At 48.4% G+C, this 71,182-nt stretch overlaps 1 protein-coding gene across 1 annotated transcript; it reads right to left on the bottom strand.

The window, feature by feature from the left end:
• Positions 1-15,549: 15,549 nt before the first annotated feature.
• VWA5B1 (von Willebrand factor A domain containing 5B1) lies at positions 15,550-67,326 on the bottom strand. Its single transcript, XM_010593042.3, has 20 exons — positions 66,898-67,326; positions 64,441-64,593; positions 62,902-63,172; positions 58,438-58,583; positions 57,310-57,441; positions 56,597-56,721; positions 52,706-52,882; positions 43,152-43,262; positions 41,166-41,368; positions 40,575-40,689; positions 38,977-39,162; positions 34,976-35,159; positions 33,694-33,884; positions 28,188-28,389; positions 27,422-27,739; positions 24,403-24,540; positions 21,576-21,689; positions 18,412-18,481; positions 17,601-17,718; positions 15,550-16,056 (listed from the first exon to the last, which is right to left on the bottom strand). The coding sequence occupies exons 1-20, from the start codon at positions 67,034-67,036 to the stop codon at positions 15,550-15,552; spliced, it is 3,600 nt and encodes a 1,199-aa protein (XP_010591344.1). The 5' UTR covers positions 67,037-67,326.
• Positions 67,327-71,182: the final 3,856 nt, after the last annotated feature.

The raw sequence follows: 71,182 nt of genomic DNA, 5'->3' as shown, positions 1-71,182 counted from the left end.
CTATGCTCGCCTGTGCCCCCTTGCCTTTGTCCATGCTGTTCCCTCCTCCTGACACTTTTCTCTCATGCTTTTCTCCCTTTCTTTCCTCCCAGCCTCCTACACTCCCTCCATCCCTTCAAATATTTATTGAGTCTCTTCTATATTCCTGGCAGTATTCTAGGTACTGGGGTCAACCGTGGTTCAATGGTAGAATTCTTGCCTTCTGTGCCAGAGACTTGGGTTTGATTCCCAGCCAATGCACCCCAAGCACAGTCACCACCCATCTATTACTATAATGTTGAACAGGTTTCAGCAGAACTTCTGGCCTAAGATGGACTAGGAAGAAAGGACTGGCGATCTACTTCTGAAAATCAGCCAATGAAAACTCCTGTGGATCACAATAATCCACTCTTCAACTGATCATGGGGATGGCGCAGGACCTGGCAGCACTTTGTTCAGTTATGCACAGGGTCACCATGAATCAGGGCTGACTTGATGGCAGCTAACAACAACAACATTCTAGGTACTGGGGATACAACCGTGGAAAAACAAAACAAAACAACCAGACAAAATCCATGCTTTCACAGTGCTTACTTTCTATTTGAGAAGAGATAGAGAATAAACAAAATAAGTAAGTTACATAGTGTATTAGAAGTGGTTGAGTGCTATGGCAGAATAGAAAACACTGTAATGAGGATGACAAGGCTTTCATTTTTGGGGGGGGACAGAAATTGTGGTTTTAATGGGATGGTTGTGGTGCCCCTCATGGAGAATAGAACATTTGAACAAAGGCTTGACTGAGGTGATGGACAAAACTATAGTGATATCTGGGGAAAGAATGTTCCAGAAGAGAGAACAGCCAGTGCAAAAGTCCTACGGAGGGAGCAGGCTTGGCATCTTGGAGGAAATGAGGCGGCCAGGATGGCTAAGACAGAGGGTGTAAGGGGAGAGGAGTAGGAGAAGAGGTCAGAGCCATAACGGAGAGTGGAGGGTGGATTGTGTAAGCCCCGTGGACCATTTTAAGGACTTTGGTATTTCTTCTGCAGGAAACATTAAACAGAGAAACAGCATGGTCCGTGTGCACTTTTGTAACTCCACTCTGTCCTTAGAAGCGAGGATGGAGAGACTGTGTCTTACATACTTTGGACATGTTGCCTGGATCAGTCCCTGGAGAAGGACAGGGTCAGCGGAAAAGAGGAAGACCCTTAACGAGATGGACTGACACAGTGGCTGCAGCAATGGGCTCAAGCATAACAACCATTGTAAGGATGGTGCAGGACCCGCAGTGTTTCATTCTGTGGTACATAGCATCGCTATGAGTCGGAACTGACTGGATAGCACCTAACCATCACAACAACACTCTGTCCACAGAGAGACTGAGGGTCCAGGCTGGGGGGAGAGGGTGCAGAGGGAGCCCAGTGAGGAGCTGTTGCAACAATCGAGGCCAGAGACGATGGGGACTTGGACCCAAGGGGCCCCCGCTGTGGAGCTGAGACACATTTTGAAGGTGGAGAAAACAGGATTGTCTGATGGGTTAGGTATGAGGCGGGAGAGATGGTGTCAAGGATGACTCCCCAAATTTTTCTGTCTGAACACCTGGAAGGATGGAGCTGCTATTGCTGAACCGGGGGAGATGTTGGGTCAGGCGAGTTTCAGAGGGGAGATAGATGTTCTGCTGTGGGAATGGTGAGGTCTTATATTAGAGTCTGAAGTTGGGAGGAGACAGTCTGGCTGGAGATAAAATGTCGGCATCCTCCACACATGAATGACATTTCAGTGTGAGAATAGATGTGATCACCTAGTGAGTGAGGGAGGACAGAAGACAAGAGGCCCAAAGTCTGGGCCCTGGGGCACCCCAGCATGAGCAGGTGGGAAAGAAGAGGGGGCCCAGCAAAAGAGACCAAGAAGGAACTATCAGGGAGGTAGGAGGAGGGTGAAGAGAGAACAGCCAAGGGAAGGTGAGCCTGTCAAATAGGAGGGCAGGGTCTCTCACCTCTACATCCTTGGGGGTACCAGATTCTGCCTCTTCTGCCCCCCTTCTATTCCACTCCCCTCCGTGACTGTCTCCCGTGTATTCCATCCCGTTTTTTCTCTTTCCCTTTCTTTTTCTGTGTGTCTTTCTGTCTCCCTTGGGCGCCTTCACTGGACCCCTCCCTCCACCGCTACCTGCACAGCTCCTGGCAGTTGGTCGCAGGCCCCTGCGGGAGCGGGGATCCCCGGCACATGCCAATCTCCTGGCGTCTAGGAGCCAACTCGAAGGCCCCGTGCCGTGCCTCCTGCCCGCGTAATGCCCTCTAATATTTATTTACATGCTTTTCAGACTATTATTTATTAAGGTATCGCTGCCAACTGTTCGCGGGCTAATTGTTCTTAATGTGCCCCCTCCCGGTTCCCACGGCGACGCCTTCGTGGCTGCGGAGCCAGCGCCACTGCTCAAAGCTTGGGAAACCGAGGGCCCACTGCGCGCAGGGCGTCGGGAGCGCCCGCTAGGGCGCGGGGAGGGGGTGTTGCGGGTGCGGGAGCTGCAGTCTGGGCGCAGAGGGTGCTGGGAGAGCGCAGTTGGAGAGTTGGGGGACTTGGGGAGCGCAGGGGTGGAGTCACGCGGAGTTACAGCGCAGGGGCGGAGATTTGGATAGAGTGGAGCCCAGGTGGAGGTCTTGGAGCGGGATGTAGACCCCCAGTGCAGTGGCGCTGAGGGAGTCCAGTTGGGGGTCTTGGAGCGGGTGGGGACCCGGAGCGCCAGGCCGGGTGGAGGCCAGAATCAGAAGGGCGGTGCTTGGGCCTTGTTTGGGCTCGCCTGGCCTTGGGAGAACAGACCGACAGCCGCTGTGTCCCTGGAGGGGTCTGTCCTTCCCCCCAACCCAGCTGCGTAGGCTGCGGCCTCGCCTCGCCTGGTTTTCCCGACGTCAGCAGCCGCCGCTGGGACCGGAGAGAGCGGTTTAATTGGCAGGATTTTGGGTTAAGGACAGATGTGGCTTCGCTGGATTTGGAGGCGGAGCGCGCGCAGGGGTGGCGAGGGGGTACTGGTCAGAGGAAGGAGGGGGGGCAGGGAAAACAGACTGAGAGAGACCCCGGTTGGGGAGTGACTCAGGAGAGAAGAGACAAAGGCAGGGATGTACAGACTGGGAGGCAACAGCAGATGAAGAGGGACAGAAAATATAGCCGGACAAAGAGGCGAGAGGGATGCCAGGAGAAACCCAGACAGGACAGGCTGGCTCTGCCCAGTGCCTGGTGGAGGCCAGGACAAGGTGGAGGCCAGGACCAGGTGCCCCCCCCCATCCCGCGCATTACCCCAACCTGGTCCCAGGCAGCAGCCTTGGTTGGCCGAGGGGACTAACTTTGCTCATTTATTCATTTAATTAAAATATTTGCACAGCCTTGGTGTCACCTTGAACGTTCTCTCACCCCAGGAATTGCAGCCTAACCAAACCTCGCCCCTCCCACCCAGTTAATAAAGACTGGTTTAAAGTCCGAGGTGGAGGAGCCGCCTGGATCCCCCTTACCAGCCGCACTGTGCCAAGCCCATTTCTTCAGGTGAACAACCTGGTGGAGTAGGTATGATGATTTGCAGACCGGCCAACGGTGGCTCTGAGAGGTGGAGAGACTGGCCCAGCTGGTGAGAGGCAGATGCTGCATAGAGGCTGGCCCAGAAGCTGGCACTTTTTCCACTACCGGGACCAAACCTGTGATTGATGGCAGCTGGCATTTCATCAGGCCCCTGGGCCTGAAGGGAGTTCTCAGGGTGCCCATGGAGCTTTCTGGAACTGCATCCAGTCCATCTGTCTGGTTGGTCATTGCTGGAGGCTTGGGGGTGGCTGTCTGCGCTGCACAATCCCTGGGTTCCCAGAGCTCATGCCTCCACCCCTAGAAAAGGTGCGGCCATGCTGGACTCCGCCACCTGAGTACTGGGAGCGTTTTGGCCCAAGGACAGAGTCCTTGTCTCCAGAAGAGCTGATGAAACCTCATGGGGGCTGAGAGTGGGATGGGAGCCAACCCCAGGACCCTTTCATCCTCAGATATCTTGGGATCAGAATGTTGAGGGAGATGGAAGGGACCTTGAGTGTTATCTACCTCTCTCATTTAACATATGGGGAAACTGAGGCTCAGAGAGGGGAAGGGACTTGCCTAGTGGCACATAGTCTCAAGTCCCTCCCCATCTTCTTATTGCAGCATGGGTGGTGGTGGTGGGGGGGGTGTTCTGGCTTTTAGTACGAAATGGGGAGGGTGGCAAGTTTGTTTTCTGTGTGCCCAGGCTTCTCGCCAGCTCTTGCTCCCTTCTGTTTAGTGCTCTCTGCTGCTGTAGTAGGATCTGACCTCCCCTAGCCTAAGTATCCAGCTCTAGTCCTCACCTACACACAGATTTTCACAAGGGTCTTTCTGAAGACATCACCTTAGAGTAGCTCTAATGTGGGCTCTTTAGTCCCAAGGAGGGCAAGTGTTTGGGGACCTGAGTGACCTTGTTCCAGGGCCCCCCCCCGGCCTCAGTATCTCCATTTGTAAAATGGGGTGGGGCGTTTGGAGGCTTCTAAGCACCCTTTCCAGCTCTGATGTTCTGGGACTACTCACAGTAGGAGCAGCTGGGACCTGGGTCCCCCAAGCTGGGACATGTCTGCTGCTTCAGGTGGGAGGGGGTGATGGGGAAAATACAATGGAGAAAAGGCAATGAGCTCTGGGCCCCAGTGAGCAGTGTCTGACCAGCAGGGGAAAGACAGGAGTGTTTGTCACTGATTCACCTCCTGTGTCTTGAGCATCCTGTTCCCCAGCTGCCTTCCTGGGGAGGGACAGGAAGGTGGGCTATATTTGTTTTCTGTGGGTGGGATGGGGAAAAGGAAACTTAGTGGGCAAGGAGAGAGAGAGCCTCAGTCCCAGCAGCTAAGCAGGGAAGAGCAGATCCTCCTGCAACTTGGAGAAAATGAAAAGCACAGCAGTGCCTGGCATACAGTACGTGTTCAATAAACGTTTGTTGGGTGAATGAGTGAATGCATGTGTGCATACATAGGAAGATAGTCTAGCCTTGAAGTAAAGAGACCTGGCTTCAGCATTGGCAGACCTGGCTTTGAATTCTGCTCTGCCAGTTTCTAACTAGGGTAGATTGCTTAATGGCCCTGAACTTCGGTTTCCACATCTGTAACACCGAAATGATACTTCTTAGAGTTGTGAGGAGCAAATGAGATGGACTGATGGAAAAATCTTAGAATCCTGCCTGATGCTTAAACCAAACAAACCAAACTGTTGCCATCCTGCCATCGATTCCAACTCAGAGCGACCTTGTAGGACAGAGTAGAACTGCCCCGTATAGTTTCCAAGGTTGTAATCTCTACAGAAGCAGACTACCACTTTTTTCTCCTGCTGAGTGGCTGGCGGGCTCGAACCACCAACCTTTCAGTTAGCAGCTGAGAGCTTTTAACCACTGCACCATTAGGGCTTCTTGCCTGACATTTAGAAGTCCATAAATGATAACTTCTGATTCTTTTCACTAAAAATAGAATGATAGGGTCAACCTCTAGCCTTGCACTTCAGCATACATTTACTGAGCATCTAGGATGTTCTGGGCACCGCAGACGCCCAGAGATGATCCAGGCCCAGTCCCTGCCCTAAGGTTGCTCATAGTCTAACGGGGAAGACACATGGCCACACAGCCCTGAAATATCCCTGAGAAGGGCTTATAACAGCTGTTACCAAGAGTACAGGCAAAGGGATGTTTGAGCAGAGGCTGGGGATGTAGGTCAGAGAAGGCTTCCTGGAGGAGGTGGGCTCTGCACTGAGCTTTGAAGGATGACAGGAGTTTGTTCTTGAAACATGTCCCTCACAGGCAGAGAAAACATGGCAAAGACATGACGGGGGTGTCTTCTTTGGGGGACACAGAGAATCCTATCTCTGCTCCTATGTCATATTTTGTCAGGAGGTCTTCTCTAACCAGTAGATTAAATAACATCCTGCCCCACCCTGTTACTCCCTTCTCCAAATGCTGCTAGTTTTCCTGTCCTGTCACCTTTTGCCCTAATATGTATTTACTTGATTTTGTATTTCTTGTCTGTCTCTCTCTGCTAGAACATCTGCCTCAGGGGGGCAGAGACTGTTTTGCTCATTGCTGTAATCTCAGAGTCTAGAACAGAGTCTAGCATTTAGAAGTATGAACTCAATTCATAGTTCTTGAATGAAGGAACCTTGGTTGGGGCATGCAGGAAGTGAAAGAGATGAGACTGAAAATCTCCACTGGGCAAGATGGTGAAGAGCCTTGAATGTCAGGCTAAGATTTTTGACTTTCCCTCCATAGGCGGTAGGGAACCACTGTGGGTGTTTTAGGTTTCCTCTGGCTGCAGTGCACGCAAAGGGGCCAAATTGGAGGTAAGGAGTAGGACGGAGGTTGGTGCAGTGAGCAGTGATGGGGGTGGGATCTTGGGGGCAGTGCAAATGGATTGGGGGAGCTGCAACAGCTTGGTAAATGTTTGGTGCAGATAGGAAATCTGGTCTATCTGCCCCCTTTTTGTTCTTCCTTTCCAAAGTGGAGATCTTTAGACTGACAAATTCCACCTCTCTCTTTTGCCCAATCTGCAAAGCTCATGGGACTCAGGGTCATGTCAGTCCTCCCCTTGGGGGAGTGGGGAAGAGGGCTGTCCCCAACCTGATCACTGTCTGTGGACAGAATCCTAAAGCAGGAGCCACTGAAGTGTTGCCTCAAAGAGTACAGTGTCTGATGGAGGAGACAGCCCTCTTTAGGAAAATCCTTTGTCTGATGGAAGAGATAAGATCCCTCCTCTTGGAAAGCCTTCACTCTGTGAGGGATGTACAACCCCTATCCTGGAAGAGACTTCCCTTTCTGATTGAGTTCCCAGTCTGAAGGGAGAGACAGAACACACAGGCATAAAGTAATAAATTGTCCCATAAGAAGGCACTGTTGAGAGGAGGTCTGGAAAGGCTTCCTGGAAGAAGTGGGTTTTGCACAGAGTTTCCAGGAGGAGGAGTGGCCAGAGCCAGGAAGAATCAAGTTGTACCTTCTCCTTCCCAGACCCAGGTGAGCTAGCCCAGTGTCCAGGCACACGGGTGAATACATGACCAGCACAGCCTTTCAGTGAGCTTCCTAGCCATCACGAATCACTCCTTTTTAGTAAAAAAGAAAGACTGTTGGCAGGGGACAGGAATAGCTTCTGAAGCCTCTCTTCATCCCAGCTGATGCTTTTTCTCTAAATGTCTTTTCATCAGTAGGCTCCGGCCTGGAAGGCAGTGCATACCCACAGCGCCCCCTGCTGGAAGGTGTCAGAACAGTACTGCAGACTTTGAGCGCCAAGGCAGTTTGTGCAAAAAGGCCTTGGTTTCCTGCTTGAACGAAGCCCCAGATTCTGAAACCGGGAGTGAAGGATAGATAGGGACTGGGTCAATGCCTGGGAGGTCCAGAACTGCAACCTGGAGGATATGGGAGTTTAGGGCTAGGATGCTGTTAGTTGCCATCAAGGCGGCTCCAACTCATGGAGATCTTATGTATAAAAGAACAAAATATTGCCTGGTCCTATGCCATGTTCATGATCCTTAGATGGTTGAGTCCATTGTTGTGGCTATTGTATGAATATATCTCATTGAGAGTTTTCCTTGATCCTCTACTTTACCAAACATGATGTCCTCATCTAATGATTGGTCCAAAGTAAGCACTAGAGTAGGGGGTGGTTAGTTCAGCTTGGAATGGCTGAGAGAGCCATTGTAGACAACTTTCCCCCCAGATCTTATTGGGCACACAGGACCTGGGGCTGACCAGCATCCTGAGTATCAGGGCCCCAGGAGAGGACCCCCTTCCAGCAGGTGCTACCCCAGACTACCCCCATGTCCCTAAATCATAGGGTGTTTGTGCCCCTTTCTTCTTCTAAGGCCTTGGATCTGGGGTAGCTGGATTTTAGGTGGGTGGTCTGGACACTTCCAGAAGAAATTCATGATTGGGAGATTCTAGGCGATGCCCAGAGGGGAATGAGGGCAACTGCTGTTTGATGACAGGACAGGTGAGCTTGGCAGTGCTGGGTTGGGATAAACTTGGTGTTTCCCATCCATCTCAGACTGGGACACAAGATTGAACCCAAGGAAGTGCAGGTTTCCCAGGAGGGGCAAGCAGTGCCTTGGAGGGAATTGGCTACTATAGAAGAGAGGGGCCAGGACACCTAGAGGCCTGAACCGTTCAAATCACTTCATTCCCTCCTACAGAGGGAGGGTCCTGGAGAGGACCCAACAGCCCTGAGCACCTGCTATTCTGAGCGTGTTCTCCAGGTTGAGAAGCTAGTGGGTCCTACTGCCATTCCATCAGGAAACATATACACACAGAAAACTCACTTTTACAAGATGCACAAGGGAGAAGACACTCTCATAGCGCAAATTGCCTGCAAAGATAGGGGCAGTGCTAGGCACATATAAGTCAGTGAGGTGCTAAAGGGACTTCAGCTCCCCCCAGTGGCTTTGAGCTGTGGTGGTGGCTCAGTGAAAGGACTTTTGTACCACAGCGAGAGCCCGTTGTTGTTGCTGTTAGCTGCTGTCACGTTGATCCATGATTCATGGTGACCCCATGCACAACTGAACTAAATGCTGTCCAGTCCTGTGCCATCCCTGTGATAGGTTGCAAATTGGACCATTGTGATCCACAGGGTTTTCATTGGCTGATCTTTGAAAGTAGATCGCCAGACCTTTCTTCCTAGTCCTTCTTAGTCTGGGAGCTCCACTGGAGCCTGTTCAGCATCACAGCAACACAGAAACCACCACTGATAGATAGGTGGTGGCTGTGCGTGAGGTGCTTTGGCTGGGAATCAAGCCCAGGTCTCCTGCGTGAGATATGAGGATGCTACCCCTGAACCATTACTGTCATTCTTGAGGACCTTGCCCGTGACCCATGCTATTGACCTTTTTAGTCTCAGCCTGTTGGCTCCTCTAATTGTGCCTATTATGGGTTAGCAGCACATACAGGAATGTTTTTTGGTTTATCAGGAGTTCCTATTTTAGTCAACTGTTCTCCTGGAAATCTGCAAAGGAATGATGGATTTTAACAAAACAAGGAAAGCTGCTAAAGGCTTTCCAAATGAACCTTACGTTTGCTATTTGGGTCAGTCAATGTGAGTTCCAACACAAAAGAGTGGCTGGTGACAGTTTTCAGATAAAAAGATTTTGCGATGACTAATTGCTTCAGAAAACCATCTGAAATGTGGGAAGACGCTCCAGAAAGATGTTGTACTCTCAGTGCCTTGCCCATATCCCCTTCAGCTTCATTCACTTCAGTGCACATCAGCTCGACTCCCAACTGCCGTCACCTGCATTTCTTTGCCTGGTGGCTTTCCCTGGCTGCAGGAGCCTTCTTTGCTCATGCACCTGTGGCAGCCAGAAGAACTAAGGAATTAAAGCCCTCCCCCCCGATTTACCCCACCCCTAGGACTGGCCCCCAACCAATGAGTGAGTGGATCTGGTGTACAAATACCCCATTCCTTCACTGCTCGGGTGGGATAACTTTGAGGTGTGCGTCTATGCTGGCTTCCAGAGGTCCCCGCAGGAAGAAGGTCCATGCCCGTGGTACTAACCTGTTTAATAACATTCCCTTTATTGGCATTCTTTGCATCCCTATTTCACTCCACACTTCCCTGAGGGTGTTTCCTGGGATCACCCAAATATGCTCTTTGCACTTGAATCCTTGTCTCAGGCTCTGCTTCTTGGGGAACTAGGGTGAGGACTCTCCCAGTTTTAAAACTGAAAGTCCCCCATCCTAGGAACCTCCCTGTTCCAGGCAAACTGCGACGAGTTGGTCACCTGAGGGGGAATCCAAACTAAGGCAGGTGTGACCACACTAACCAAGGCAAAGAGATCACAGAACCACTAGTTTGAAAGCCAAGTATTCGGCTTGAGAACAAAACAGCAGACACAAGTATCATTTGGTCATGTGGTCAAATTCAACAGTTTTTATTAGCTAAAAGCCTATGAGCGAATAGTAGCCACCATTGACAAAGAGGCCTTTCCTTGGAGAACAAACACACTCACACAGCCCCAGGGGATGATTGGCTAATTATTGGTGGACATTGGACGGCTGAGGTCTGGGACGTCCACAACATCTACATAACTGGCTACTGGGCAAGAAGGCGAGAAGTAGTCCAAGAACAAGGAAGTGTCCCAGGCACCCTGGGGACGTTTGGGTGAGCAGGCAAGGCGACGGGCAGCACATTATAGGCACTTGAGGCTCTGAGGGGGACAAGCACCAGCCATGCCACTTGAGCCAAAGCCACCTGGGCAAATAGTGAAACTACATCACATGTGTCACTGCAGTCAACCACATTGAGACAAGGCGCTTTGCCTTGGGAAGCAGCTGTAAGCTCAAGACAGCTGGCCCCGAGCCAAGGAGATTTGCAGCATGAACAGGAGAAATCCCACTTCATCAGGTAACTGGGGAGGCAGTGCTGTTGAGAGGCTAAAGTCAATGGGGGTCAGGGCGGACACGGGGGTCAGGGAGCGCCAGAGTAAAGGGCTGTGGGCTTGGCCAGGAGCGGCCAAGCTTCTGACCTCAGGACAGATCTCTGTGGATCAGATTATCCAGCTGCAAAATGCCGCACACGCCCCTGCCCTGGTTATTTTTACACTGGCACTGCAGAGCGGGCTATGTACAGCTGAAGAAATGTGTCCATGCTGGCTTCTCTAGTCCCTGGTGAAAAAGTATAACCTCCCAAGTGCCATGGCAATGAACTTGTGCCCCATTCCTGGGGTAGCAATGCCCTTCCCTTTCCTTTCCCAGGGCACTAAGGATGTGGAATGTATTTGTGTCTGGAAGGCACTCAGAGACATTCCAATACACAGATAGTAAGAGGCAGGTGCTAGGGTCTCAGGCAGGTGAATGGGGTGGCCCATCACTGAGTACGCTGCACACTGATGCGGGAGACACCTTTCCTACTCCCCTTTGTTGGGAGACCCTGCCAAGGGAGAGAAAAGGGGAACAGTAGCAAAGAGAGGAGGAAAATTTGCTCCCAAATAAGGTCAGGGACCCACAGGAGGCAGGTCAGGCTTTAGATGAAACTTCCAGAACCCTTTTCTGACAGCTGTTGCAGGTGAAGCAGCTGGAAGGGAGGAGGAGGAGCCCGTGCTTTCTCAAACGTCTGAAGAGCAGGTTAGAACCCACCAGGAGATGGTCTGGGAAACAGTTCCTCTATTTATCAGTCACAGCAAGTGTCAAGTTTAGGTCGATGGAGGGCAATGTCTGCCATTCATGCGGCCCACAGGTAGGGGGCGGGCCGCAGAAACAGGCTGGGAACTGATGCTGTTTATTTACAAATCCGGCTTGAATCTGCCTAAGTGTGGGCCCCAGTTTTCCTAGTATCTGGAGTTGGCCTCAGGTAAGTGGCCTCAGAGAGAAGGCTCTGCATCTGTGGATGGCAGGAAGTTGGACTTTCGTGGCACTTTGCTGCAGGCTCTCCCCTGCTCCACCTGTGACAAGGAGGCCTGTAGGAGGAGCTCTTGCCACTGTCCAATGCCGCCTCCATTCAGGCTGAGCAGTACCATGTTCTGTTGTGGGCAGCTTCACCCAAACCATAAATGCTTGTCTGAAAGCCCAGGGGCTCGACCCTTAGTGTGAATGGTGGCGCTAATCTGAGGCCACATCCACAGATCGCAGGACCACAAGGTTGGGTCTGCTCAGTCCAGGCAAATCCACCCTGAAGGTGGGGGAGGGTGGAAATGGTTTATGGAGCTGAACCTCCCTTAATGCATCTCACCAAGCTTCTAAAGGACAAGGAGAGCACCTGGTATGTCCGCTACAGTACACCAGCACCTGCCACAGAGCCTGACATACAGTAGGCACTCAAAAAAGACTTTTTGGATGTCAATGCTGAGAGGACCCTCAGGGAGACTGAGTCCAGCATTTCCCCTAGCGAGTAAGCTGGGGAGAGCTATGTGCTGAGTCACCCCACTGGAGGCTGTATTTGTACTCTTCTAATTCTTCAGGCCGAAAAACAAAAACAAAGCCAGGTGCCCTAGAGTCAATTCTGACGTGTGGTGAACCCATGTGTTTCAGAGTAGAACTGCTCCATAGGGTTTTCAATGGCTGGGGTCTTTCAGAAGTAGATTGCCAGGCCTTTCTTCTGAGGTGGATGCAAACCACCAACCATTTGGTTAGTAGCCAAGCACCTAACTGTTTACACCACCTGTTGTTGTTAGTGCAGTCAAGTCAATTTTTGACTCAAGGACCACATGTGACAGTGTAGAACAGCCCCATAGGGTTTTCTAGGCTATAATTTTTTGTTTGTTTGTTTTTTGGGCTATAATTTTAATGGAAGCAGATTGCCAGGTCTTTCTCCTGTGGAGCTGTTGGGTGGGTTCAAACTGCCAATCTCTTGGTTAGCAGTTGAAGGCTTAACTGTTGTGCTGCCAGGGTTCCTTTTATACCACCTAAAATACCTGTTGCTGTCGAGTCAATTCTGACTCACAGCAACCTTACGTGACAGAGTAGAACTGCCCCATAGGGTTTCCAAGGAGCAGCTGGTGAATTCGAACTGCTGACCTTTTTTTGGTTAGCAGCCTGAGCTGTCAACCACTGCACCACCAGGGCACCATTTAGGAACTCCCAATTCTTGAGACAATACAGGGCATAAACACCATTTTGCGTGATCTAGAAAGCAAGGACTGGTTTAACAAAGTAAACCAGATTAATCCAAATTAAACCTGATTGCGGGGGCCATGTTTCCCCTACTCGAGAGCCTTTGAGACCACTTTAGCGTCAATACATGTGCTAATTACCTACAGTTCTTATCTTTTCCTTAAAGCTAGTCCCTTTAGTCCCTTAGGTCCTCTGCTCAGCAATCCTGGTAGCAGGTTCCCAAAGTGGGGTTTCATCTCAATACCACCGAACCAAAAAACAAACCAAACCCATCGCCATTGAGTTGATTCCGACTCATAGTGATCCTATAGGCTAGAGAAGAACTGCCCCGTAAGGTTTCCAAGGAGCGCCTGGTTGATTCGAACTGCCAACCTTTTGGTTAACAGCCGTAGCTTTTAACCACTAAACAATATCCTTGTCCAGATATTCTCCTATAGCCTTTGGATTGTTTGAAATCCATGTGGATTTAGGGTGCTGGGCAGCGGAGGCAGGAGTGCAGTGATCAGCAATTTGCTTGTTGCAGAGCTCCAGGGCTGCACAGGGGCAGAGTCTGAGCAGTTTTCCCGGAGAAGAGGGGTGGTTTGCCCCTTGCTTGGTTGGCTTTCTCTGTTACTCCTTCCAGGCATCCTGCAGCATCAGCCCAGCTGTTCTTGCTAGTTCCACATACCGGGCAGGTGCTGAGTTGCCTTGAGCCCCAGTCATTGTCTACACTGAGGCCTGGAGACCCAGAATAGAGGTTTATGGGGGAGCTGGGGAGCCCAGTCCAAACGGGTCCTGATAGAGGATGAGAGAGGCCCAGAGAGCAGAAGCAACTCGTTCAAGGTCACACAGAGAAATAGAGCAAATCCATTTTCATTGACAGGGAATATCTCCAAGGCAGAGAATCACAGAATGTCAGGGCAGGAGGAAGGCCCTCAGCTTCAGGGCACCCCGAGAGGGCAAGTGGCTCACCCAAACTCCTGCCAGGGCTGACCTCTGAATTCAGGTGTTCCTGACGACTTTTTCACCAATGGTGGGCCAAGAAGCGGGTGCAGCCCCCTCTGTTCTTACCCTGGAGCTGGGCTGCTGACTGCTGAATACAGAAGGGTTACTGGAGGGGGAGCATCATCCAGGGAGATGGCAAGGCTCTCCTCACACCTGAACTTGGGGCCTCAAGCAAGGGAGACCAGAGCCCTTATCCTACACCCTGCCACTGACTTTGAGTCAGTATTCCAGACTGGCACCCTGCCCCATCTGGGGCCCTGATGGCCATCGGTGTCAGTAATTACCAGGCAGAGATCCTCCCAAAAGGACAAGTCTAAAGTAGAGCCAGGGGGGCAGCAGAAGGGATTTTATCTTAAGTCTTCAGCCCCTTCCCTGTCCCTTTGGGAGGGATCACCAGGGGTTTGTGAAAGCCTCAGAAGTGCTTGTTGTGCAGTGGGAGCCGCTCCTGGGAGATTTTGCAGCATTGCATGAGGGCGGAGAGAGGGCTGGGTGGTGGGGAGGGGTCCGGGAGGGCACCACATCCTGTGGACGCTGCTGCTTCTCCTTTCATACCCGAGTATTCTGCTGCAGCCCACCTCCTCCCTGGCCCCTGCAGAAGATTGGAGCTTTTCCAGAATCTTCATGAGGCTGGGACTCGTCTCCTTGAAGAGGAAACTTTGTGAGGGCTTCCCTCCAGGGCCTGGACCCTGAACAGACCTATTCTGGGACAGCAATTTGGTGAGGGGAGGCTAAGGCCTTGGGGAGGGGAGTGTATGGGGTGTCTGGATTTAGCCTGGGGTCCCAAGCAGGTGGGCTTCTCTGGTGAGGTTCAGATCCTGGGCGGGACAGAGGGGACTGGGTAGTTTGACACCAGACAGGAGGGGAATCTGAGGCTGGCACATACCCAGGCTCCCTGCTTTGAAGCTTCAAGATTCGTTCATTTCACCTAGCAAATCATACCTCCCAGCAGAAGCTGCCATCCCAAAATGCATCGCACCCAAGAGTGTTCTCTATTGCAAAGGCAGCCCTACTGTATCTCAATATGTCGTAGCCAGAGATGACTTACACTATCCCAGAATGCAATTCACACCGAGGTGCCTCTCTAGCCCCTCAGCACAAGTGGATAGAGTTTAATTTACTCAATTCCTGAAAGTGTGCAAATTATTAAAAATCTTCTTATCTAGTTTCTTCACTGACTTCTGTGACCATGTCTAGTCTTTTTGGACTTTTTTTTTTCCACAGGCTCCAGCTTAAATCTACACCTCAGCTTGCAGGGCATCTCCCCTTGTCCTGCTCACCCCTTCTTCTTAGCTAAGAAGTTGCAAAGAATCTGCAAACCACAAACTAAAATGCACTAAGGGGAGTTCTCTGCAAAAAAAAAAAAACCCCTCTAGGTGACTTCTTTGTAAAGTGTTGGAAGGATGTTCTCTGATTAGTTTGTAAGTGGGATTTAGGGGTCCTGTACTGTCACCATGGAGACAAGTGCCTATCCCACAATACAACAGACAGTGGTAGCCTCTCTGGACCTAGAGGCAAGCTTGTTGGTCTGGTTACTTGCAGTCACTGTGTTCTCTCATCTCACCTTTTCTGAGGGGGACATTGCTGTTTCTACTCCATGCCCACCTGGTCCACCTCCAGAGAGCATTTAGGCTTAGCTTGTATTCTCTCTCCCTACCCGAGAGTTGCAGTAAACCCCAGGACATCAGAAACATAAAAATCCTGAATGTCTCAACAGTAAGGAACCTTTGAACCACCTAGTGATCTAGTCCAACTCCCTCACCTCAATCTCTTATTTTACAGATGGGGAAACTGAGGCCTAGGCGGGGGGCAGAGACTGGCCTAAATTTGTACACTTGGGTGGTGGCAAAGTTGAGATTCAACTCAGGCTGCCTGACTACCAGTCCAGGGCTCTTTCTAGCAACCAGTATATTGGCTACAACTTCAAAAGTTTCCCCCACCAGGTCGAAATGGCACCCTCCCACCCCTCCAGCCTGGCCTCTCCTTTGCCCCCACTACACATAATTTGGGTTATAGCAGAGCATGTTGAACTCGAGGTTCTCATCCCAGTGCCGCAGGAGCACAAACAGCTGGCGGGCAGCAGCCTTTAGCGTGCCCTGTGTGCGGCCCTCAGGCACCTCCTGCTGCTCCAGCCAGGAGCTGGCCTTGGCAGCCACCAGCTCCCATTCAATGAAGTAGGCAGCTGAGCTGTGCTCCAGCCAGGCCAGCGCTACCACCGTGGCCCACAGCTTTCCCACGTGCTCCACCATGGCCCTTGGCTCCAAGCCCCACTTGCCCTTGGCCAGGGGCTCCAGGGAGAAGCTGTTACAGGAAGGGTGCTGAAGGGAGGGCCTGGTGTACAGCTGGGGACTTGGCATCTCTGACTTGGCCTGGCGGGCAGTGAGAGACACTCGGTGGCAGGTGAAGGGCGAAGTCCACTTGAGCTTCTCCATGGGGATGTGTGTGGCTTCACAGAAGGCTTGGTTGAGCAGAAAGGCTCCAGAGGCCAGCTGCAGGGATACCTGTGTGTGGGGGAGCCCCTCAGTGGGCCTCAAACTTTTTGCCCTTGGAGCCCCAGATCATGTAAAAGTCTGGATCCACATTCTGTCCCCATCCCCAGGGATCTGAGGGATTCCTGACTAAACACCACCCGAGCGTCTTCATCCTGCACCCCACGGGCACTTCACTTTCCAAGCCCAACTCAGCATCTTCACTCCAAACCCGCCTCTTAACCTGGATGGACCCAGCTTGGCCAAGGGACTATCCAGGGCTGTCCAGCAGACTCTGGGCAGCACACCCCCTCTTCCTGCCCCCACGCCAGTCAGTTCCTATCAGGTCTACTTTCTAAAGAGCTCTGGAACCCACCACTGGCTTCCTCCTGCTATCCTGGCCTCTAATTTCCTCCCTCTGCCCAACGCACCTTTCCTGCATCCAGAGGGATTTTGTAAGGCATTGGTCTTTGACTTAAATTGGTTCGATAGCTTGATTTGTCTCTTAAAATAAGTCTAAAATATGGTTTACAAAGCCCTACAATGATCTAGCCCTGGTTTGTCCTTGTCACTCACCCCCTCAAACTCCATTCTCCAGCCAACCAAGCTCTCTGTCTCTCCTCTCTGGACCTTCAGCTGTAACTTCTTATCCTTTGGGTCTTGGCTTAACCATTACCTCCTTCAAGAAGTCATGCTTGATTCCTCCGCCACCTCAAGCCTGGCTTAGAGATCTACCCTCCGACTCTCCCTCACTAAACTGGCCTCTCCTATGACAGCTCCCAAGGATAATAATGGCCCGGTTCCTTGTCTGTGTCCCCACTAGACAATTTGCACCATGAGGGCAGGGACTGTATCAAGTTCAAGGTGGTCTCCCCAGGGTCTGGCACTGTGCCTGACACAATAAATACTTGTGGAGTGGATGAATGTGTCATGCTCTGTTGCTCTAGATACTTGAAAATTTATCCATACACTGTGTGTGCAGGGACAGTGCAGAGCAGAGAAGCTCAAACCATGTCCCTCCTCCAAGTACCTCTGGGTCCAAGCCCCACTGGGGTCCCAGATGTGGCAGAGCAGGGCTCCCCTGCTCCCCAGTTGAGAGAAGCTCACTCCAGACCTGGCTTCTCACCCTGCCACAGTGGAATGGGGCATCTGCAGAGACACGTGCTATACATGGTGCATGTCCCTGGGGTGTTAATTTTACTGGCTTGTGAGTCATTTCAAGGCTTATTTTTATATATTGAAAAACAGACACATAGATGGTAGAATAGAATGCAAAATTCCTGTGAATTTTTAGAGCAAAGATAGCAGATGGCAAAGAATTTTTGTGATGCTGGCACTGGCTTCTAGCAACACCCCTAGACCCCTGGGGGTAGGGAAAAAAAAAAGAGCCCCCTGCAAATGCTCTCTGCCCTGCTGGCTACTTGGGTGGAAAGGTCTAAGAAGTTCCAGATCTCAGAGAACTTAAGGTCTAAGACTGAGGTCTTCTTCCCTTTGGAGGAGAGAGGGGTGGGTTGGGGGCTCCAGGAAGGCCCCACTGCTGCATGTGGGGGCTGAAGTCTGGGGTCTGGGGCACTCACCAGTGGCACGTAGTCAAGGTTCTGGCTCCCTGAAGTTGACTCTGGAGTTTTGCTCAGTGGCTTGCCTAGGAAGCCCCTGGCCGCTCGAGTCAGCAGTCTGGACTTGTTCAGATTCAGTCTGTGCGGGGGGAGCCGGGAAGAGTGATCACAGCCACTCCAGGGGTGTCCCTGGTCATCCCACCACTAGTGCCCACCCAGCAGCCTCTGAAAGTCAGGGCCAGAAAGGATCTGACAGACGGCCTCCTCCAACCTCCTCATTTGACAGCTGGGGAAACTGAGGCCTGGAGCGAGAGAGAAGTGTTTGCCCAAAGTTGCCCAGTGAGCTAGCAGCAGCCTGGGCTAGGAGCCAGGCTAGTGTTCTTTTTATAACTCTCTCTCTCTCTTTTTTAAATTGTTGTAAAATATATATGTAACGCAACATTTGCTAATTTAACATTTTTAATGTGTGCACTTTAGTGATATCAATTACACTAATCATATGCAACCATTTATGACTGTTTTTTTTTGATATTGTATTTTGTCCAGCCCAGCATTCAGAAGAGCCCCATGCCTGCCCTCCCTGGGAATTCGCATTTGAAAAGAGACCACGGAAGTGGGGGAGATGGACTACAACTGGGAGTTTTAGGTAGTATGATACCTGGGAGACGGTGGTGTCTCTGGGTAGGGGGGCCTTCTTAGCACCCTTCAGATACACCCTGTTGGTTATTGTGTCTAAATGTAAGGCTGGGCCTGCCTTTGGCCTTCCAAGTCAGGGAGAGCCCCAAGGGAAATGAGTGGTATTCAGCGTACCCTTATGGGAAATCCCAGTTACCTGGATCCAAAAAGAGTCTCAGGGGCCTTCACAGAAGAAAGGGTGTTGGTGGTCACACTGTGCAGGGGATCTGGAGAGTCATAGAAGGACAGGGTTGAGCCCTGACAGATGACCCTGTCCAACTGCTCGTTGCCTGGCTGGGGAAATATAGAGGCCCAGAGAGGGGCAGGGACTTGTCTATGTCCCTATATCCCTAGGGGTCAGAGCTAACCATTAGACTGCTGGGCTGCTTCTCACCTAGTTGGTATGGGGGAGGGAAGAATGTGTAAGAAACTGGCCTACAAGTCTACTTGGCGGGTAGGCCCTTGGCATCTTCTGGAAGGTTACCTGTAGGGGCCGTGACAGCTTTATGTCAACTTTCTTCACCCCAAAATGGGGACATTAAGTTGACCTCCCTGGGATGCTGCTGTAGGATTCTGGGCAGAGTCGGGTGGTAGACTATTCCCTCAGCTGGGAATTAGGAGGCCTGATTCCAGACCTGACTCTGTCACTGACTTGCTGTGTGACCTTGGGCAGGTCATTTCACCTCTCTGAGCCTCAGTTTCCTCATTTTTAAATTGGAGATAGTCCTATTTACCTCTTCCAGGGGTATTCTGGGGAATAAATGAAGTTCTGAGGACTTCAATTGGTGCTAAGGCACTGTCCCAACCCAAGGCTCAATCACTAGAACCATCTTGCTCAAGAAGAGACATGGCCCTGGCTGCCCACTCACCTTCAGAAGCCACGTGTTTCTCACAGCTGGGGCATACAGTCTCGCAGGTGGGCATGGTGGGGCTCTCCTCCAGGTCTACAACAGAGGAAGCCAGTGAGGCCTCACCCCTCCCAGCCCTCCTTTCTCACCTCCCATCCCCCCTTGGAGAGAGATAGTCCCAAGTCACAGTTCCTGGGGGCAGGGTAGGGGAGCAAGATCAAGGTTTCTCTCCCTGGTTTGATGGCTCTTCATCTTCCAGAGACATCACCACTGCTCAACTGGAAGAGTCAGGTACACCTGGGTTCAAATGCTGATTCCTCCATTGACTAGCTGTGTAGCTCTGGGAAAAATTATTTCTTTTATAAGCTTCTGTTGTAAATTGGGGGTAATTGTAACTATCCCACTGAGTTGTTGTTGTTAAGAATTAAATGAGATAACACACAGGTAGAGTTTAACTTTCAGTCTCATGTGGCCCTGGGTACCCAGCAATGAACACAGCTTCATCTTGGCCCTCACAGAGCTTATGGTCCCATGGGGACGACAGTCAGATGAACATAATTTGTGCATGAAACTTTTTCCATAATTTAAATTATTCCTTTAGAGTAGATCCTTGGAATAGTAATTGTAAAAATGATCACCTTGATTAAGTTTTGAATAAAGTATGTGCGATTGGCATTTACTGGGCATTGTAAGTACCCAATAAACGTAAGGTGGAATCAAGGCCTTGAGCTACAGACACAGCAGAGAAGCAGAAGCAGGTCAGGAGCCTGGGTGGGCGTCAGGGTGAAAGAGGTGAGCACTTGTCATTGGCGTGTGCCTCCCTGAGGAGTGAAGCTCAAGCACGCCAGCTCCCCAGGGAGAGGAGGTACTAGAACATGGAACTGACTGGTCAGGAGGCTCTGAGCCTCAGTTTCCCCATCTATCAAATGAAAATAATAATCGCACATACTTTGTTCAAAACTTAATCAAGGTGATCATTTTTACAATTACTATTCCAAGGATCTACTCTAAAGGAATAATTTAAATTATGGGAAAAGTTTCGTACACAAATATGTTCATCCGACTGTCGTTCCCATGGGACCATAAGCTCTGTGAGGGCCAAGATGAAGCAGTGTTCATTGCTGGGTACCCAGGGCCACATGAGACTGGAAGCTCGGTTTGGCTCAAGAGTAGAGAAGGCTCCCCCTGGTCTTGGAGGCTCTGAGGGACCAGGGAGTTAGCAGAACTCCTTAATTCTGAAGAGCTCCCCTGAGGCTCTACCTCCTCACATATGAAAATATAGTAGTCCTTTTTAACCTACCAATGTTTTCAGCACTTTCTAATCCCTTGGGGAAAACAATCTTATGATCGGGGTGGCTGGGCTTGTGGCCAGGCGGGATCTCTGATGTCCCTCTCATGCACACCAGAGGTGGCACCAAGGAAGAGGTTAGGACTGGTGCAGCAGTTAGGCTGTCTTCAGAGAGACAGAAAGACACACACATTCAGGATACAAAGGGTTAAAGACATTCTGAAAATTAGTGCAAGGCCAGTGGCCCTAGGTCACAAAAAGATCAAATCATGGATCTTCAAGGATGCAAGTTGTAGGCACAATGAAATCCAGTGAAGACTGAAAGCAAGCTATTGGGAATCTTGAAAGAACCAGATGGTGGTACCCAAAGAGATGGGACTGCCTCCTTGCTTTTTCCCCTGCTTATTAGGTTTTTTTTTTTATTAGGTTCCCTGGCTTTTGGGGCCTGGGAGGACTCAGAAGTTGGTGTCAGAGAACAGCCACTGGAGTTGGTGGATCTTGAAAAGAGAGAGGTGGGGGTATGGTGTTATAAATTGAACTGTGTTCCCCAAAAAGATATGTGGAAGTCTTAACACCTGTGCCTGTGAATGTGACCCTGTCTGGAAATAGGGTTTTCATTTGTTATGTTAATGAGGTCATAGTGGAGTAGAGGAGGTCCTAAACCTAATCCCTTCTGAGTGGAGTCTTATAAGAAGAGAAAACAGGCACAGAGAGACGCAGGGGAAGAGATCATGTGAGGCTCTATCTACCAGACAAGCAACGCTAAGAAATGCCCAGGGCTACAGAAACTGTGAGACAAGAATTTTCCCCTAGAGCTAACAGGGAGAGGGAGAGAGAGCATAGTTCTGCCCACGATGCCCTGAATTGGATTCCTAATCTCCAGACTGTAAGAGAATAAATTCCTATTCTTTAAAGCCACCCACTTGTGGTTTTTGTTATGGCAGCCCTAGGTAACTAAGACAGATGGTGTGACCAAGTGGGCAGGGAAGGTGCTCCTCTCTGGCTCCTGGCGCTCTTGGCAAGGTTGTATTAATGCTGGCTCATTTGGGCCATGCCGAGCCCCTCTAGATCTCAGACCTCAGAGAGCCTGGGAGGCCTGGCCCTACTCAGGGGCTCAGAGCAACCTCAGGGGCCCAGGCTTCTGAACACAACCAACGTGGTTCATACTTAGGTTTTGAAATTTGCCATCTCCTGGTGCTGATTCTTCCCCGAGCATGGTCTGGGACCGTGCGAAGCTGGCAGAGGTGCCCCTCAGCTGTCGGGTCAGGGTCCGTGAGCTGGCCATCCGTAATGCAGCACCTTCACAGAGGACAAGGAGAAGGGATCAGATGGATACAAATGTGTTGGTCCTTTGTCTCTCCCCCAAGACTGACTGGAATGATTCTGGCTTTAATCTTTTAATTATCCAAAGACAGGGAGGCAGTGTACAAAGTAAGGCCTTGAGGTAGAATCAGAGAGACCTGGGTTTGAGCCCCAGCTCCATCTCTTACTATCTAGGTGGGATGATTAATATCTCTAAGTTTCTTCATCTGGAAAATGGGGATAATAATACCTACCTGGCCTGGTAGATACTATTGCTGAGATAGTGTTTAGAAAGCAGCAGTATTTTCTAGTTAGTTAAAAGGCTGAGTTTCCCAGGAGCACCCTATTCTCCTTCTGTCCCAGTTTGCTGTCTCAGAGACCTAGGTTCAAGACCCTTACCCGACAGGGCAAGCCCCTGAAGTCCCAGGACATCACCAACGGAGGGCAGATGGAAGGGAGATAAACCTACAGCACCCGAAGCACGTTTTGGGGAACCCTACTCTTGGAGAAGACTAGTTTTATAAACTGCTTCTTAAAAAACAGAGTTCTGTTGGGAAATCAGTTTTGGAGAAGCTGTATGCTGTAGTCCATTCTCTGAGCTTCAGTGTGTATCAGTGCACTAAAGGCTCTGAGAAGTCCCACAAGTAAAGGAAGCTTTTGAATTTTATTTAGTCCAGTGTTTCCTAAATGTATTTCCTGTTTTTGTGCTGAACGACTATTAATAGGGAATAGGACAAGGGTTCTAATTCCCTGGAACACACTTTAGAGAGTGCTTGGGTTAAGATATGGGCCAGGTCCTTGAACCTCCTAGGCTGTGGCTACAGGTGCTAACAGTGATGTCAGATATGGGTGGAAGGGAGAGACAACGAGAATGCTCTGTGGGGCAACAGTCCGGGCTAGAGAGCTGCTGGCCTGAGCCTGAAAGGAGAGCAATTGAGGGTGGGAGAGAGGGGAATGGGTCGTTAACTATTTTATTATAGGTTGATTTGTATACTTCTCCCAAAATATGTGCAGGTTCTAAACCTTGGTACCTGTGATGGTGACCTTATTTGGAAACAGCATCTTTGCCGATATCATTGGTTAACATGAGGTCACACTGCAGGAGGGTGAGCCTTAATTCAATATGACTGGTATTCTTATAAGAAGAGGGAGATGGCTATATGAAGATGGAAGCAGAGATGGGATGAATGCTGCCACAAGACAAGGAGCACCTGGGGCCACCAGAAGCCAAAGGATACAGAGAAGGGTCTCCTCCCCTAGAGGCTTCAGAGGGAGCATGGCCTGGTTGATACCTTGATTTCTGACTCCTAGCCTCCAGAACTATGAGAGAATACGTTTCTATTGTTTTAAGCCACCAGTCTGCAGTAATTTGTTAAAAAAAAAAAAAAATTTTTTTTTTTTTTTTTTTACGGCAGCCCTAAGAAAGCAATACAGAACTACAGATCTGAAAAGGGGGACGGGAGGAATGACGAAGGTCACCTTCTGTTCCCAGGCATGATTCTTCCGGGAGGCCTGCTAGAAAAGGAAGTCACAAAGGACAGGGAGAATAGAATTTAGAAAAGAAAAAAGTACAAATAGCTCATAAACATATGAAAAGAGTCTCACAAACAAAGAAATTGCCCAAAGAGAGATTCTTTTCTCGCCCATCAGACTGGTAGAGTTTAGAAAGATAAACAATATTCGGTGTTGGTGAGGGAGGACTTTGGAATAACCAGCCTTTGGCCAGGGGACAATTTGGTGACATGTATCACAATTTTAAATGAGCATGCCCTTTGATATTGCAATCGTAAGATTTAAGTAGCCTCGAGGAGAGGACCAAAGAGAAGCACGATGGTGTTCTTTGCAGGTTGGTTTATCATCATGAAAAGGGGAATAAACTAAACGTCTAATAGTAGGGGGCTGGTGAAATAAGCTGTGATAAATAGTACAGTGGGCGAGAGCACAGACTCTAGAACCAGGCCAGGAGGATTCAAAGCCTGACTCGGCCCTTCACTGGGTGTGTGACCTCGGGCAAGGTACTTCCCCCCTCTCAGCCTGTTTCTCCATCTGTAAAATGGGGGTGATAACAGTATCTACTTTGCAGAACTCTTTCAAGGATTAAATTATTTAATGTCTATAAAATGCTTTGGAACACTGTCTAACTGGCCATTATTATGACAATATCCCCGACAGTGGAATATGCTGCAGCCATTAAAATGATGCTACAGATTCACTTTCGTAGGAAAATATCTTCCATACCCATATTTTATAAAATACAGCACATATTGGTATGATCCAATTCATATACAGTGACCTGTCTGCCTTTTAATATCTCTACATGAGGACATCTAAAGAGACAAGTCTGGAAGGATAGTCATGCCAACATCAAGGAGGTAGTAGTCATCGTTCCTGAATGACTGCTGGCTCCAGTCATTTTTACCTATTTTATGTATAATATATATTTTGAAATTTTCTACAATGAGCACAATGTCCCAACTGGAAACAAAGTCATTCTCAACTGGTGGGAAAAGGGATTGGGGTGGTTTCACACCTTTTTGCAGAGCAGTGGGATGGAGGCCTATGTACCTCTTGCCCACCAGCCACTGTGGGTTTTTCTGTTTCCAGGTTCTTCCTGGCACCCCTCCCTGTGAGTCTGTGCTCCTTTCTAGCTCCTCCAGCCCAAGGGGGCTGCTTGGCCCTCAGAAGTGCCCTGGCTACCAGCGCATCTTACCAGAGTTGGGGTACTCCACCACAGTGGGCAGGTACTGACTCTGACTCATGTCTACTGGTACGAAGGCCGTGTACTTGCTGATGACGTTGCAGGCCTTGCTGGTGTGCACTGCATTCACCTGGTAGCGACGGCTGGACCCTGCAGAGGGAGACGCTGGTGAGTTCTCCCTGACTCAGAAAGTCCTCCCAGAAATGGAAGCTATGGAAGCTATAAGGAGGGCTAGACCAGCGGTCCCATCTTTGGGATTAAATAAGCCCTTCAGATCAAGGGGTTGCCAACTTGCCAGTTAAGGACATTAAAAAAAAAAAAAAAAGAACCAACATTATTAACCTCCATCATCATTTCACAAAATAAAGGACCTTTTAATTTAAAATGGTAAGACATTATCTCAGAATAAGAGACAGCTGCTTCCCTTAAATAAGCTTAGCATTATAAAAAACCCTCTGCATAGTCTGTATTTATTTTTTTATTTTGCAGCTGTCTGATGAGAACCTTGCTGCAGGATTTCATAGGTCCCTTGACTGATGGGTGGGGACCACTGATCTGGTCCATTTAATTGCTGAGAAGATTGACAATCAGAGATGGAGTGTGATATTTGCAGGGTAAAACAGCCACTTAGGAACGGCCCTAAGACCCAAAGCCCAAGCTCTTCCCCCTAAACAGGTAAGCTGTCTCCTTGGCTTGCCGCCTCCCAAAGGCTATGAGGAGCCAAGGAAATGAAAGATGGACAAGAGTTTGGTAAGCTGTAAGGTGAGGTGCTCATGAGAAGAAAAGATATATATATATTATATCTTATAATAAATATCTTATAAACTTATTATAATACAACATATCATACCTATCTATATATTTATGTCTACACATTTATCTCCATCACCCATCTGTCAGCTTGTCATACTGGGATGGCTTTCGTGTTGCTATGATGCTCGAAGCTATGCCACCAGTATTTCAAATACCAGCTGGGTCACTCATAGTAGACAGTTTTCAGTAGAACTTCCAGACTAAGACAGATTTAGAAGAGACCTGGTGATCTACTTCTGAACTTTAGCCAGCGAATGTCTTATGGATCACAACAGAACTTTGTCTACCTCATTTGCTTTGGTCATGTCATCAGGAGGATCAATCACTAGAGAAGGACATCATATTTGGTGAAGCAGAGGGCTACCAAGGGTAAGGGAGACCCTCAGTGAGCTGGATTGGCACAATTGCCACAATGATAGGCTTGAACATGCTGGCAATTGCGAAGATGACACAGGATGGGGCAAGGTCTCACTCTGTTGTTACCATGTCTTGGAGTCCATTTGAAGGCAGCTGAACAACAATGTTATTGTTGCTATTAGTTGCTGTTGAGTCAATTTCGACTCATAGGGACCCTATGTGTACACAGTAGAACTGCTCCATAAGGTTTTCAAGGCTGTGGCCTTTTGGAAGCAGATTACCAGGCCAGGTTTCCCAGGTGCCTTTGAGTCTGTTCAAACTGCCAACCTTTCAGCTAGTAGTCGAGCACTTAATGGTTTGTGCCACCCAGGGACCTACAAGCTCTAGGTCTAATTCTAGATCTATGTATTCTCCAAGTGTGCTCCATCTCACACATGCCCCAGTTCCTGGACTAAATTAGCTCCCCCCACCAACCTGTTATACAATCTCTTGAATTCCTGTGTATTTTAATAGCACTTAACCCATTGCCATCCAGTTGATTCCTACTCATAGTGACCTTATAGGACAGAGTAGAACTGCCCTATATGGTTTCCTAGCTATAAATCTTTTCAGAAGCGGACTGCCATGTCTCTCTCCTGCAGAGAGGCTGGTGGGTTTGAACCGCCGAACTTTCGGCTGCCAGCCGAGCGCGTAAGCACTGCGCCACCAGGGCTCTCAGGACTTAGGACAAATGCACTCAATTAATTATTTGTATAATTAATTATTTGATTAATAACTGCTTCCCTGCTAGTCTGTGTCAAGCACTCATGGTAGGGACTGGGACTGTGTTGTTCATTGCGCTGTACAGGACCCAGCGCGATCCTGGGCCCCAGCCCATCCGCAAAAAATAACGGTGCTGCTGAGTGAGTGAGTGAATGACTGAGTGAGTGAGTGAATGAGTGAGTGAATGGACCGACTAGGTCTAAAGGGCTCTGTGGGGAAGGTCGTGGTCCCAGAGGATCCGGGATCATGGAAGAGGGCTGATTCTAATGTTCTAGCGCCAGAAGACCCTGTCGCCTGCGTCCCTACAGGAGGCGCTGCAGAGGAGAAGCTCTGGGAAGTGAGGAGGAGGGTGACGTGGAGAAAGGAGCCAAGAGGGAGGACTATCGGGTGGGTGTGGAAGTGGAGGAAACCTGGTGCCTTGAATGGGCTGGGGGCAGTGGGCGCCTGGAGGCCGCGGGAGGACGGTGTGTCCTGAGGGTTGGCGCTGTGGGTCCGGACCCCGCTGTAGGGTGAGGGCGGGCCGGGTGAAGTGAGGAAACGAACCGGGGCTGTGAGTGGGGTGGGGAAGGGCCGGCCCGGCTGCAGGAGGAGAAGGGCGGATCCTGGGAGGGAGGTGGGCGGAGCATCGGGGCGGGGTGGGACTGTGGGGAGGGGCCGGCCCGGCGGCGGGAGAAGGGCGGATCCTGGGAGGGAGATGGGCGGAGCATCGGGCGGGGCGGGGCTGTGGGGAGGGGCCGGCCTGGCGGCACGAGGAGGGCGGATCCTGGGGGAGGTGGGCGGGGCTGTGGGGAGGGGCCGGCCCGGCGGCACGAGGAGGGCGGATCCTGGGGGAGGTGGGCGGAGCATCGGGGCGGGGCGGGGCGGGGCTGTGGGGAGGGGCCGGCCGGCGGCACGAGAAGGGCGGATCCTGGGGAGGTGGGCGGAGCATCGGGGCGGGGCGGGGCTGCGGGGTGGCCCGCCCGGCGGGGTAGGAAAAGGAGCCCCGCAGTGAGTGGGGTGGGGAGAGGGCGGGCCGAGGGCAGGGGCAGGTGGGCGGGGAGGGGCGAGGGGGGGCAGCACTGATGGGGCCTCTGAGGAGGGGACAGCCCACGGCGCTCACCCTGCTCGATCTCGCCCTCTCGCTCCGCCAGCTGCTCGAAGTCGCGGATGATGGCGCGGGCCGCCAGGTGGTGGAAAGTCGCGCTCCATAGGTCGGCGTCGCGCGGACCGCTTCGCTCCAGGTTGGGGGGCTCCAGCTCGAAGCTCACCTCCCACTGCAGCCGTTGGCTGTCACGCAGGCCTTTGACCACCGCCTTGCCCAGCACCGGCCCAGGGGTGGCGGGCCTGCCCGGATGGGCCCACTCCTCGGGCTCGGCCAGGGGCTCCCAGTCGGAGTACGTCTCGGTTTCGAAGGCGAAGGAGGGGTGATGGGACGGCTCTGCAGGTGGAGGGACAGGTGGGCTGTGCACAGAGCTTGGAGACAGGTGGCCAACTCCTGGGAGACATCATCCTTCCCCATGGAGCACACACGCCTTAAGCAAGGCCAGTGCTCTCCCCCCACAGAACAGAGGACAGCAGGGGTGGCATGGGGGTGTCCCCAAGAGAGTGGCAGGCCCACAACCCAGAAAGTCAGTCACCTGAGGGGACCACACAGGGTGGGGTGGGGACGCCCAGTATCACAGAATGCAGCTCCAGGGGTGACACCTGGGAGCCTCACAGACAGCCCAAGGGCCATATTGCTTGGGGAACAGGGGGTCCTCAGTGACCAGCAGATCCCCCACGGAAGACATCGGGTATCTGCCATCTGGGCCTGTCACCTGCAGCTGTGCCACAGCCAAGTATTCCTCCCTGTCCCCGGTCAGATTCTGGACCCTGTGGGCACTTACCCAGGTCCCCAGGGCTGGGGCGGTCTGAGGCAGACTTCAGGCTGGACCCAGAATTCAGCTCCCTCTTGGGGCCCCAGGTCTGGGGCTCCGGGCCTGAGGGCAGGAAGGGCTGGCAGCCTTGGGGAAGCAGAGAGGGCCTGCGGGTCCCTGGACCCTGAATTTGGGGGCCCTGGCTCAGGTCCTGGCCACTGTTCAGCAAGGGCTAGGAGAACAAGAGGAGGAAGCTGAGCCCAGGTGGCTGGAACCCCTGCCCTCCACCTCTATACCCCCTAGCCCCAGCTCTTTCCCTGGGCACCACAGCCCTTCCTAGGGCATTGCCCCTCCAGTACCCAGGGACACATGGCCCACTGTCTTTACCTGTGAGAAACGTCATCATGAATAACTCCAAACCATGGAAAACACATCACACACCACAATACTATTTTAAACCCACTTAATTTTTTGCCGTGACATTGAAAACTTTGTGTGTGTGTAGTTAAAATTATCAACCTTTTTCTTTATGTCTTGTATGTCATGCTTAGAAAGAGCTTCCCTACTCAAAAAAAAAAAAAAAAACCTTCTAGAATTTTGTGATTTTATTTTTGTATCAAATAGTGACATGTTAAAATCATTGATTTGCGTGAAATTCATTTTGATGTAAGGAGATGGGAACCAGCTTTTTACTTCATTTTCCAAATCGTTCAGATCTCAACACCATTTATTGAATACAGTTCATTCACTGAGTCTCTGTGGTGTATCAGTTCCCACAAAGCTCACATATACATTTGGTTTTATTTCTGGATTTTCTGCTCTGTTTTGTTGATTTAATCTGTCTAGTCCTGTGCTAAGGAGCTCTGGTGGTGCAATGGTTAAGCATTTGGCTGCTAACGGAAAGGTCAATGGTTTGAACCCACCAGCTTCTCCGAGGGCGAAAAGACCTGGCTATTCGCTCCTGGAGAGATCACAGCCTCGGAAACCCTATGGAGCAGTTCTACTGTGTCCCACAGTGTCTCTGTGAGTCGGAATTGACTCCACAGCATCTAAAAACAACAGTCTACTGCTAGTACAAAAAAAAAAAAAAAAAATCAAAAGGCAAGTGATAAACCGGGAAGTATATATAATGCAACATGCATGACAGATCGATTTCAACCAAATGCTCTTATAAAGCAGTGAGGGGAAAAATAAACTCAATAAAAGAGTGAGTTAAGGGCATTTACAGGCAGTTCATGGAAAAATGTATCCAACAAACCCTTGAAAAAATGCTTAGTCTCATGAAAAAATGTGTTGTTAGCCGCTGTTAAGACAGCCCCTGAGTCATGGCGACCCCATGCACTACAGAATGAACGCTGCTCAGTCCTGCATCATCTCCGTGATTAGTTGCGAATGGGGCTGTTGTGATCCATAGGATTTTCACTAGCTGATTTTTGGAAATAGGTAGCCAGGCCTTTCTTCCTAGTCTATCTTAGTCTGGAAGCTCCACTGAAACCTGTTCAGCATCTAGCAACACACAAGCGTCCACTGACAGACAGGCGGTGGTTGCACATGTGGTGCATCGGCCAGAATCGAACCTGGGTCTCCCACATGAACGGCAAAAATTCTACAACTGAACCACCTCATCAAGGAATGCCCCCTGAATGTAAATTAAAACAAATTACCGTTTTTTGTTGTTCCTCTTGGACATTGGCAAATATTTAAAACTTCGATGACATTCAGTGTGGTCAGTTGGGAGACAGAATCTTTCATGCACTGTTGGTAGGAGTGTAAACTGGTGCACATTTGTGGGAGAGCAATTTAACAATCTACATTAAAAATGCACGTTCCCCTTTGACCCAGCAGTTTCACTTTTAGAATTTAATTTTGTGGAAATAGCCACACAACCGTGCAGAGATCTATGTGCAAGTATATTTGTTGCAGTATTGCTTGTAAAAATGGAAATCTGTAAACTACCTAAATGTCCATCAATTAAAAAAAAAAAAAGAAAAATCCAGTTGCCATCAAGCCAATTCTGACTCATGGCAACCCCACATGTATCAGAGTAGAACTGTGCTCCACAGGGTTTTCAATGGCTAATTTTTCAAAAGTAGGTCATACCAAGCACTTCTTCTGAGGCACCTCCAGATGAACTCGAACCTCCAACCTTTTGGTTAGCAGCTGAGCTTGTTAACCATTTGCACCATCCAGGTCCATCAGTTGTTGTTATTAGGTGCTGTCAGGTCAATTTTCAACTTATAATGGCTCATTATGACAGAATAGAACTACCCCCATAGGGTTTTCTAGGCCGTAATCTTTACAAGAGCAGATCACCAGGTCTTTCCCTCACAGAGCTGCTGGGTGGGTTCAAACCAACAGCCTTTCGGTTAACAGTTGAGTACGTTAAATGTTTGCACCACCAAGGACTCGATGTCCATCAACAGAGGCTGGCAAATGACGGCAGATCCATGCAATGTACTACTATGCAACACTGAAAAGGAGCGGGGAGATCTCGTTGTACCAATAGGGAAAGACGTCCCAGATGAAGTTTATTTTAAAAAAGTGAATTGCAACTTTTTGTATCTTGATCGAGGTGATGGTTACATGAATAAATGCATTTGTCAAGACTCAGACCGTTCATCAAAAACAGTAATTTTACTGTATGTAAAAATAAAAGAACTAAAAAGACTTTACAAAGTAAATTGGAGAGCAGCTTTCATATATGCTTATCAGGAACATATATACTTATGTATGTGTATGCACACGTGTGTGCGTGTGTGTATGTGAGTGAGTGAGCATGTGTGTGTGTAGTATTTCTGGAAGAAAACTAGGCAAGATGAGGAGAACATTTAGGTTTACTTTGTACTCAGCTGAACTGTTTGAGGGTTTTTATTCCAAACTCTGAGTATGTATTGCTTTTGTAATTAAAAAATAGTAAAATAATTAAAAATGAGTGTAGTGCCTCTAGGAACACATGCATCCCCCTGGTGGAGGAGAGGGTGCTGGAGCAAAGGCACTTACTAGGTGTAACAGAGACAAAAAGTGCCTCTCAGATTTGTAGGCCACTAGTTAACTATGGGGCTTTTTCATTCCTATCAAGTGCTGATTGGGAGCACCTGAGGATGGTACAACGTTAACGGAGAAGAGGCCTGGTCACTCTCAGGATGCCCTCAGTGAAAGCTTGTACCCAGCCAGGGCTGCTAGGTCCTAAAAACCAAAACCAAACTCATTGCTGTTGAGTCAATTTCAACTCATAACTACCCTATAGAACAGAGTAGTACTCCCCCGTAGAGTTTCCAAAGAGCACCTAGTGGATTCGAACTGCCAGCCTTTTGGCTAGAAGCTATAACTCTGAAGCACTACGCCACCAAGGTTTCCATGCTAGGTCCCAGGAAACCACTTAACTCCTCTCTCCTCTCCCCCTCCCCCAATGAGAGACTGAGATCCCCCTCACCTCTGCCTCACCATCACCACCACACTGGGGACAGAAGAGAGAGACTGAAGCTGCTTATGTTTTCATGGCAACAGATTAGCCTAAGATCCAGCTCTTCAGCTTATTGGAGGCTGCCATGCCTGTGTGTGTGTCCATACGTGCAAGTGTGTTGTGGAGAATCAGAGAGGGAAGAAGAAGCCAGACATGGGATGAGGGAGTGATGAACAAAGGAGCAAGCAGGAGAGAAGTGAAGAGAAGTCCACCTGCTCAGAACTCTCACCAAGGCAGAGCTGCCGTTTATAGGACACCTACTGTGTGCCAGGGTGGTGCAAAGGGTTAATATTTTTGGCTGCTAACTGAAAGGGAAGTTCAAAGTCTGCCCAGAGGCACCTCAGAAGAAAAGTTTGGCAATCTTATTACAAAAAATCAGCCATTGAAAACCCCATAGAGCGCAGATCTACTCTGACATACATGGGGTTGCTGTGAGCTGGCGTCGACTTGACCGAAACGGGCAACTGTGTGCCAGGGCTGCACCAGGCACTTTATCTCTTATCTGCTAACCCTGGACGAGTGCCCCACTCAGAGCTGGCTCCCAATAGATATCTGTTGGTGGATGTTAGCTGAATCATCTGCACAAACTATTCTCTATCATAGCTAAAGGAAGTGGGGCTCAGAGAGGTTTTGTAACATGTTTGAGGAGCAGAGTTGGCCTGTCTTCCCATTGCGTCAAAGGGTCACCCTAGGGAACGGGTGGCAGTGTCCCTGCCCTTGGGGAGCTTAGAGTCTCACTCATGTGTATATGTGGCAGACGAGGGGATAAAGGTGGGGATGGTGGCTGGGGGTGGGAGGGACACCCAGAGGAGAGTGAAAAGGCTGCTTTTATAGAGCCACAGAGTCTCAAAGACAAATCCACATAAAGGCTGCCCTCAAAGCCTGCAGATAATACCAAACCGCAATTTGGCTTAGGACAGTGGTTCCCAACCAGAGATGATTTTTCTTTCCTATCCCAGGGGACATTTGGCAATGTCTGCAGACATTTTTGGTTGTCGCAACTCAGGGGGAGGATGGTGGTGGTGGTGGTGCTATCTACTGGGTAGATGCCAGGGAGGTTGGTAAACAAAGCCCTAACAACAAATAATTAACTAGCCAGTTGCTGTCGAGTCAACTGCAACTCACGGTGACCCCACGTGTGTCAGAGTAGAACTGGCTCCATAGGGTTTTCAACAGCAGATTTTCTTGGAAGTAGATTACCAGGCCTTTCTTCTGAGGTGCCTCTATGTGGACACCTCCAACCTTTCAGTTAGCAGCTGATCATGCTAACTGTTTGCATCACCCAGAGATTCCAAAACAAAGAATTCTCTGGCGACAAATATCAATGGTGCAGAGGTTGAGAAGCCCTGGCTTAGCAGGACAGTGGGTGACCCTTCCTGCTGGGGCTCTAACTCTCAAGTCATCACCGCTCTGGATAAATGTACAGCCCCTAGGATTTGCAGGAGGCACAGTGTGATGCAGGGGCAAACGCAAGGGTTTTGAAGGCAGAGGCACCAGGGTTGCACGCCCTCAATGGCTGTGTGACCCTCATTAAGTCACTTTATCTCTCTGGCCCTCAATTTCCCACATCCCTATAAGTCTCCATACTCCCTTCTCTCCCAGGGCTGCTATAAAATCAAATGAGTAGATGGGGATGCTCTCTGCCAACTGGGAAGAGAAGCCAACCTCCCTAGAGTTCTCACCAAGGTAGAGTGGCCATTTATAGGACACCTACGCACGGGGTCTCATGGGGTCACCACGAGTCAGAGTGACTCAGTGGCAACTGATATGGTGTTTTGGTTTACTTTGTGCCAGGAGCTATGTCAGGCACTTTTAGTTAACCCCTTGAAGAGTGCTCCACTTACAGCTGCCTCCCAATAAATATCTGTGCACAGTCTCATCAACTGTTGGGTATCATTATTAGGAAGGTGTTGTTGGGGGTCAGGCAGATGAAGGTCTGGAAGAGGGAAGAGGGAATGGCTCACTCCCCAGTGTAAGTTGTGGACGTAACTGTCCTTGTGGTTGGAGCAGGAGACGCAGCTATCCCATCTGTGGCCTCCCCCAATCCCTCTCCAACTTGCCCTGCTTGAGTACCTGTAAATTGATCTGCCACAACTGGGCATCCACGCTGGTCTGGTTGGTGAGGTCCTGCAGCTTGGCTTTCCGTAGTGGGTATCTCCTGGCAGCCGCTGTGGGGTCACTGGCTGTGGCGGCCCTTGGGGAGGGCTTGGGGTTGGAGATCTGGTTGGTGCTGTATGCCCTCCGTCGCTGGGAGAGGATCAAATCTGGGGTGGTGACAGAGAAGCCACCGGGGTGGAGGACAGTAGGAAAAAGAGAGAGGGGCTTGCAGGCCCCTTTCCTGCTTGGAAACTTCTGGAATTTTCCACTGCTTGCTGACTGAAATACATGCAATGCCTCACCTGGCATTCAAAGCCTTGCCCTATCTGGCCTCAATCTATCTTTCAGCTACTCCCCTTTTGCTCCTTTTTTTAGGTACCATATGCTCTGGACAAAATAGACGAGCGGCTGTTCGTGTATGTGTCTTCTGGGCATCACACCTCCACACCTTTGCTCAGACAGTGCCTGCTGCCTGGGATCTCCTCTTCCTTCCCTCCTCATCAAGCCTTTGTTGATTTCCTGTACCAGGTATGCCTTCCTCTCCCTGGGATCACTCTACTTTCTATTAGAGTCATGGCCAATCATATCCCTCTCACTAGACGGAGAGCTCCTGAAGGGCAGGGGGCGTGTTTGAGTCACCTTTGCTTCCCACGCTATGCCCAGTACCTAGTCTTAGGAACTGACTGGTCACTACCTTCATAGGGAAACTAACACCATAAAGAGGCTCTGTATCTGACAGGCTAGATTCTATCTGGGCCAGAATGCTCCTTAGACGTGAGAATGTTGAGTCTTCTGCTTGCTTATTTGGACCCATCATCAGGAAAGACCAATTGCTAGAAAAGGACATCATATTTGGTAAAGCAGTGGGTCATCGAAAATGAGAGAAACCCTCAGTGAGATGGAGTGCCACAACAGCCACAACAATGGACACAGATATACCACCAATCGTGACGATGGCACAGGACTGGGCAACGTTTTGTTCTTTTATACATAAGGTCACCAGGAGTCGGAGCTGACTCAACAGCAATTCACAATGACCTCTTTCGAGCTCCAGGAGCTTGGCCAAATTGCTTAAAATTCTCTAAGTCTCAGTTTTCTCATCTGCAAAATGGGTATAAGAGTACCCATCTCTGCAGCTGCTAATTATTCAGTGAGATTTTTTATAAAGTGTTTAGCACATAGTAAGTGCTCAATAAAAGGTAGCAATCAGTGAGGTCTCCTTGCAGAGGGGAACAGGCACAAAAAGCGGCAGACTCACTGGGGTTGATGGTGGAATCTCCGCTGGACTGCCGGGCATCTTTGGTCTGTTCCATGCTGAAGGGTGCCCCCGAGCTCTTGGCACAGTCCCCGCTGTCTGGGCCGGGACTCCCGTCCTGTGAGTGGTAGAAGATGGAGCTGCTGGACTCCTGAGAGTGCAGCGTGCTGTACCGTCGCCTCTTGTCCTGGATGGAGGGAGAGAAAATGGGGCTGCGAGTGAGGTTAGGTCGGGAAGGACTTCCAGGGGGACAGCAGGGTATCAGAAGAGGGAGGGGTGGTTCCAGCTCTGAAGAACTGGCATAATAGGCAAGTTTTTTGCTTGCTTGGGGAATTTAGGCAGACTTCTGTTGAAGAGATGATGAATACAATTGTCTTTTCCTATCACCTATTTTTTTTCTTTTTTCAAAAAGGCTAGATAATTATTTAGGGATTAATTAATCTATGTTTTGATGAATTACTTTGTCATACACAGTATTACAAGTGTGATTTGACTTTTTCTCCCCAACTCCCTATCCCCTCCTCCACCCAGCCCCTGTTGTTGTTGGGTGCCCTTGAGTCAATTCAGACTCATAGTGACCCTATGTGACAGGGTAGAAATGCCCCACAGGATTTCCCAGGCTGTAATCTTTACGGGAACAGATCTTCAGGCCTTTTCTCCCATGGATCAAGAGGAAATGCTGACCTCTCAGTTAGCCGAGCACTTTAACCATCCTCAGGCCCTAGTCACCATTATCTTCTTTTATCTCGATAGATTTTCCTGTTCTAAACATTCCATGTAAGTGGGATAATACGATATTTGTTCTTTTGTGTCTGATTTATTTCACTCAATATAATGTTTTCCAGATTCATCCATGTAGTTCTTCCATCTTTATGGCTGCATAATACTCCATCGTATGCATATACCACATTTTGTTTACCCATTTATCTGTCGATGAGCACTTGGGTTGTATCTACCTTTTGGCTATTGTGAATTCTGCTGCAATGAACATTGGTGTACATGGGTCTGTGTGAGTCACTGCTTTCAGTTCTTTTGGGTATATACCTAGGAGTGGAATTGCTGGGTCATATGGTAGTTTCGTGTTGTCTTCATTTTTAATTACTGGCTTCTTTACAATTTTTAAAATTTAATTATAAATGTCACTCCTTTATGCTGAGTGAAATTAGTGAGTTGCAAAAGGACAAATATTGTATAAGGCCACTATTATAAGAACTCGAGAAATAGTTTAAACAGAGAAGAAAATATTCTCTGAAGGTTATGAGAGGTGGGAGGGAAGGAGAGGGGTTTTCACTAATTAGATAGTAGATAAGAACTATGTTAGGTGAAGGGAAAGACAACACACAATATAGGAGAGGTCAGCACAAGTGGACTAAACCAAAAGCAAAGAAGTTTCCTGAATAAACTGAACGCTTTGAAGGCCAGCATAGCAGGGGTAGGGGTTTGGGGACCATGGTTTCATGGGACATTTATGTCAATTGGCATAATAAAATCTATTAAGAAAACATTCTGTATCCCACTTTGGAGAGTGGCGTCTGGGGTCTTAAATGCTAGCAAGTGGCCGTCTAAGATGCATCAATTGGTCTCAACCCACCTGGAGCAAAGGAGAATGAAGAACACCAAAGACACAAGGTAATTATGAGCCCAAGAGACAGAAAGGACCACGTAAATCATAGACTACATTAGCCTGAGAGCAGAAGAACTAGATGGTGCCCAACTACAGCTGATGACTGCCCTGACAGGGAACACAACAGAGAACCCCCGAGGGAGCAGGAGAGCAGTGGGATGCAGACCCCAAATTCTTGTAAAAAGACCAGGCTTAGTGGTCTGACTGAGACTAGAAGGTCATGGTCCCCAGGCCTTCTGTTACCTCAGGACAGGAACCATTCCCAAAGCCAACTCTTCAGACAGGGATTGGACTGGACTATGGGATAGAAAATGATACTGGTGAAGAATGAGCTTCTGGGATCAAGTAGACACAGGAGACTATGTTGGTATCTCCTGTTTGGAGGGGAAATGAGAGGGCAGAGGGGGTCAGAAGCTGGCTGAATGAACACAAAAAGAGAGTGGAGGGAAGGAGTGTGCTGTCTCATTAGCGGGAAAGCAATTAGGAGTATACAACACAGTGTATATAAATTTTTGTATGAGAGACGGACTTGATTTGTAAACTTTCACTTAAAGCACAATAAAAATTAAAAAAAAAAGAAGACTATAAACGCCACTCCTGTCCCAAAACAGATAACAAAATTAACCATTTGCTCCCTCCATCCCCTTCTCCATGATATAAACATATATATTTATGTGTACATTTCTCTCTCTATATAAAACATACAGGTATTTGGGAGTCATTTTTTTATTTACAAAAACTGGACCATATTACTTACATTATTCAGTATCTTGAATTTTTCAAGGAGTCCCTGGGTGGTCCAAATGGTTAATATGCTCAGCTACTAACTGAAAGGTTAGAGGTTCAAGTCCACCCAGAGGCACCTTGGAAGAAAAGCCTGGCCACCTACTTCCAAAAAACCAACCATTGAAAACTCTATGCAGCACAGTTCTACTCTTGACACACATGAGATTGTCATGACTTGGAACTGACTCAACAGCAGCTAGTTTTGAATTTTGTAGTTAAAACATTCTGGAAAGCCTGCATGTCAATCATTCTTTTAAACATTTGGCTCCACAATATTCCACCACCCCCTATTGTTAAGCATTCACTTTGTGGCATTTATTTTTGCCATCATAAAAAATGCTACAAAAAACCCTTGGACATAAATCCATTACACTACTTTTATTTTTATGCATTAGATTCTACGAGAAGGATTGCCGGGTTGAAAGATATTGCTAGATTGCTTTGTAAGAGAGCTGTGGCAAGTTATATTTACACCAACAAGGGATAAGTGTAGCCTTTACCCAATATCCCTACCAGTAGCAGGAGAAAACTTTGCCAGTCTCATGGGTAAGAAAAGGAGAAGGGATTTGATGACTTTTTCAGGTCCCTTCCAGTGGTAGGGTATGTTGATGATCCACCGCCTCCCAGACCTCTGAGGAAGTCCTACACTGTTAGTGAGCATTTCGTTAAGTGTTTTCCCTGCTGTTGAACACACCACTCTCCATAACACATTAACCATTACCTTGAACAAGGTTCTTAATATTAAAAAATCTGGACAAAATTCCAACTCTTTTGAAAAATTGGAAACACATTTAACACAGGGCTCACATTCCTGCATTCTAGAGCCAAGTAGGGACTTTCCCTATTTAGACAAGGCATCCAATTTGCCATATTCCCCACCACTCCTTATTGTCTCTCTAATTATGAGCTCAGTGATAACGGCTATTCATCATGGCATTTGCACTTTTTATTTTTATACTGATTTCATACCTGCCTGATCTCTCTATGCATTTGAATTTGTGGCTCCTGATGAAAAAGAAAACAAGTTGAGGAATCTTTCAAGGGGAGAGTGGAGAGAGTCACTAAAGATGAAAGATGGGTGAGGAAACAATTTTCCAGGTAGTTTCCCATATTTCAGCATGAATCCCCCCTCCCTTTGAGAGGTTTCTTATTTTTATCCCATTTCTGCCACCACATAAAAGGGAAATATTTGCATAAATAAATACAGCACAAACTTGTCAAAGGAGATAAGAGCATCTAAGGAGATATGAATTGTGTTTTAGAATTTCTTAGAGGAAATTATGTAAAATGCAGATTCCTGGACCTTTCCCTTACGGATTCTTATTTAGTAAACTTTAGTTAGAGCTAGGGCTCCGCTTTTTAAACAAATTGTTCAAGTTATTCTGCTTCAGAGATTCTGAGAACCACATTTTGAGATGGTGGCATATACCCAAGAGATATCACAATGATTGAACACCCATGGCCTGGAAACTATACCCTATCACTGTAAACCTAGTTCCAACTCATTCCTAGCTGCCATGAGTGGAGTCTTTCCAGCTAAGGATGGCTTTATGGCATGGATTCTGGGCCCCCATTAGCCCCTGGAATTACTTACAGATCTGGGATTGGAGATGTACAAGGAGGCATCACACACAATGCCATATCCCACCAGCCGTTCTCCAGGGAAGAGGGCGCTGGTGCTGACAGGTGAGATCAGGACTTCGGCGGTTTCAGGGAAGACCCACTCCACAGTCACATCACTGAGGACCGGGGCCATGGCCTTCTTTAGGGATTTGACCATCTGTTGGGCAGGGTTAGAACACAGGTTGGAAGTATGTGTGAGTGGGGGTATGCAAAGATGAGTAGCATGAAGACCCTGTGGGCAGGACCATGAAGGAATGTGAGCAGAGAATAAAAGACAAATCCTGGGGGTGGCTTGCCCAGCGATGAACATGCCTCTAAGCTTTAGGCTCCTAGAATGACAGAGTTGGAACAGATCCTTGCTATCATCTTCTCTAAGCTTAGGATCTTATAAATGAGAAAACTGAGGCTCGAAGTAGGGCTGTCACTTGCCCAAGGTCACACAAAAAGTTTGTGTCAAAGCATAGACCAGCTAGTGATCTTGAGCAAGTTAATTTGCCTCTCTAGGCCTCAGTTTCCCCTTCTGTTAAAGTGTGTTAGTAATCCACAACCCTCTGTGTGCTTGGCAGGATTGTCTGAGATACTGAACATGAAGCTATCTGCCACTTGATAAGTGTTCAATGAATGACGCTGTGGTTTAGCATCTCCTAGGTTGAATTCTCTTGATGTACTGCAAAGCTGGAGAAAAATGATTTGGGGGTGTGGTAGCCATGGAGGTATGCTGCTCAAGTCTTCCTTCAGGAAAGGATATGCCTTTTTGCCACAAGGAATCCAGTTAGGTGGAGCTTCCAGGTGCCCAGCTTTGGGCCAAGACCACATTTCTTCCTGGAAGCCCCAGCCAATGACCAAGCATGGCAGGTATACTAGTGCCAGACCATTTCAGCCTGACACAGACTCCTCTAACGGGCAATCTGATCCAGAGCTCCCTGTCAGGTTGGTATTACAGCCTGAGGCTCTCCTTGCCCAATTCTGCTTTCCTCTTTTTCTTTTAACAGGTGTTGGATCTGCGTCATGGGTTGAAGACTATTTCTTTCTATTTTCTCATCTTTTATCATTCACAGACATATCCCCCAATAAATCCCCTGCACTCTTAACTCCAGCTCAGTCTCTGTTTCCCAGGGACCTGGTCTGATGCAGGATTTTCTAAGGGTTGGATAATTTGTGCCAATTGCACAGGTAATGGAAAGAAGACTATAGGCCATTTCATATCTGGGCCCTTTAGAGTTTTCTGAGCCACCATTTGTCATCATCAAGAACTTGACTAGAAATGATTCCAAACACAGCTCCCTATCCATAAAGGCAGTGACTCTTTCAGGGACCCCAATCTTTCCAAGCCAGTGGATGGAGCCTGTGACCTGGTGGCTGGAGACCAGGGGATCTAGTGTCCTGTACTAGCTCCTGGGGTCATCTGCTCTGTGACCTGCACCTCTCTGGTTCTCATTGGGGTGTACTGTGGCCTAGTGGAGAGCTCAGCTTTGGGGTGAAATCTCAGCTCCACCACTGACTTGCCATATGACCAGTCTAGGCCCCTAAAGCTCTAGCACCAGAAGGGATTGGGGCCCTTCCACCTACCTTGGGCTGTAGCCGCTCTCCCTCCACCAGGAACTCAGCACTGCCCTTGGACACAGATGCCAGCCTTTGCACCAGTCTGTGGCAGACATTGGGTCCAATTCCAAAGCTATAGCACCTGGGGAAAGGGGAGGAGAGAGGCTAGTACTTCCCATCCTCTCTGCTTTCTTTGGACCCTGATGCGGAGAGGGACAGACATGATCTATCAGAGTTATCTCAGAGCTGGCCATATCTTCAGGCAGAGAGTGAGGGAGAAGGAAGAAGGACCAGGGTGAACACTTATGTACACACATATACAGGTCATAAATTTCCCATCCCAGTCAGAGTCAAAGCAGCACAGAGGACTTCCTCTTCCCAGGCCACACAGGCTGGTCTTTGAGGGATGCATGCAGAGGCGTGGCAACTCATCCCTCCTGAACTTTTGATAGGAAAAGGCAAACTTTGAGGTCAACCACACCATCCTGAAAGGAAAGCACGATAGGAATTGTGGGTTTTTTCTATCTCTGGAATTTTCCACATTTTGCTCTGGTTCTTGTACCCCCAGCCCAGGGCAGCCCAGGATGACTGAGCCCCGGGCCATCAGCCCAGGCTAACCTGGTGGAGGAGGCGTGGTTGCGCACTAGCTCCAACACCTTCCCGGTGTTGCTGACGGCACCATCCGTGATGAGGAAGAGGAGCCGTGGGTGGCCCTGGTGCACGGGCTGCCGGATGATCCACTTGAGAGGGGAGAGGATGTTGGTGCCACCCATGTCAGCCCGCATTCTCTGGATGTTATCACAGGCCATGGCCAAGCTCTCCTGCAGGGAAAGGGCCACAAGGAGAGTTAGAGTCCCCAGGGTCACCATACTAGGTGGAGACCCCAAGCCCCCTGGATGACAAGTTCTTTGTTTCCCTAGTTCCTAGCTCAGCCTCAATGGAATTGACCTATGTTCCCGATTTCATCTCTGCCCCATCCCCTGGAAGAGGAGGTACCCACTTATTTGGTGTGATCCTAACCAACAACATGTCCCCCTACTAGTGCCTGAAACTCCACCATTAGTGGTATATCAGCTTACTACTGTCCTTTCTGGTTCCTCTTTAAAAATATAAATACCCCTGGAAAAGTTTTCACATTTAGCCCCTGATTCCTCAGCACCAATGCCAAGGATGTTGTTCTTTTTCTGACGAGGGAGGCAGATGGATAGTAGAAAGAACACTAGACTAGGAATCTTAAGACTTGAGTACTAATCCTGAATCTGGCGCTAACTCCCTATGATACTTTGAAGAAATCACTCCCTCAATCTGGGCTTCAGATTCCCTTCTTCCTGGACCAACCTTGTGGGACACAACTGGCCAAGGATTCCTGGCACTGGATGGACATCGTTGAAGCACAGACAGATTATCACTGGACATTAGACATCCTCCTGCTTCTGACTTCAACATGCATGATTGGAGGGGACTTATAAGTAACAGCATATATCAAAAGTCTTAAGGTGTACTCTTACCTTTTGTACCAGCAAGTCTAGGAATTTATCCCAAAGGAATAATTAAGGAGGTACACAAAAATTTTGCTACAAAGATGACTTAATAGAAAAAACTGGAAACAACCTGCAGGCCCAACAGTAGGGGATTAAGTAAACCATGATCTATTACATAACAAAAAACTAGGCAGCCATTATAATGATGCTGCAGATGAATGCTTAACTGGTGTAGAAATGTGCTCATGATAGACTATTGTGTTAGAAAAGTAGAGTACACAAGAGTATGTAAGGCCTAATCCTACCTTTGCTGAAAATGTGTGTAAACGTATAGAAAAAGGTCTGGAGGGATTTGTACCAAGTTTTTTTTTTTAGAGAGAGGCAACAGTTTAACGGGTATTGAGAGTTTTTTTTTTTTCTTTCTTGACTGATATAATCATGAGAAATTTTTATTCTTTTGATTCTCTGGGTTTAAAAATTGGGGGACAGTCAACATACAATATTTTTATATTTTAAAAACCCATAAAGTTATTTTTAATGAAAAAGTTGTTCATTTTTTCCTTTCTCCTTCTTCCCTTCTGCTCTTAGACCTGGGCAGGATGCTCCAATTTTGAACATGCTGCTGGGGCCACAGCCTTCTTATTCCAAATTGTAACTGGAGGCTGGTGAGTTGCATTCTTTGCCCACTTCCATCCACTTACCCACCCATTCCCTCCCCACCTCTTCCCATTCACCCGCTTAGCTCAACTTTGCATGAATGTATTGTTCTTGTGAGGCAGAAGCTTTGGTGTGTGGCAAGTCTGGACCGTGTGCTCTCTCTGCCCCCTCCTGGTACCCCTTCTCTGTGCACTCACACATACTTTGTCCAACATATTTTTTTATTTTAAAAAGTATGTGTGTAGGGGTGGAGTGAGTGGGTATCAGAAGGCTGAGATGTTGGAAAATGGCCTAAACAGAGATAGCGTCTCTTCACTTCTCTGTCTTTACACATGACCTGGGTTTGATTTGGGTGAATAGCTTCCGAGGCAGTCCCCAGGGCAACCTCCTCTTCCCTTTTCCCTTTTTTCTTTCGATCCCCACCACTCACCCCCTTCTGGGTTCAGTCTTCCTTACCCCTCCTTACCTCATTGTATGTCTGACTGGCAGGGAAGAGAGTCTTAAATGTGGATCCAAACCCAATGATATTGAAGAGGCAGGCTGGCAAGAGGCTTTTGAGAGCCACCAGCATGGCATCCTGGCAGGTGAGAAAGGAATTTTTGGGATTCAGGCATGAGTGGGAAGGGATTACCACTCTGCCACTACGTATCAGCACTCTCATCCCAGAACAGAAGCAGCCTCTAAACAGGCCTTTGTCCCTCTGTCTGCATCCAGCATCTCCTTCTCCCACAGATCAAGAAATCTGCTGATGCTGACCAAGGGCTGGACCAAAGCCATCATCATAAAACTGATCATCCGTGCAGCCGGTCTGACTTCTCAAAGCCATGTTATTATGGCTTTCCAGTTCCATCTCACCTCTTGCTGACCCTGAGAGGCAGGGAGGAATGCTTCCTGTCTCAGGACACACAGTTGATAGAACAGACGTCTGGCTCTCCTTCAAGGCCTTTAGCCTCAGACTCAACCTATCATTATCTAGGGACAAATCCCTTAGGGACAGTCTCTTTAGCTGATATTTGTTGAGTGCACAGGATGTACTTTACACACATTGCCTCATGTAATCACCACAATAACCTTTTGAGGCAGGCACAATGTTATCCCCATTCTATAGAAGTGAAAATTGAGGCACAGAGAGGTGGAGTAATTTGTTGGTGAGCATATAGATTGTAAATGGTGGACCTAAGATTCAAAGATAAGTCACTTTGTCTCCAAAGCCTGTGAATATTAAAGATTCTTCACCTATTTCACTTTGTACCTTCCCAGGAGACCTTGACAAATTGGGGAAAGAGGGAAGGTGGAGATGGTGGCAAGAGCAAAAATGATGATGATGTTGATATAATGCAACAATAAACAGTAAGCAATTACTATGTTCCACATACTGTGCTGAGCAACTAATATTTGTAATCTTTTTTTAAAATCTCTGTAACATGTACTAGAGTATAATGGTTAAGAAAATAGGCTTCGCAGTTAAACATATCTGGGTTTAACTCCTACATTTACCATTATTAACTTGACCTTGAGGTAGTTACGTCATCTCTGAGCCTCAGCCTGTCACACAGTACACATTTAACAAGTGGTTATTATTACCAACCAAATGAGGCGTGTGTCAGTATTATTACCCCCATTTTACAGATTAGGAAACAATCTCAGAAGGGTTAAGGAACTGTGCTGGACACAAAACCTAAAAATAGGACCGAGGATTTTAAAATCTAGCTCTGAAATCTTTATTCATGTCTGCTTTGCCTTGGCACAGAACTCAGAAATGAAGGTCTCCCCCACTCCCCATGTAGTTTATTGATGGCACCCCAGGGGTCTCAGCATGGCTTCAAGGAAGCAAGCTGTTATACTGCAGAGTCCAGAAGGAAACAGCTGTAAGAGGATCCTGGCAACTTTCACATCGTATGCCTTTCAGGCTCCACAGGCCTGCAGCCCCTCTCCCCACCCCCCACCCCCACTGTAAACATTAACCTAAGTGTTCTCTTGGTCTCTTTTTATTGCTTGTGTCAATACATTTTGTGTCTCTACAAAAGTCAATATCTGCTTATTTTTTCATTAGCCACTAATTTATATTCCTGCTAGCAGGAGACTCTGCTGATCCATACAGATTGTCTCTGCTCACACCTATTAGAATTTTTTAAGCCATGTGTTTGGCAGCAAGTGGCAGCTGAAGAATGAGACCAGCTGCAGGAAATTAAATTGTCTGAACTTTGCCCTTTGGCATGGGCTATTTGGATTTCTCTTTACTCCTATCACCCTAAGCCCGGTTTTCCCTAAAACTTGAACCCAATGGGCCATAATTAATGACCCAAGCAACCCCTGATGGCCTCAATGTCAATGGGGAAAGGGGTTTGTGGGCTGAAAATTTCTGTGCCTCTCTCTGAAAGAGGCATGTTCAGCAGAATGGATTGTGCCAATACAAAGCCATTTGTCAAGGGGTGACCTTGAGTTCAGTGAGCTGAACTGAAAAAGAGCAAAAAAGACTCCGAGGAGAAAGGAGACTGAGAGAGGGACCAGAAAAAGTTATGTCAGAGAGTTCTGGAACGGAACGGGTAGAAAAGTCTTCAGTTCAAGAAATGGATATCTACTCATAAACCAATTCCATTCAACTGGTACTAACTTCCTGAAGGAAACCTGGTGGCGTAGTGGTTAAGAGCTATGGCTGCTAACCAAAAGGTTGGCAGTTTGAATCCACCAGGCACTCCTTGGAAACTCTATGGGGCAGTTCCACTCTGTCCTATAGGGTTGCTATGAGTTGGAATAGACTCGACGACAACAGTTTTTTTTTTTACGGGTAACTTCCGGAAACAAGATGAGAAGAATGTTCTGGAAACAAGACGAGAAGGATGTAGAGAATGAGTCCAGGCTCAACAAGAAAAGAAAAAACAAAGTCATGATCAATTATTTATGTCTGCCTGGCCTTGAGAAAAGGGAGCATAGCAACATGTGACATGTGTTTGCCCTCCCTGAATTAATCCTCCCTTCTCATTTAAAAAAAAAAAATTTTTTTCTCATTTTACTTTTTTTCTCGTTTTACAGAAAGGACAAAGGAAGCCCACAGTTAAGAATCAACCTGTCCAAAGTCCCATAGAAAGTTAGTGGCAGAAGTGGTCCTAGAACCCAGACTTCTTACTTCCCAGGAATTGTTCTTTCCACTATGCCATGCAGCAGGGATGACACAATCAGAGAGAAGAGCTTTTCTTAGTAGAAGAGCATGTACAGTCCCCAGTCAGCAGTACAAGAAAAATGAGCACAGAACCAAGAAGGTTCTGGCTCCCTCACCAGCCTTGTGATATTGGGAAAAGCATTAGCCTCTTGGGGGCTCAATTTCCTTGCTTGGAAAACTGGTTTGGTCAAATATGTTGCTAAAAAGCCTCCTTAAACTTTTAAAAAGCAAAGATGTCACTCTGATGACTAATGTGTGCCTGACCCAAGCCATGGCCTTTTCAATTGTCTCATATGCATGCAAAAGCTGGATGACGAAAAAGGAAGACAGAAGAATTGATGCATTCAAACTGTTGTGTTGGCAAAGAATAGTAAATATACTGTAGACTGTCAGAAGAACAAGCAAATCAGTCTTAAAAGAAATACAACCAGAATGCTCTTTAGAAGCGGGGGTGGCGAGACTTTGGCTCACTTACTTTGGGAATGTCATCAGGAAAGACCAATTGCTAGAAAAGGATATCATATTTGGTAAAGTAGTTGTTGTTAGGTGCCGTTGAGTTGGCTCTGGCTCATAGTCACCCTATTCACAACAGAACGAAACACTGCTTGGTCTTGAGCCATCCTCACAATTGTTGCTATGCTTGAACCCATTGTTGCAGCCACTATGTCAGTCCATCTCCTTGAGGGTCTTCCTCTTTCTCACTGATCCTCTGTTTTACCAAGCATCATGTCCATTTCCAGGGACTGATCCCTCCTCATAATACGCCCAAAGTATGTAAGACATAGTCTTGCCATCCTTGCTTCTAAGAGCATTCTGGCTGTACTTCTTCCAAGGCAGACTTGTTCATTCTTTGGCAGTCCATGGTATATTCAATATCCTTCACCAACACCACAAGTCAAAAGCATCACTTCTTTTTTGGTCTTCCTTATTCATTGCCCAGCTTTCGCAATGTATATAAGGCAATTGAAAACACCATGGCTTCGGTTAGGCGCACCTTAGTCCTCAAGGTGACATCTTTGTTTTCAATAAAAGTAGACGGTCAGTGAAAATAAGAGAAACCCTCAGTGAGATGACTCAATGGCCACAACAATGGACTCAAACATACCAACAATCATGAAGATGGCCCAGGACAAAGAAATGTTTCATTCTGCTATATATAAGGTCCCCACAAGTTGGAGCCAACTTGACAGCAACTAACAACAAGGGATGTTTTGGGTTTATGATCTCATCCTGACTTGGTAAGTCTCTGGAAAGGAATACAAGTGGCTACACAGGGCTGAAGTGTGGTCCAGCACTCCAGAACTATGGACAGCTCCCCAAGTCCAAGCCTTGCCTTTGATGGGGGGCAGAAGTGGGGCAAGGTATGGACAAGTCCTGCATCCCAGTGTCAAGTGGCCTAGGGTCTCATATATGATTCTTCCATATACTTCAAAACAAAACCTAGCCATTGTGAGCCTGAGGAGATAGCTGTCGTCGCAAATCTCACTCAACTCCTCCTCTCCTTGCTGGTCCTGTCACCCTGTGAAGAAGAGTTTTCTCCAGGGACAAACTAGGGGAAGGGAAGAAAATTTAGGTGACAGCAGCGTCCCTCTCCCTTCTTCGTCTCTCATCCTTCATTCTCCTGAGTTATGATCCTTGACTGAGCCCTTGACAGCATCTGAGGGCCTTTTATGCATAAACACAGAGGTAGGCCCCATAGGGAGAGATAGACGAGAAAGAGCTGGTCCTTTTCTTTAATGAGTTCATAATTTCAGAGATGACAGACGTCTGCACAACTAAAAATACAAGCGAGAGTTGAATAATTCCATAATCAAGGCAAATGATCTCCTGAGGACGATGAAAGTCTCCTGTATATGTGTTTGTGTGTGTGTTTGTAGGGGGTGGGGGGATTGTCATCTCTTTTTGGACTCATGCAGAGCACTCCTTAGCATGTAGGCTATGCTCCCAAGAATTCTGATTGGTTAGCACTCAACTGTGAGTTTCTTGAGGGCAGAAACTGTTTTACATCCTGCTGTCTTTCCAGATGGCCAAGCACAGTGCTTATCGTACATTAGGTGTGAAAGAGGGTGGTATGAGCACAATCTGCTGCCGTTCCTTGTGACCCACAGATGTGACAGCTTGGCTTTTTGGATGGGAAGAGTGTGCGGGCTGATTCCCTTTTTCTGGGGAATCTTGACTCAAAACACATCCCATAGCATCTGGTGGGCTATCAGCACACTCCTCCCGTCTTGCCCTGAGCACATGTTGACATTCCCAGGAACTGCTTAGCTAAGTGTATGTGCTATACAGCACCTAGCCAAACCACTTCTATATCTGTTCCCAACGGGGAGGTTCCTCTTCTATCGCTTTGGCTGCTGTGGGAAGTGACCCACTGGCCATGGGGGACTGATGCCTACTATTGAAGCTGACCTTGCTCTGCCTCTATGTGAGTAAAGAGTTGTTCCATCCAATGCCTGTGGGTAAGCTGTGTCTGGTGACCTCAGACCTTGGCTGGACATTGTTGTTGTTGTTAGGTGTCACTGAGTTGGTTCCAACTCATAGTGACCCTGTATACAAGAAAAAAAAAAAAAAAAAAAACACTGCCTAGTCCTGCATCATCCTCACAATAATTGCTATGTTTGAGCCCATTGTTGCAGCCACGGTGTCAATCCATCTCATTGAGGGTCTTCCTCTACTTTGCTGACCCTCTACTTTATCAGCCATGATGTCCGTCTCTAGGGACTGGTTCCTTCTGATAACATGTCCAAAGTACGTGAGACAAAGTCTCACCATCCTCGCTTCTAAGGACCATTCTGGCTGTACTTTTTCCAGGACAGACTTGTTCGTTCTTCTGGCAGTCCATGGTACATTTGGTATTCTCCACCAACACACAATTCAAAGGCATCAATTCTTCTTTGATCTTCCTTATTTGTGGTCAGACTTTCACATACACATGAGGCGATTGAAAACATCATGGCTTGGGTCAGGTGCACCTTAGTCCTGAAAGTGACATCTTTGCTTTTTAACACTTTAAAGAGGTCTTTTGCAGCAGATTCGCCCAATACCATACATCATTTGATTTCTTGATTGCTGTTTCCATGGGCATTGAATGTTTCTTATTGTTTTGTTCGATGCGAGCTCAACATTAGGCATTAAAAAAAAAAAGGTGACCCTAATATTTACTACTGGATTGCACATTCCTTGATTATAGGGCCACTTCCAGTTAATATCTAATGTTGAACAGTCAGGCAGAAGCTGTTTAATCTTAGCCCAGCTGTGTGACTTTGGGTAGGTTACGGAAACTCTCAGGATCAGTTTTCCCATTTGGAAAATGGGTCAATAGGACCAACCTCATAGGATTATTGTCTGAATTAAATACCAAATTATGCATTAAATGCTTATCACAGTATCTGACACATAGGAGGCCCTAAGCAAATGTTAGTTTCCCTCCTCTCCTCTCTGTATCCCTTTCCACTCAGTACCTAATGAGGTATTTTAGCTAGAGTAGGAACATCATGATAAACGGAGAAAAGACTGAAGCTGTCAAGGATTTCATTTTACTTGGATCCACAATCAACAGCCATGGAAGCAGCAGTCAAGAAATCAAAAGATGCATTACACTGGGTAAATCTGCTGTGAAAGACCTCTTCAAAGTATCGAAGAGCAAAGATGTCACCTTGAAGACTAAGGTGCGCCTGACCCAAGCCATGGTATTTTTAATCACATCATATGCATGTGAAAGCTGGACAATGAATAAGAGCGAAGAAGAGTTGACACCTTTGAATTGTGGTGTTGGCGAAGAATATTGAATATACCATGGACTGCCAAAAGAACGAACAAACCTGTCTTGGAAGAAGTGTGGCCAGAATGCTCCTTGGAGGCAAGGATGGCAAGGCTCCGTCTTACATACTTTGGATGTGTTGTCAGGAGGGATCAGTCCCTGGAGAAGGACATCATGCTTGGCAGAGTACAGGGTCAGTGGAAAAAAGGAAGACCCTCGATGAGGTGGATTGACACAGTGGCTGCAACAATGAGCTCAAGCATAACAATGATTCTAAGGATGGCGCAAGACCGGGCAATGTTTTGTTCTGTTGTGCATAGGGTCACTATGAGTCAGAACCGACTTGACGGCACCTAACAAAGTTTGTAGAGTGCCAAGGGCAGCCACTGAAGAAGATTTCATTCCTTGTGTGATGGTTAAGGTTGTATGGTAACCTGGCTGGGCCATGATTCTCAGTGGTTTGGTAGTTATGTAGTGACGTCATCACCTCCATGATGAGATCTGATATGATGTAATCACCTCTATGATGAGATCTGCTATGAGCAGCCAATCAGCTGAAAGAAAGTTTCCTAGGGGATGTGGCCTGCATCCAATATATATGGACTTTCTGGCAAAGCTCACTGGTTTTTGCTCTGCTCTGGGTCCTGCATTTTACTCATCATCATCTGACCTCCAGCATCCTGCAGTCTTACCTTCTGATCTTAGATTCATCAGCCTTTGCAGCCTGCGAGCCAGCAGCCTGCCATCTGACCTGCCCATCTTGGGTTTGTTAGCCCCTGCAGCTACATGAGTCAGGAGATGTGAGTCTAGCCTGATGCCTGACCTCATGGACTTGGGACTTTCCAGCCTCTACAACCATATGAGCCATTTCCTTGATACAAATCTCTCTCTCTCCCTCTCTATGTATACATATTTGTGTGCTTCACTGGCTTTGCTTCCCTACAGAACCCAGCCTAAGATACCTTGTAAACGGACAACAGTTTTGCCTCTGCTCACACCTCTTCATGGTTTTATTTTGGGAGTGACTTGAGTTTAGGTATCTGTTTGAACTGACAACAAAACTGCAAAAATTGTTCACTGCTTCACTTTTACCCATGGATAGTCATTGAGGAAAGCAGTTCAGGTGTGGAAGAAAGCTGGTTGGAGCAGAAAGTGCTGAGGAAGCCAGGTTGGGGAAGCACAGCTGATTTACTCTGGATCCCTGGACCCCAGGGGAGGGAGTCTGTTATGGATTGAACTGTGTCTCCTAAAAAGATACGTTAAAGTCCTCACCCTTGGTACATGCGAATGTGACCTTATTTGGAAACCAGGTCTTTGAAGATGTTATTCAGTTAACATGAGATCATGGTGGAATAGAATGGTGTTATGAATTGAATTATATCCCCCCAAACTAACCCATTGCTGTTGAGTTGATTCTGACTCATAGTTACCCTGTAGGACAGAGTAGAACTGCTCCATAGGGTTTTCCAAGGTTGTAAATTTTTACAGAAGCAGACTGCCACATCTTTCTCCTGTGGAGCAGCTGGTGGGTTTGAAACACCGGCCTTTCGGTTAGCCAGCTGAGCGCTTAACCACTATGCCACCAGAGCTCCTCAGAGCTGAAGCCCAGGGCCAAGGGGCCTCCACCCAGAATCCAGAGAGCGTAGCCAACACCCAGAGTCTGGGTGGTGGGGCCATTGCCCAGATGGTCTCAGAGAAGAGAGGATTATTTTCAAGGTTTGAAAACTAATGCAATTTGTTCTGCTACGTTTTGGGTTTGTTTGGTGCCTGTTATCCCTTCTTTCCCTCTTTTTTTTTTTTTTTATAATGGAAATGTCTACCTTGTGCCTATTCCACCACTGTACTTTAGAAACAGGTAACTTGTATTCTAGATTTCACAGGTTCACAGATAAATAGGAATTTTGCCCCAGGATGGAATAGCCCTAAAGTCTCAACCATATTTGATTTAGATGATCCAGAAGATGAGGTTTTGGACTTGGACCTGATTTAAGACTTTTTGGAGGATGTAATGGGGCGATTGTGTTTTGCATATGGCAAGGGCATGAATTCAAAGGGTTGAATTGTGTCCTCCTCAAAATATGTGCTGTAAATCCTAACCTCTATGCCTGCGGTTATAATTCCCTCTGGAAATGGGTTGTCTTTGCTATGTTAATGAGGTGAGACTGGTGTAGGGTGTATCTTGAGTCAATCTCTTTTGAGACATAAAAGAGACTAGGACAAGCAAGCAAGCAAGCAGAGATGAGAGAAGAGAGATGCCAAGCCACACGAAGAACACCCAGAAGCGGAAGCTCAGAAGAGACAAGGACCTCCCTCCAGAGCCGACAAAGAGATAAAGCCTCCCCCTAGAGCTGACACCTTGAATTTAGACATCTAGCCTCCTAAAGAGTGAGAAAATAAATTTGTTTGTCAAAGCTATGCACTTATGATATTTTTGTTATACCAACACTAGATAACTAAAACAGGTGGGTTCTAATCCAATCTGAATGGTGTCTTTACAAAGGAGAGAAGACACAGAGAGACAGACAGGGGGGAAAACGGTCACACAACAGAGTTATGCTACAGCTGCAAGCCAAGGAATGCCTGGGGCTTCCAGAAGTCAGGAGAGACAAGAAAAGATCTTCCTCTAGAGCCTTCAGAGAGAACATGGCCCTGCCAACACCCTGAATTTGGACTACTAGCCTCCAAAACTGTGAGATAATGTATTTCTGTTTAAAGCGACCACTTTACTTTGTTATGGCAGCCCTAGAAAACCGGTAGATTTGCCCAATAGCCTCAAAGATGGACTTGAACATGCCGGCAATTGTGAGGATGATGCAGGACCAGGCAATGTTTTGTTTTGTTGTACCTAAGGTCACCATGGGAAACCCTGGTGGCACAGTGGTTAAGTGCTACGGCTGTTAACCAAGAGGTTGGCAGTTCGAATCCGCCAGGCGCTCCTTGGAAACTCTATGGGGCAGTTCTACTCTGTTCTATAAGGTCGCTATGAGTCGGAATCGACTCGAAGGCAGCAGGGTTTGTAAGGTCGCCATGAGTTGAACATGACTCTACGACAACTACCAACAACCACAGGAAACTACTGCAGGGCCCTCTTAGCAGGTACCTTGACACGGAGGATGTTGGTCCCACTCATGCTGCCACTCCTGTCGATGAGGAAGATGAACTCCCCGTGGGTCTTTCTCAGGTTTGGCTGGATGGACTCGAGGTCAGGACAGAAGTTGAGCATGATGACAGAGTGGTGGGGAATGTCCTTGTGGAGACGTTTCCGGATGATTTCTGTCTGGAGGAGAAAGGAACACCCTCTCACTTGGGCAATCAAGGGGTCCAGGGCTACTCCCAGGGCCATATACTGGTCCCCCATGACTCATCAAGTATTATCAAGATCCATTCATGCTCTGCATGGAAAACTTCCAGTTGACTGTACCTGAGTCCCATGTTTGCCAGATGTTCACAGAGTTCAATGGTAGATGTGGAATTTGGAGGCAGAAAAACCTAGGGTCGAATCCCAGATCTGTCACCATCCAGCTGTGTGATTTTGGATAAGTCCCTTCTCTTGGTCTGTTTCCATTCACTTCTCAGGGTGGTTGCTAGGATCAACTGAGTTAGCACAGAAAAAGGAAGCCCCTGGCACACCTGCAGGCCTTCAGTTAAGTAGCGGCCTTTCTCAATACCAGCTGCTCATGGTGACCTCATGGGTGTCAGAGTATAACTGTGCTCCATAGGATTTTCAATGGCTGATTTTTCACAATTAGATTGCCAGGACTTTCTTCCAAGGCACCTCTGGGTAGACTCAAACCTCCAACCTTTTGGTTAGCAGCCAAGTGCGTTAACTTTTTGTACCACCCAGGGACTCCTTCACTTTCACACTCGGTGTAAGCCACTCTGGTTCATCATGGCTGTGAGTTTTGTTTCCCTGGTGTGCTGATTCTCTCCCACTGATAAATTCCTACTCATATTTATTCAACTTTTACCTGTTTGGAAGGCCTGCCTCAGTCCTCCAGGTGGACTTAATTACTTCATTTCCTCATCCATGAAAGGAGGATAAGAGTACACAGCTCATAGAGTTGTCTGGATTAAATGCAATGCTTATGAAACCCACTGCCAGGCAGAGAATAACTTTCTAAACAGCTATCATTGCTTCTGTTGTTGTTGTTTGTTCTCGGGGTCCCAGTACTTCTCACACTAATCTTTTAGCAAAGGATGGTCAGTTCTACACATAAAACAGATCCTGAACTTGTCCCCTTCTCTCTGTCTACACTGCCACCCAGGGTCAGGACGGTGTCATCTCTTGCCTGGACCTTTCCAGTAGCCTCTTACCGACTGCTTCCTTCCACTTTTACCTTCCTGTGGTCCAGTCTACATAGAGCAGCCAGAATAATTTTTCTTGTGGTTTTCTGCTTAAGCTTCCACTCATGCTGTGCACCATGATTTACAACGCCCTACATGGCCTGACCCCTGCCTACCTGTCCGCCTCATCTCTGCTCACCTGTTCCCTATGTCTCAGCCACGGAGGCCTTCATTGTTTCCCTAATAGGTCTCCATTACTCTGCTTCTATGTCTTTGTACATATTGTACTTGGTGCTCACTCTTTGTATGGTGGCTCTTTGCCATCTGCCAGGTCTCATTCTCAGACAGGCTTTCCACCTGGCTAGAGGGCACCCTGTTCCTATCGCTCATTATCCTATCACACTGCTTTACTTTTTCATGGTCCTCATCACTCTCCCAAATGATCTTGCTCATTCGTTTACTTCTTGTCTGTCTCCCCATTCTAGACTGTAAGCTCCATGAGGACAAGGAGTGCATCATTTTCTGTGTCGTAACCCCAATGCCTAGAACAGAGCCTGGCATCTATTAGGCATTTGGTGTTTGTTGACTGATTAAATGAGGAAATGAATCTGTGTGGGTCTTTTTGTTGGTCACTGACCCTGTGTGTGGATCTTTGTGGGTTTTCTGGTCTTGCTGTCTCTCTTTGTCTCTCCATCTCTGTCTCTTGTACATGGTATTTTCCCCCGTGTCATTGGCCCTGTCTTTGCTGAATCACAGTTTTTGACAGCTTGCCCCACCCACTTCTCCTGATTGATTGTTCACCTTCTGGATGTCCCCAACCTGCCCCTGTCTTCCTCCCCCATGGAGCCAGCCCTTTTGCCACAGGCCACTGCCCAGCCTGGCTCTTTGGATAGAGAACCTGGGGCAGCAGCAGCTCCATCTGCCAGGGAGAGGAGCCACCTCTGGGAACCAGATTTCGCCTCTCAAAGGGGCCGGCGGGTACCCTGGCTCCTCTAATATCTCCTCTTGAGCTGCCATTATCCAATTACAATAAACTCATCACTTCTCCACAGCTGCGGGTTGATCACTGTCATCCCTGGAGCTCATGAGAATTCAGGCCATTTGCATAAGCAACCCAAGGTGGCAAATTAATTCTCATTTGCTTCAGCGGTCCCAGAGCTAATTGATTTAAGACTTGGCAGGCAGAGCAACCCGCCCCAGGCCTGGGAGACCCGTTGTGCTCCCCCCTTGCCCACACACTGCAGTTGTCAAAGTCCGGTGGCACCCCTGGCATTGTCACCCCCCACTCTGTGAGCTTTGTTCCAGCCTCTTCTACCAGCTGACTCACCTGGGTGAGTGACCACCTCTGGGAGGGCAGGTGTTTCCAGTGGGGGCTCTAATACGGGGGTGACATGAGCAACCAGCCATCTATTATTTCCTGCCCACTTCCCAGCGCACCATCCCCCTCCACCAGCTGGGCCAGCAGGGGATGGGAGGTGCTGTAAACCCAACTTAACTGCTACCACACCACATGGCCTATTCTAATTCCTTAGCCTCATTGTCACCAAGTCCAAAACACAAAAGAACAATCCTCCCCTTCTTTCAGCTCATCATTTAATTTTGGGCACCAGGCCTTAGTGTTCTCATCTAAAAAAAGGGGCCAATATAAAGAAGAGTGCCATCATTCTTAAACCCATCTTGGCATTCAGGACCTGGCATGGCATGCAGGGCCATGAGCAGGAGGGGGTTGTTGAGTGCACTTTGCGGCTGTCTCTCCCGTCCCCACCCCACCCCACCCCAGGGCCTTTTTATCCCTCAGCACCATGGGATGGGGAGGAAGTGCAGAGGGAAAGGATCTTTCTCAGCCTTTCTCTGCTTTGCCTTTATTCTTTACATAATAGTGAGCAAGGGTCACAGAGGTTGGAAGAGCAAGAAACTCACTTAGAAGGTGGGAAAAGGGAAGCTCAGGAGGTAAAGATGAAGCTGGGAGGGCACCCAGCTATAGGGTCCTTAGGGCTGGAGTAACCTGTAGAAGGTCAAGGTTATTTCTACCACTAGCCTTGAATTCTGCCTGGCTGAGGCACTTTGGAGGGTCATTGGTGGTTTAGGGGTAGAATTCTTGCCTTCCATGTAGGAGACCCAGGTTCGATTCCCAGTCATGGACCTCAAGTGCAGCTAGCACCTGTTTGTCAGTGGTGGTTTGTGTATTGCTATGATGCTGAACAGGTTCAGTGGAGCTTCCAGAGTAGGAAGAAAGATCTGGTGATCTATTTCTAAAAACCAGTCAATGAAAACTCTATGGATCACTATAGTCTGATCCCCAGCTGATCATGGGGATGGTGCAGGGCCAGACGGCATTTTATTCTGTTGTGCATGGGGTTGCTGTGAGTAAAGGGCCAACTTAACAGCGCCCACCAACAATAGGCACCTTAGAAGGAGTTGAAGGCGGGTCTAGGGAAAGGGGACCTGGCAAAAGGCAGGCAGACAGAGCCCAGGGATTGCTGCATTGGGAAGTCCATTCTCCGTGTGCCTCACAGTGTCCCAGTCCACTGAAGAGAAACACGGACAAGAAATACGTCTGGTCCAGGATCTGCCACCAGCTTGTTGTGTGACTTCAGGAAAGCCCTCTCCCCCGCCTCAGTCTCAGCCTCCTCCAGATTCAGTGGAGACTCATTCCCTAGTGCCACCAGCCCCGCCACCATCAACTCCCTGCTTTTGTCACCCTCACCTTTCGCTCTGCACTGTTGTCCTTCTTGGTCCCTCTAATGAAATCTGTTCTTCCCTTCAAGTGTTGGTCAAACTCTCCCAGGGTCATGTCCCCTTTCTCCATCAGGACATGTGGCATGTGGGGCTCTGCAAAGATGAGGAGACCAACACTCAGCGTTGTCGTGGTGGGAGGAGATGCAGAGGCCTTGGTTTATGTCAGGATCTTCCCGGAGGTGGGACTCCCAACTGAAAGAGGGGGTGTCATTTGTGGCTGCCTAAAGCAGTCTGGGGCCATAGGAAGACTCCTTAGCTGGCGTGGCTCACTGCCCATCTCCAGGCCTCAGTTTGCCCACCTGTAAAATGGGAGGGGGCTGAACTAAATGATCTTTTTTAGGTCCTGATGTTCTGTGAATTCTTGGAAAGAGATGAAAGAGCTGCTCACTGAGGGCACAGGGTCTCATTGCACTCGGGGTTTTGAAGATCCTCTGCTCAGCTTCCCCAGGGAAGCAAGTGCCCCAGTGGGTGGACAAGACCTCGGGGCCTTTGGAGCTAGAATCAGAGCAAGAGACACTCAATTCCACCAGCTAGAGCCAGGAGGCAAATAACTGGTCTCCACTCCAGCAGTTCCTTGTCCTGACCAGCTGCTGGGCAATGAGTCACATGTTCTGTTCCCCACAGGGTCAGCACCTCTGCCCTCCCCCAGGCACCCCAGGAGCCTCACATGGTGTCCCTTACCACTGGGGTGGATGAGGATCTCCACGGGCCGGTCGAAGGTGTGCTTGTTGGCCAAGGTGATGATGATGCTCTTGGCTGAGTGGGCAGATGGGGCGGCGTCAGCACGAATCTCATGGGTGGGACTCTCCACCCCTGAGTGGCACAGAAGGTTGAGAATAGACTCAGGATTCCCAGGAGAGGTGGGGATTTGGTAGCAGACATTGAGACCCAGGCCAGAAAAGAGTTGTACTCCATCCCCATTATAGGTTCCTAACCTGCTATGTGACCATGGATAGGTCTCCTCCACTCTCTGGGCCTCAGTTTACCCACCTGCAAAATGTGGGCTTAGATAGATGGTATCTAATGGCCCTTCCCAACCTGACCTCAGGATCCAATAGGAGTCAAAGCAGTTGCTTCCTAATGGGGCACATAAAGTACCCGGCATGCTACCAAGCAAATAGAAAGAGCTCAACACTCAGTTGGGGTTGTGTTTTTGATGGTGTCTTGCATTGGAATGTAATGCTGCTCTACGAAAACACTAACAAGAAGCCACAATTCTAGCCCCCTTTTAAAACCCTGAGTGGGTTGGGGAGGAGAACCATCGGAGCGAAGGTTCTCAACCCTGGCTGCACATTCGAATCACCTGGCGAGCTTTTAAATATTCCAGTATCCAAGACACACCCTAGACTATTTCATTGGAATCTTGGAGTAGAGTCTGGGCATTAGTGTTTTGAAGTCTCCCTAGGTGCTTCCGATATTTAGACAAGGGGAGAACCAGGAAGTAGCTTTAGGGCTATCGTCTCCAGTAGAGGTCTAGGAACAGCCCATTCCTTGATGGAAATTTCCCCAAGAAACACTGGGGTGGGGATGAAAAAAAAAAAAAAAAAAACCAAACCCAGTGCCGTCAAGGATAGAGGCCTTGAAAAATGTCCCTCTGAGGGCTCATCTGTGGGCTGCTGTTGGGAAAATAGAAAGTGGGTATTCTGAAGCTCTCTCTGCTTCAGGTTGTCCTCTGTCTGGGCCAGTTGGCTCCCCTTGCTCTCTCCTTCCTCTCTCTCCCCTGGCAGCTTTCAGCCTGAAGTCCTCCCCACCCTGGGACCTCAAGACTTCTTCGCAGCACCTGCCCTGGGCTGGGCAGCTCCCTCTCACCTGCCAGCAGGCATGGCCCATGGATCTCCAGCTGGAAGCTGAACTCGTACTCCATGGGATTGGAGACCTCAGTGTCCAGAAGATTCTCCAGGCCCAGCTTGTTCCAGGAGTCTAGGGCCCGAGCCCTGAAGCAATGCCTGTCTTTGCTGGGAAGGGGGTGGAGAGAAAGAGAAGGTGAGCAGCTAGGGCACAGAGAAGAGGCCAGAATGAGAAAAGGAGGAGGTGATAGTGGGTCCCAGGCAGCCCTGGCAATTCTGCAGCCAAGCCCACTAAGGGGGCTGAGGAGCTTCCTCCTACCCCCAGACCCTTACTCTCACACTCCCACCTGCCCCCAGGCTGAGGCCCAGGTATTTCTCTGGAGCATCCATGATGGACTGGGACTGTGCATAGTGCTCCACATACATTAACTCATGTCATTCTCATGATGACTCTCAGAGGAAGACATCATGGCCCCATTCTCCACATGGGGAAACTGAGGCTCAGCAAGGTGAGGTGACTAGGCTCACACAACTAGGACTTGGCAGAACTGGAATCCTTGTCTGTCTGCTCTACTATATCATGCTGCTTCTGTGAGCTGCAAGCCCTTGGACGAGTCACTTTTCTTCTATGCCTTGGTTTTGTCATCCATTAAACGGGGATAAAACTTATGCAGTTGCCTTGAGTACAACATGAGCTTGTGCCTAGCAAAGTGTCTGTCACATGCTGAGTTCCTGAGTTCCTTAGCACCTTTTCTTCGTTATACCCCCTCTATCTCTGATCCTGCTCCTTCTGCCTCCGCTACATACACATCCCCTTCTAATGTCTTTGCTAGGTGTCCTTCGATATGCACGTTGTTGTTGTTAGTTGCCATTGAGTTGATTTCGAAGTAGATCTCCAGGCCTATCTTCCAAGGTGCCTCTGGGTGGGTTCAAACGGCCAACCTTTCAGCTAGTAGTCAGCGTTTAACTGTGTTGCCCAGGGGCTCCACCTATCCTTGCAAAATACATGGTGGCCTTTGGGTGTGATGGTGTTTTAAATGGACAAGTTGCATTTATTATGAATCTCCTTCAATTTCTTTTCATTTTTTTGCCTAGTGCTGTTTTTATGCTCTGCTCCTGTGGCTGTCTGTAAACCAAATTCCTTTGGTGTTGTTTGGAGGTATCCATCACAATGTACTTAATTCCTCCCCTGGTGATAGACAGCTAGGCTACCTTCACCTCCTGTAACCACAAAAAAACCACCGTAAATATCCTTGTCCATGTCCCCTTTGGACTTAGGAAAGAATAGCTCTGGGATCACTCAGTCAAAGGGCACACAGTGGGTAATGCCAGACTGCTTTGCAGTTGCCTGTCTCAGTTTCTACTTCAACTGGCAGTGAACAAGAGTTTCCTTCTCCCCATGTCTTCACTAACATTTGGTATTATCTGTTTATTTTTCCATGTGTTTCTCTACCCGAGCAACCTTGATGTTCACAGGCATTTGATGGAAAGCATCTTTATCGACTCTGCCTGCCAGCATGGTCCAGAATGAGCTTATCAGAGCCAGCCCAGGGGCATCGGGCCCTGCCGAAACTCTTGTTCCCTGATGCACTCAGGTCCTGAATGTCCCCAGCTCTGTTAGGCTTTGACTCTTAAATGCACAAGGCTTGGCATCAACAGTAGCACTTGTAAAGACGATACACAGGTTGGTATTCCCTGATCCGAGACTGGTTTGTGCCACCAACTTCTCTGTCGTGCCTACAAGTGTCCTCACCCCAGCCTTTAAGGCCCTACGTGATCTGACTCCCCTCCCCACCACCAGCTCTGTAACCTCTCTCCTCCCCTCTCTCATTCACTCTGCCATACTAGCCCTCCTGCTGTTCCTCAAATATATCAAGCCTGCTGCTCCCTCAGGGCCTTTGCACATACTGCTCCCTCTGTCCAGAATGCCTTCTTCCAGATATTTCCATGGCTTGCTCCTTTCATTCAGGCCAGGCCTCAAATGTTGCCTAATCCCTGTCTAAAATAGCACCTCCTCCACTTCGTCCCCCTTGATCCCCTGTAGCACTTACCTTCGCAGAACTTATCACCTAACCTGTTACATGTTCATGGGTTTGTTTCTTTATTGTCTGTATCACACCATTCGAATGTCAATCCCACGAGGGCAGGGACTTTGTCTTGTTCACCGCTGTATTCCCAGCACCCAGAAGGATGCCTGGCACAAAAATCAAACTCGTTGTTGTTGAGTCAATTCCAACTCATAGCGACCCCTTAGGACAGAGTAGAGCTGCCCCATAGGGTTTCCCGCAGGAGTGGCTGGTGGATCTGAACTGCCAACCTTTCGGTTAGCAGCTGAGCTCTTAACCACTGTGCCACCTGGGCTTCCTTCTGCCTGGCACATAGTAGGTATTTAACTACTATTTGTGGGGTGACTGAGGAGTCCCCTCCATGCTGACCCCAGTGGCAGCCTGCATTGCCCCTTCCACCTCAGGCTTAGCCTGAGGCCACTACTTTAATGGGTGAAGTCCAGGAGTTTGCCGACACTGTCCTCTATGTGTCTGGCTCTTCATCCCAGTGGGCACATGCTCCCAGCCATCCCCAGAGCCCTACCAGGAGTGCATGGAACTACAGGATATATATGGCACAACTTCCTAGAGATTGACTTGGCTCAAAGATTTGCGGTGAGAGTTGGGGTGAGGGGAGTTAAGTAGCTTAACTGGTAATCAATTTAAAGCGTTATTTTTACAGTGGAAATGGCACTAAGATGCTGTGAAATAGATTTTAAAATTTATATGACTTCAATGATAAAACATAAGACTTCAATAGACATCTTCTGTAGGCAGCAAGCTACTTAAAAAATGGCATCCTCTCTCCTAGTGGTGGAAACACCCTCATCTTCTTCTGCCCTCAGGCTTGGCTGGGAAAAGGGAGGAGCCCTTATCTTAGCTGTAGGTGCCTTTTCCTTCTACCCCCACCGGGGAAAACAGAAAAACCGTCCTGGTATTGGGCTTGCCTTGGTCTCTGTCCTGAGTTGCTCTTCCCTTCCTGTAGCTCAGCCTGGGTTTTAACTGGCTGTTTAATTGGCTCCCTTCCTGTGTCCTCATCCACATAATAGTTTGCCCTCCTGAGAATCCTGCAGCCTCATCTCATACTACCCAAGTGTGATGGTTAAGGTTGTGTGTCAACTTGGCTGGGCCATGATTCTCTGTGGTTTGGCAGTTGTTTGATATTGTGATCCCTTCCATGTTGAGATTTGATATAATGTGATCACCTCCATGATGGGATCTGCTGTGAGTAGCCAATCAGTTGAAAGGGGAGTTTCCTTGGGCATGTGAGCTGCATTGAATATAAGTGGACCTTCTGGCAAGGCTCGTGGGCGTTTGCTCGCTCTGGATCCTGCAGCTGGCTTCTGTTCATCTGACCTCCAGTTCTCGGGTCTTGAGCTAACTGTTTACCTGTGGTCTTGCCTGCTGATCTTGGGATTCCTTGATCTTCACAGCCCGTGAGCAAACCCTGCTCTCTGATCAGCTGATCTTGGATTCACCAGCCTCTGCAGCTACGTGAATCAGAAGAAGCCTCTATCCTGACCTACAGACTTGGGACATTCCAGCCTCTACAACTGCATGAGCTATTTCTTTGATGTAAATCTTTCTATATATGTATTTGGAAACTTTGGGGGCGTAGTGGCTAAAAGCTACGGCTTCTAACCAAAAAAGGCCTGCAGTTTGAATCTACCAGGTGCTCCTTGGAAACCCTATGGGGCAATTCTACTCTGTCCTATAGGGTTGCTATGAGTCGAAATTGACTTGACAGCAACGGCAGATGTATGTATTTATATGCTTTACTGATTTTGCTTCTCTAGAGAACCCAGCCTAAGACACCATGCTTCAGTTCCTCTCTGATCCTTGCTACCTGACAGCCTTTGCCCCTGCCGTTCTTGCCTGTGGGAATGCTCCTCTCTGTGCCTACAGCCTCATCGGTGAGGTCTCAGCTGAAACATCACATCCTTAGAGAAGCCTTGCCTGCCCCTGGACCCTTTTTATACTCTTAGATCCATGAACTTCTTCTTCATTGCATTTCTCCCATAATTAATTATGCACACAAGTATGTAAACAATTAGTTACATATTAGTTGTGCTATTAGTTGGATAATAATCTCTCCCACCAAGTTCCAAAAGGGCAGGAACCATAATTTTATTCCCTCTGTGTAGGTGCTCCGAAAATATCTCTTTTGTAAATTAAACAATAAATCCTGGAAACTCTGATCCCAAGCTACCCAAACGCCAGAACTTCTGGCCAATACCAATACCTGGGTGTGTCAAGGGAATTGCTAAGTGCTCTAAAAAAGTGAGCAGGAGGAGCAGCTATTACCCTGATGGTGACAACTATGGGGCCAAGCCTCACCTTTCACCGTTCTATCTCCCCAACCCTGCACACCCCTGGCTTCACCCGACTGACTCTGCTGCCCATCTGGGATGCTGGCCGTTGTCTGGGCAGGGGTTCCTTACCTTTGGGGCTGTTGGGTGGAGGGGCCGGCATACTCGGTGCAGAACTGGGGCACCGTTGGGGCGCAGACAGCTGGCAGCAGGACCCGCACAGCCCCGCTGGGCAGTGTCAGGAGCTCAGAGGAGGTGCTCACCAAGATGGCCACGTTCTCCATGGGGCCAATGGTCCCCAGGTTGACCACGAACAGGATCCGCTCCAAATCCTCATCCAAAGCAAGCTTTCCCGGTGTGCAGGAATGAAGGGCAGTGGGAGCCCCTTCTTGCAGAATGTTTCCTAGGAGCCAGGCCTGGTGTCAGGGGCTATGCATATATTATCTCTAGTCCCCTTTTACTGATGGGAAAACTGAGGTTCAGCATAGGGGTGCAACTTGCCCACGTTACTCAGCAAATAACTAAGTCGTTGAACCAGATCTGAACCCACATGGACCTGATTCAGACCTATGTACTTTCTGCTGTACCTTGCTGCACGTGGGAGACATGAACTCACACAAAACACCTAACAGATGGTCACATCTCCATCCTGCGGACTCTACTTCCCCCCAAGAACCAAATTCAAGCATCCCTCCACCCTTGGGGTCCATTTTTCACTCACACTTTTTCCTTTTATCTGAAAGATCAGCTCCCTCATTCCTCCTTAGCCAGTCTTATCTCTCCATCCAACTCCTCCATGAAAACCTCCCTGGTCCCCAGTCAGGGGCCCCCTTTCTCTCTCCTCTAACACTATCCAGGACTCTTCTGGGACAGCCACTTTCTACTTCCTATCATGGTTATCCTAGCTATTCTTTCAGGCCGAGAGGAGTTGTAACAACTTGAGGACAACTTTGACCTTACACAGGGAAAGTGGTCATTAAAAGATTCTTGAATATCTTAACACTCAGGTGAACAAACTTGCCCTTGATCACAGATCCAAAGGTAAGAATCATGTATCATATGATATGTGTTCTGGGTTGAAGCCCTGGCTCTGCTACTGACATTCTGTGTGACTTTGAGTCAGCCACTCACCTTCTCTGAGCCTCACTGTCCTCAGTAGCAGGTATCACCAGTCACTGTTTGGGTACTTATTCTGTGCCAGGGACTGTGATGAGTGCTATGCAAGAATTCTTTCCACTGGTCATCAGGTGGGTATAATTATTAGTTCCATTTTACAGATGAGGTCTAATTTCTATCCAAGCTCACTCCCGTTATAAGAAACAGGGTAGGGAGTCAAACCCTGATGTGACTCATTCCACAGCCTCTGAGCTTAAATGGTACACTCCTCTGCTCTGCTGGGGTATCTGAAAAACTCTTTTGGAGCTTCCTCTGATCCTCAACACACTTGTGAGGTGAAAACAGGAATGACCGCCTGCGTTATAAAGACAATGAAATTGAGGTTTGGAGAAGTTAATTATTGGCCCAAGGTCACACAGGATTCTGTCTCAGGATTCCTGATTCCCACTCCAGTGCTCTCTCTACACTATCCCATGGCTGCCCTTGCCTGACACTCCAGCCCCGGCAGCCTCCAGCCAGGCCAGGCCTCACTGTGGCCCCTTTTGGCCTCCTTACCTGTGACTTTTGGGGCTTGGACACGAGTGGCGTTGACATGACTGCTCTCCAGCTTGGCTTTGTCTCTGATCTGTACTGTCACGATGCGTTCAGCAATGACTGCCTCAAAGCCTATCACCGTGGTGTACTCATCCAGGGGGTACACGAAGAGGCCTGCCAGAGCAGGGCCAACATCATGGGGTGCCCTGCCCCACCCTGCATGCCCCACCCCTGAGCGAAGGAACCTGAGTGTTTGGCCTGTCAGGTGGATGGCTCACACTACCAGAGAGGGCCTGGAATGGCTCTGGGGCCAGTTGGGTGATAGCAGCGGCAGGTACGATGTGGGCACTGGGGCAAATGGAGAATCAGCAGCTTCTCCCCAGTTCCAGCGAACTTACTCTGCAGGTGTGTGAGCTCAGTGTGGCCAGACCTTCTGATTTTTCAAGAGCGACTGGAAACCTGGGTTTTATGACCTCTTGTGCAGGCCTAATAAAACATATCCATGCGGTGGATTTGGTCCACGGCCATCAGTTTGCCACCTGGGATGATGAGGAGCTGGGGCTTTGGAGGAAGGGACTAGGGCTGTGATCCAGATCCTGCCTTGTTTACTAGCTGGGTGACCTTGGATAAGGCATTCTGCTTCTCAAGCCTCTAAGTTCATCCGTAAGATGTGGATAATAAAACCACACTCACAGGGCTGTCATGAGAAGTGAAAGACAGCCACCATTTAGTAAGCTCTGTGCCCCATATCATGTGCCAAATATTTTTACATCTCAGTGCTTCTCAAACCTCAATGTGCACGTGAATCATCTGCAGATTCTGATTTAGTAAGTCTCAGGCAGGGCCTGAGACTCTGCATTTCTAATCAGTTGCCAAGTGATGCCAATGACTCAGGGGCCATGCTTGGAGTAGCAAGTTTTTATCTCATTTAATCCACCCAGTAACACTGGGACAGCACAATGCTGGGCCCAGGGTGAGCCCTTCACAAATCCTGGCCTCCTCTTTCTCTGAGCCTCAGTTTCCTCACCTATAAAATGAGAGGACTGGTTACGTCTACATGTGGAAAGTCAAAGGCCTGCCCCAAAGTTGTTCAGTAATTTAATCCCCTGGGCTTCCAGGTGGGTCCTATTTTAAGTCACTCTCCCTGTTGTTATTAGCTGCCATCAAGTCAGCTCCCAACTCATGGTGACCCCATGTACAAGGAAACAAAACACTGCCTGGTTCAGACTGCTATGATCCATGGGACTTACACTGGCTGATTTTTGGAAATAGATCGTCAGGCTTTTCTTCCTAGTTCGTCTTAGTCTGAAAGCTCTGCCAAAGCCTGTTCAGCATCATAGCAACACACAAACCTCCAGATGGGTGGTGACTGCACATGAGGTGCACCGGCCAGGAATCAAACCCAGGTTTCGCACATGGAAGGCGAGAATTCTACCACTGAATTACCAATGCCTGTCTTCCTAGGGGAAACCCTGGTGGCATAGTGGTTAATAGCTATGTCTACTAACCAAAAAGTCAGCAGTTCGAAACCACCAGGCGCTCCTTGGTAAACCTTAAGGGACAGCTCTATTCTGTCCTATAGGGTCGCTATGAGTCAGAATCGACTCGACGGCATTTGGTTTTGGGGTCTTCCTAGTGTTCCTCAAATAGAGCAACAGGGCCATTTGCCCTGCCTAGAAGATTTCTGAGGGGAAGAAAGTTTCCCTGCAAGTTCTTTTTGGGTAGTGTTGGCCCCCAGGGCACTGAAATGGTTTCAGAACATTGGGGTGGGCTGAAGTGTTGTCCCAAAGATATGAAACGTAGGGGTTAGGAGCTCTGTCACTGTGGTAAGAAGTAATCCTTCCACGCAGAGCCCAGCACCCTCCTGAAAAGGGCTTCCTATAACTCCCTTCTTGAATATAAAGAGAGAAGTTTGATTTACACTCGACTCTGCAGGTAAACGCCCATCCACCTTCCTAAGTGCCCCACACTGATGATTCATGTTCGCAGGCTGTTGGCCAGTCCACACTGTCCCCATGTATTACCTCATCTGCTCACCATGGGCCCAGGCAGGACAGGCAGGGAGAAGCACCCTGATTTTGAGAAGGGCTGTGTTTTCCCCAATGTTAGTGGCAGAGACACACCTAGAATGGAGGCCATTTGGCTTTGGCCAAATCTTGGTTACTCTCCTACTGGGAGGCTCCCTGGAGAAGGTATAGACTGGCCATTTGACACAGGGGCATGCCTTGTGATAGGTAGAAAGTGCTGGGGCAGCTGGCTGGAATGAAGGACTGGGACTGAGCTCAAGTTTGAGTCCAAATCCTGATCATTCTTGTTACTAACTTTGAAGCCTGCAGGGCAGAAATGGTATTCCCATTTTACAGATAAGGAAACTGAGACTCAGAGAGATTACAGTGTCAATCAGCCCATAAATGGCAGGACAGGGATTCTACCTGGAGGATGGGGTGGCCCTGGGGAGGCCCCAACAGGGGTTCTTACCCTGGAAGGGCTGAGCTTCCAGGTTGCCATAGGTGAGGGAGGCAGTCAGGCCCAGGGCGTAACCACTGACAAAGGAGGTGACATGGGATGCGGTGAGGGGCAGGGCTGCCCCTGTGTCCTGGTTCAGCAGGCCGGGCATTCTGCTGGCTGCTCAGCCCTTAGAGCCTGCAAGAGACAAGAAGGGCAGCAAGTAAGGAAAGGCGTGTTATGGACTGCATTATGTCCCCCCAAAATATGTGTTGTGAATTCTAACCCCCTATACCTGTGCAGGAAACCCTGGTGGTGTAGCGGTTAAGTGTTACGGCTGCTAACCAAAAGTTCGGCAGTTTGAATCTACCAGGCGCTCCTTGGAAACTCTATGAGGCAGTTCTACTCCGCCCTATAGGGTTGCTATGAGTTGGAAATGACTCACTGGCAACAGGTTTGGTTTTTGGTTTATACCTGTGGATGTAATCCCGTTTGTGAATAAGGCTTTCCTTGTTGTGTGAATGGGGCCATATCAGGGTAGAGTCTGCCTTAAGCCAATCATTTTTGAGATACAAAAGAGGAGACCAGGCACAGAAGCAAGCACAAGTGGGGAAAGGTTGATGCCACATGGAGATCTCTGAGGACTCCAGGAAGAGAAGGTGAGAGACAAGGATTTTCCCCCAGAGCCGTCAGAGACAGCCTTCCCTTAGAGCCAACTCCCCGAATTTGGACTTCTAGCCTGCTGAACTGTGAGAAAAGGAAACCTCTGTTTGCTAAAGCCTCCCACTGTGGTATTTGTTATAGCAGCACCAGGAAACTAAGAAAGCTCCCATTGTTCCCCAACCCTGTTTTCTGCCCTCAGACCCCAAAGGTAATCAGAGCATGTTTCCATTTCCTCCAAAGATTTTCTGGTGAGTGATCCCTTGATAATCATCCCTGAGAAGCCAGGAGGTGGTAATTCTATTTCCATTTCACAGGTATAGAAACCAAGACCTGGAGAGAGGTGACCTGCCCATACTCTCTCAGTGGTTTGGAGCACAGGTCCAAACTGGAACTCTCTTCAGCAGCCCCTGCTCTCCTAACTCTGGATGGGAGTGGAGAGACCCAGCCTCTGGCCCCATCCCTTTATCCCTTAATCCGGTGGGCTTCAGATGTTTCCTCCACAAAATGAGGGGACTGGCCTAGCTCTCCAAGGCCCTCCTTCTCTGACTTTAGAGGAGCACCCCAGAAGGCCTGCAGTGAAGGGGGCTCCCAGTCTTCCATGTGTTCAGGCTCGAAGCCTGGAAGTTGCTCTTGATGCCTCTCTCTTGCCACCTCTCATCCTCAATCCATCACCAAATCCTATGATTTTATCTCTGGAAAAGCCCTTGCACCCATCCACTGCTTTTCTTCTCTACCACCAGCATCCTTGTCCAAGCCACCACCATCTCTACCTGGACCGCAGCGCCTAACTGACCTTTTGAATACTCTCTTCTCTCGAGGAATCCAATCTCCACGCAATGGTCAGAGTGAAAAACTAGTAAATGATGAGTCAGAGTAGAACTGTGCTCCACAGGGTTTTCAGTGGCTGATTTTTCAGCAGTAGATCACTAGGCTTTTCTTCTGAGGCACCTCTGGATGGACTCAAACCTCCACCATTTCCGTTAGCAGCTAAGCATGTTAACCATCTGCACACTCAGGGACTCTAGAGTGAACATACCCACACACACATCAGACAGATCCTCACAACCCTCCGTCATGCTCTTTACCTTCTAGTGGTTTCCCATTGCTCTTCGGATAAAGACCAAAACCCTTAACATGGGCTAGGGCCCTGCTGTTCTTCCTAGCCCATCAGTCACCATGTTCCCCCAAACATACTTTGCTGGTCTGACCAGCTTCTTTTGCGTTCCTCAAGTGTGTCCTGCTCTCTCCCACCACTGTCCTTGCCACTCTACCTGGAAGGCTCACCCCATGACCCATTTTTTACACTAGTAACCTCCTACTCATCCTTCAGTGTCAGCTCTGAGCCATACCCTCAGGGAAGCCTGACCACCCATACCCCGCATCCTCCATCATCCCTCTCAAAAAGCCAACTTCTCCCCCTCAGAGTATTTCTATCAGTTTGTAGTGATACATTTTGTTTTTCTGTGATGATTTTGTGATCGCCAGTCATCCCTTTTAGAGTGTATACTCCTGGAGAGCAGGGACCAAGGGCTTCCCATTGTATCCTCAGTGCTGGCTGACTGAACGAATAAAAGAATGAATGGCTGTTGTCATTTCAACAATGGACCGACAGTTCGTTCCAAGGACTTCATAGCATTTATCAGGGCAATATATCGATTATCTAGCTCCTTAGAAGTAAAGATGGCTCGCTTACTTTGGACATGTCATCAGCAAAGACCAATTGCTAGAAAAGGACATCATGTTTGGTAAAGAGTCAGTGAAAATGAAACAAACCCTCAACGAGACAGACTGACACAACAGTCACAACACTGAACTCAAACATGCCAACAGTCATGAAGATGGCGCAGAGCTGGGCGGCATTTAGTTTTGTGATACATGGGATAGCCATGCGTCGGCGTCGACTTGATGGCAACTAAGAAAATATCATTAGACTCCTGAGACCCTCCTGAGTAATCATGTGCCTTTGGGGCTGGGGTGGGCATGAAACGCAAGGTCAAACAAAGAGTGTGGAATACAAGTTTGAGGTCAGGTTCTCTCTGCAGTTTTCCTCACTCTGGTATATGAGCCATGAAAACATTCCACAGGCTGCTGGCCTGTTGGCATTTATGTTCAAGGCTGTTCGATGAGTGCTATTTGCTCTGCCCTTTCTCGAAGAAGGAAACTCTTCCCCTCTAGGCCCTTTTCATCTCCCCAGCTAAGATCCTGGGGTTCTCCCCCGTCTCTGCCAGGCCAGGAGTCTCTTTTTTAATTATGTTCTCTTTTGTGGCTCAGGTCCAGACAGCTCTCAGCCCTGGCTTATCGGCTGTCGGGGTGATTGACAGCAAGAGGTAGATAAGGCATCAGGAGGGAGCAACATTCTCTCAGGAGCTCTTTGTCCTGGTGGTCAGAGCAAAGCCTGACTATCCTATTGGAGCAGAACAAGATGGCGGACTTCATTTCCTGACTGATCCACGTAAGCAGTCATGCTTCTCTCTCTCCTCTTTCTCATCCTGGTTCCACATGTCCAGAATGCTGATTGGGGAATACAGCTTCAGTTCACCATGGGACTTATCCATCTTATCCAACAGTCTTCCCACACTGTCTCTGGGGTCCACCCCAGGTTTCCCGGGGAGGCTCTTCCTCCAGGGAGTAGAGCCCGGATGAGAGATGTTGAATAACAGGGCAGACTCACTTAGAACTGACCCTTAAAAAATTCCCACTCTCTTGGATAGAGTACACTTTAAAGCCTAATTAACCCAATTTTTGACCAATTCATCAAGAATTTATAAGTACCTACTATTTCCTGGGTGGCACAAACAGTTAAGTGCATGGCTACTAATTGAAAGGTTGATGGTTTGAAGCCACCCAGAGGTGCCTTGGAAGAAAGGCTTCTAAAAAATGACAACCGTAAAAACTCCATGGAGCACAGTTCTACTCACACACATAGTCAACTCACTCAACTGTTTTTTTTTTTTTTTAACTATTCTAGGTCCTGAATAACACCCTGGGGATACAAAGATAAGACATAGTTCCCTTTCTCAAGGAGTTTATAATCTGGTGCCAAGAGAAATTTAGGGGTGGGGGAATAGTAATGGAAGCTGGAATTTATTGAACGTTGAAAATGGGGCAGGCACACGTATTATCTCATTTAATCCTCACAGCCTTATAAGGTATTAGTCTTTTGCAGATAAAGACATTGAGGCCTCAAGAGAAATGTGTTTGCCTGATTTTAGTGTGAAAGGGTCAGAATTTATCACGTGTTTATGTTCTCCATCTCCTTCCCTATCTGTCAGACAACCTGTCTTTGTCTGCCCAGTTCCTTGGTTTTGGGAGATGCTGAATCTGGAAAATGGGCTAGAGAGATGAGAGCAGACAGGCAGGGGATTAAACAAAGGTCTCATGGGCTGGGGCTTGGAGAAGAGAGTGAAAGATGGAGAATAAAGGGAGAACCCCCCCAAAACAAACAAAGAAAAAAGCAAAACAAATGAAAACCTGTTGCCATCGAGTCAATTCCAACTCATGGCAATCCCATGTGCTTCAGAGTAGAACTGTGCTCCACAGGGATTACTTGGCTGTAAACTGAGACAGGCTGCCAAGCCTCTCCCCCATGATGCTGCTGGGTGGATGTGAACCACCAGTCTTTCAGTTAACAGCCGAGAGCAAGCTGTTAGCACCA

The sequence above is a fragment of the Loxodonta africana genome, chromosome 3 (assembly GCF_030014295.1).
Source record: "Loxodonta africana isolate mLoxAfr1 chromosome 3, mLoxAfr1.hap2, whole genome shotgun sequence".
Taxonomy (NCBI): domain Eukaryota; kingdom Metazoa; phylum Chordata; class Mammalia; order Proboscidea; family Elephantidae; genus Loxodonta; species Loxodonta africana.
This window is presented reverse-complemented; position numbering and strand designations above follow the sequence as displayed.

Excerpts from the sequence above, each read along its gene's own strand:
- VWA5B1 (XM_010593042.3), bottom strand. The coding sequence starts at position 67,036 with ATGCCCGGCCTGCTGAACCAGGACACAGGGGCAGCCCTGCCCCTCACC. Across the intron at positions 57,442-58,437 it reads TGGGCCATGCCTGCTGGCAG|GGGTGGAGAGTCCCACCCAT; the intron begins GTGAGAGGGAGC and ends TGTGCCACTCAG. Across the intron at positions 33,885-34,975 it reads AGATTCCACCATCAACCCCA|ATTTGATCCTCTCCCAGCGA; the intron begins GTGAGTCTGCCG and ends TCACCACCCCAG.